The sequence below is a fragment of the Salvelinus namaycush genome, chromosome 23 (assembly GCF_016432855.1).
Source record: "Salvelinus namaycush isolate Seneca chromosome 23, SaNama_1.0, whole genome shotgun sequence".
Lineage (NCBI taxonomy): Eukaryota > Metazoa > Chordata > Actinopteri > Salmoniformes > Salmonidae > Salvelinus > Salvelinus namaycush.
In genome coordinates, this window is record NC_052329.1 from 3757347 (window position 1) to 3829271 (window position 71925).

Consider the following 71925-nt stretch of genomic DNA (forward strand, 5'->3'; position numbering starts at 1 on the left):
CAAAACATATGCTATACAATAAATATGTTATCAGACTGTCATCTGATGAAGTTGTTTCTTGGTTAGTGGCTATTTATATCTTTATTTGGTCGAATTTGTGATAGCTACTGATGGAGTAAAAAACTGGTGGAGTAAAAAAAGTGGTGTCTTTTGCTAACGTGGTTAGCTAATAGATTTACATATTGTGTCTTCCCTGTAAAACATTTTAAAAATCAGAAATGATGGCTGGATTCACAAGATGTGTATCTTTCATCTGGTGTCTTGGACTTGTGATTTAATGATATTTAGATGCTAGTATTTACTTGTGACGCTATGCTAGGCTATGCTAGTCAGCTTTTTTACTGATGGGGGTGCTCCCGGATCCGGGTTTGGGAGGAATTAGAGGTTAAACCAGGTGATGTCATCGCATATGTAGGAGGTGGAACAACATGGCTGGTTAAGGAATATTGAGCAGGGCTAGAGGCTCTACAGTGAAATAAGACAGTAATCACTAACCAGGACAGTAATGGACGAGGCATATTGATATTAGAGAGAGGCATGCGTTGCCAAGTAAACATATGGGTCCAGTGAGTGGTTGGGCTGAGTGGGGACACGGCGATTCAGACAGTTAGCAGGCCGATGCTAACAAGCTAACAGTTAGTAGGCCGGGGCTAAACAAGCTAGCAGTTAGCAGACCGGGGCTGGCAAGCTAGCAGTTAGCAGACCGGGTTAGCAAGCAAGCAGTTAGCAGGGGCCTGCAGTTAGCAGACCGGGGAAGGCAAGCTAGCAGTTAGCAAACCGTGGCAGGCAAGCTAGCAGTTAGCAGACCGGGGCTAGCAAGTTAGCCTTTGGGGCACGTCGCGATGGGGGTAAGTCTGTTTTTGGCTCTTCGTGCGGTGACGTCGATAGACCAGTCGTGAAATTAGTAGGGTTCCAGGTAGCTCTAGGTAGTTAGCAGGCCTAGCAGGTTAGCAGAATGGGCCTTCAGCGGGCGTCGTGCCTGAGGGGCCAGTTGGAATCATCGGGCAGATTATGTCGGTATTCCAGTCGTAGAGGATCGGCGGGGTTCCGTGCCCCATACCGGCAGTAGAAGGGGTCCGGATATTGTAGCCCAGGAGTGGGCTTCGGTGGTAGCACAGGAGCCCTGGCCGGGCTAGCTTCAGGCTAATTGGTGCTTGCTCTGGGATGGAAACGCTAGCCAGGAGTGGTCACCCGGGATTGCGGTTAGCTAGTTGCGAAGATCCAGATGAAAATATTCAGAGTTTGCGGTAGGAATCCGGGGATATGGAGAGAAATAGGTCCGTTATGCTTTGGTTTGAGTCACGTTGTTCGAACTGGCGAGAGCTTTCCGAGCTAAAGGTTAGCTGATGACCGCTAGCAATGGTTTGCTAACTGATAGCTGGTAGGTAGTTAGCTGGATAGCTTCAGTTGAGGGATTCCAGATCCGAAGTAAATAGAAAAACATTGGGTGAGGCGGGTTGCAGGAGAGTATTTAGAAGTTGAGGTTTAGGAAAATATTTTAAAATGATATGCGAAGAAAAAGATGTAAAAATATATATACAAGGGACACGACAGGACAAAGACAAAGACGTCTGACTGCTACGCCATTTTGGATCAAACAGCGTGTATGTGTCAATACAACTTCCTTTCCTTCCCTAATGTGTGGCTCAATATTGCAATTGAAAACATTTATGTAACAAACCCTGCTGAAGTAAAACATGTAACATTTAGAGTAAACCATGTCTACTCTCTGTCCCCTAAAGATAACTGTGTCAGTGTGCAGTGAGAGAGGCTGTACATAATGGAAAGCCTGTATGCTGTTATGACTGTGTCCCATGTGCAGAGGGAAAGATTAGCAACGCTACAGGTACCACAAGCCCAACAACCAACAAACACAGAACTACAATTGCTCTCTGTGTGTCCTAATCCATTTTTTTTTAGGATTCAATTCCTGATTAATGTAATGTCTAGATTATGACATCATGTCTTCTACTACTAATCATAGTAATCATGATTTCTGATTGAGCTGACAAATAAAGTGTTTACCATGAATGCAGTCTCTGCAAACACAGGAATATTGCCCTTAAATTTCAATTGCTTTATAATGCAGATCTTCCACGATACTTCTGCGATACAGATTGAATCCAGCCCTAAGAATTCTAGCTTTGTTTGCCAAAAAAAGTAACATGTTTGACCGTAACAGGAATGATGACTTCATCTTAAATCAGCCATGAGTCCCCTTCTGACAGGGGGAATGGAAGCTTATAGTGTACAACAGGGAGGGGCAATTGAATGCAAACTTCACAAAATAAATGCAGTTGTTAAAACATTTATAGCCTATCTGTCTATGGGTAATAGGGTTGATGTGTAATGATTTACCCACTCAGTTTTTCACCACAAAACAGCAGAAAATTGCCAAAAAACTATAGTTTCCCCATATTAAAACGAGAGTCCAGTTCATGTAACAGGGTTGACCTTACGATGAGGAAGTTTTATTTTTCCTTAAAATAAAAATTCACTAATCACATGAAATAAATAATAATTATCAACAAAATAACAGGGGCTTTAAAATTATGGTGAACACTAGGAGACATTTGGTTAAGTTGGTTGAAATCTGCCGAGAAGCCACAGAGTGCACAGAGGGACATGTGAAAATGCTGAATTTTTACACTTTAACAAGTCTTACACATATAATAAAACATATTCATAAAAAAATATCATGTTCATTTAATACACCACGCTTTTGAAATGCAATATTGGTGCACAATTTCTACTTAAAATATTAAAGGGATGCAAAAGGTACTCATTTCGTGGAACGACCCTACTGCTCATCAGAGACACAGCCTAAATTAAACTAGTAAGTCAACATCAGACATATTTCAGTTTTAAGTTTGTTAGGAATGCACTCCCATATCCCATAAAAACTTGTGAGCAAGGTGTGTGAACATCTGTTTTCTAATAAGGTTTGGTGATTAGGGTGTACACTGAGAGATTACATCTGGAGGTCAAGGTGTAAGGGAAACATGCAGGGTTGAGAGGGAAGCACAACTATACACACAAAGGACTTGAATCTGACACCTTCATCCACCTGTATACTGTGTGCTGGCATTAGCAGTCCTAAAACACACACAACCTGTATTCATTATGACTCACTAGGAAAATGTGTATAACAACATTGGTCAAACTTAAATATGCAGGAGTTTAAATATGTAATACAGGGTATTTGTTATAAAACAGTTGTGTTGTGTATTTTGGCAGTAGCACAGCCAAAACACAGCCCTTATGACCTCATCCTTCTCTGATTTGCTTAGAAGAAAGCGTCACAGTCTCCAGCATGTATAAACCCAGACATTTTAGGGGGTGGGGGTCAGGTCTTCCCTGATTCAGTTAGGAGGCCTCTTACAGAGTGTGTGAGAGAGTGTGATGCAGCTGCTGTGGGTGGTAGTGATGGGGGTGTTAGGAGCCTTTTGGGCAGAGGGAGAGGAGGCTCTCTGTCGGATACTGGGGAGCCCAGAGTTCCCTATGCTGTCCAAGGAAGGAGACGTGACTATCGGAGGAGCCTTCTCCATCCACACCAAAATCTCAGAGCCCCGGCTCTCCTTCACAGACACACCACCTCCTCTCACCTGCTCCAGGTAAGCTCTCCTTCACAGACACACCACCTCCTCTCACCTGCTCCAGGTAAGCTCTTTCACAGTCACCCAGTCTCTGTGATGGATTTGTGTGTCATTGACTTGACCATTTTTTTTTTGACGAATAGAAAAGAAGATTGGAATCTTAAGATTCAAAGAAGAACTAAACCTGACAATGAAATCAGACCATGGTCATTTCTGCAGTTTCACATCTTCAACCAGACGAACCTAATGCAATGCTATTTTTTCCCATTTTGTTTCCGCAGCATGAACCTCATAGATTTTCATTTGGCTCAGACCATGATCTTCGCCATCGAAGAGATCAATAACAGCAGTTCTCTGCTCCCCAACATCTCTATTGGCTACAGGATATATGATAGTTGTGGCTCGACTCTGTCCTCCATGCGTGCGGTTATGGCTCTGATGAACGGTCAGGAGAGGACGGTGGGAAAGACCTGCTCTGGCCAATCAGCAGTCCACGCCATCATCGGTGCCTCTGATTCTTCCTCCACTATTGTGATGTCACGATCCACAGGAGCTTTTCAAATACCAGTGGTAATGAAGTCACACATAAAGTTGAACAATACTGGCTGATGAAAAATGATTACTATTGTCTTATTCCTCCTGTTCTATCTAGATCAGTCACTTCGCCACCTGTGCGTGTCTGAGTAACAGAAAGGAGTTCCCCTCCTTCTTCAGAACCATCCCCAGTGACTTCTACCAGAGTAGAGCCCTGGCCCAACTGGTCAAATACTTTGGCTGGACCTGGGTGGGGGCTGTTAGAAGTGACAATGCCTACGGCAACAACGGCATGGCGACCTTCGTGGAGGCTGCCGGTCTGGAGGGTGTGTGTATAGAGTACTCTGAGGCTATCTTATGGAACAACCCCAGGGAGCAGATAGCCAGAGTGGTTGAGGTGATCAGCAGGGCCAGCTCCAAGGTTGTGGTGGCCTTTCTGTCCCAGTGGGAGATGGATGTTCTGCTGGAAGAGGCACTGGCCCAGAACCTGACCGGGCTGCAGTGGGTGGGCAGTGAGTCCTGGATAACTATTGATCGCCTGGCCACTAGGAGGAGCTCTGCTGTCCTCAGCGGCACTCTGGGATTCACCATCAGTAAGTCTAAGATCCCAGGCCTCAGAGAGTTCCTGCTCCGGGTCGGTCCAGCCCAGGATCCAAACAACAACCTGCTCAGAGAGTTCTGGGAGATCACATTCAGTTGCAGGTTTTCCCCTCAGCAGGAGAAAGATGGTGGGCCTAGGCAGAGTCAATGCTCTGGGTCTGAGAGCCTGGAGGAAATCAGTAACCCCTTTACTGACACTTCCGCGCTGAGGTTCTCTAATAATGTGTATAAGGCAGTGTATGCTGTGGCCCACTCCATACATGACCTGCTGATCTGCAGGCACTGTGAAGGCCAAGGTGGGAATAGGAACTGTGCACACAGAGACAGCATTGAGCCAGGACAGGTGACCAAAAGTAAATTTTGTTAAAACTGATTTGATTATTGACTGACAGGTTTTATGAAAATGCCAAATATTTACAATCAGACAATGTTATTTCTAAAGTACTTTAATTCTACAGTATTAGATAAAAGGTGCTATGTAGAACCTAAAGGGTTCTTCAGCTGTCCTCATAGGAGAACCCTTTGAGGAACCCTTTTTGGTTGCAAGTAGAACCATTTTGGGTTCCATATAAAACCTTTTCCATAGAGGGTTCTACATGGAACCCAAAGGGTTCTACCTGGAGCCAAAAATGATTCTACCTTGAACCAAAAAGCGTTCTCCTATGGGGACAGTGTTGTGTATGTATTTTACACTATAAGTACATGTTGATTATTTTAACTCTTGCAGGTGTTGAGATACCTGCGAGACGTAAACTTCACCATGAAGTCTGGGGAGAGAGTTTATTTTGATGAGAACGGAGACCCCACAGCCATCTATGAGCTGGTGAACTGGCAGAGAGACCAGGCAGGAGAGACTGTGTTTGTCACCGTGGGGAATTACAATGCTTCTCTCCCTAAAGGAAACCAGTTTGCCATGAATGGGATACAGATAGTATGGGCTGGCAATCCCTTAAAGGTACACAGTTACACAGAAAACACATGGTAGCAAGTACAGGTACTTTAAAAAAAATACAGATAATTACATTAAATATATTTTAATTGATGGGAGAAATCTGTTGACACAAACTGTAAGAATGAATTGAATGATTGTGTAACCAATGGGTTTAATAATGTGAGTGAAGGATTAAAGAGAGAGAGAGACAGGGAGAGGGAGTGAGCAGGTGTTGTATTGTGTTTCAGAGGCCTCGGTCTGTGTGTAGTGACAGCTGCCTCCCAGGGTTCCGCCAAGCAGAGATCAAAGGAATGCCAGTCTGCTGTTTTTCCTGTATTCCCTGTGCTGCTGGAGAGATCAGCAACCTAACAGGTGAGACAACTGATACCACCGCCAGCCCTATACTCTTAGAAAAAAGGGTTCCAAAAGGGTTCTTCGGGTGTCCCCATAGGATAACCCTTTTTGGATCCAGGTAGAACCCTTTTTGGTTCCAGGTAGAACTATTTTGTGTTCCATGTAGAACCCTCTATGGAAAATGTTTTATATGGAACCCAAAATGGTTCTACCTGGAACCAAAAAGGGTTCTTGAAAGGGTTCTCCTATGGGGACCGCCGAAGAATCCCTTTAGGATCTAGGTAGCATGTTTTTTCTAAGAGTGTAGCCTTCTGGGAGCCCTAAGCAACATTTATCTTTGTTCTGGGGAACACTAGCGGCCTCTGATGTCGCTCTGACTGATACTAACCAAATCCACTGACCAAAAACATACATCAAATGTAGAATGTGTTAACTTCTAGAATATAATACACGACTTGACTATAGATCAGGGTTCTGACATTAGTGTTTTCCTTGTAGATTCAGCTAAATGCACACAGTGTTCCCTGGAATACTGGTCCAACGGAGACAAGAGTCGCTGTGTCCCAAAGGTGGTGGAATTTCTCTCATTTGACGAAACCATGGGAATCCTTCTGGCTGCAATCTCATTGGTCGGAGCGTGTTTAACCATAGTGGTGTCATTGGTCTTTTTTTGCTTCCGAGAGACTCCGATCGTCAAGGCCAGCAACTCTGAGCTGAGCTTCCTACTGCTCTTCTCCTTGACTCTGTGTTTTATGTGTTCTCTTACTTTCATTGGCCGGCCCTCTGAGTGGTCCTGTATGCTGCGCCACACAGCGTTTGGGATAACCTTTGCTCTGTGTATGTCCTGCGTCCTGGCGAAGACCATAGCGGTGGTGATAGCTTTCCAGGCCACAATGCCAGGTAATACAGTTCCCCAGTGCTCTATTCCTCTCCAGAGAATCAGTGTGTTCAGCTGTACCCTCCTACAGGTGGTTATATGTGTTCTCTGGTTAGCTCTCGCCCCTTCAGTCCCAGTCAAAAACACAGCCCACGCCACTGAAAAGGTCATTCTAGAGTGTGATGTGGGTTCAGCTATTGGTTTCTGGGCTGTGTTGGGGTATATAGGACTCCTGGCTCTCTTGTGCTTTGTGCTGGCTTTTCTGGCTCGAAAGCTGCCTGATAACTTCAGTGAGGCAAAATTCATCACCTTCAGCATGCTCATATTCTGTGCAGTCTGGATCACCTTTATCCCAGCTTATGTCAGCTCTCCTGGGAAGTTCACTGTAGCTGTGGAGATATTTGCCATTTTGGCCTCCAGTTTTGGGTTGCTTTTCTGTATATTTGGTCCAAAGTGTTATATCATATTACTTAAACCAGAGAAAAATACAAAAAAACACATATTGGGGAAAAGTCATGCAAAATCTCAATAATGTAATTTACGGAAGGGGGACTTGGAGGAAAAAGGTTTCAATTTAATTCAGGGGGAGGTTTTAGTATTTTTTTTATCTAGTCCAGAAGAGGGTCATGTAATTTGTAATTGTTGACATTTCAATATTTTTAATTGTTTTAGAATGAGTTGCTTATTAGGCTATATCTCCATGTGTGCCCGATGCCTAATCCTCATCTCTGATTATCCACACTGCGCGCAACATCAAGTGCATCTATTGGCTGTTTAGTGTGGTCTCAATCAAATGATCCACACCGTAGGCTATAGTCCTAGGCTATACAAAGTGCATGCTCGGAGAAGCACAGTTATTTATTTTTATATAGAAGCACCGTGGCTAGGAAAAACTCCCTAGAAAGGCCAGAACCAAGTCAACCTAGAGAGGAACCAGGCTCTGAGGGGTGGACAGTCCTCTTCTGGCTGTGCCGGATTGAGATTATAAGAGTATATGGCCATATAGGCCAGATGGTTCTTCAAGATGTTCAAATGTTCATAGATGACCAGCAGGTCAAATAATAATCAGTGTTTGTAGAGGGTGAAACAGTCAGCACCTCAGGAGTAAATGTCAGATTGCTTTTCATAGCCGAGCTTTCAGAGGTTGAGACAGCAGGTGCGGTAGAGAAAGAGAGAGAGAGAGAGAGAGAGAGAGAGAGAGAGAGAGAGAGAGAGAGAGAGAGAGAGAGAGAGTCCAAAACAGCAGGTCCGGGACAAGGTAGAACGTCCGGTGAACAGGTCAGGGTTCCATAGCCGCAGGCAGAACAGTTGAAACTGGAGCAGCAGCACGACCAGGTGGACTAGGAACAGCCAGGAGTCATCAGGTCATCAGGTAGTCCTGAGGCATGGTCCAAGGGCTCAGGTCCTCCGGGAGGGGAGAGATAGAGAGATGGGAAAATTAGACACCAGATAAGACAGGAGAATTTCACCAGATAGGACAGACTGAACCTAGCCTCCCAGCACATAGACTATTGCAGCATAGATATTGGAAGCTGAGACAGGCCGGGTGAGTGAAACACTGTGGCCCTGTCCTACGATACCCCCGGACAGGGCCAACCAAGCAGAATGTAACCTCACCTGTTTGCCAAAGCACAGCCCCTTCACCACGAGAGGGATAATCTCCTATAGCATCACACCCATCATTAACGGTAACATAGAAAGAGGTCCAGATGGAGTGCTGTCAGGACCCTAACATGTGAGACACCGCAGCTGGAAGAACTCCTGGTGATCACTCCACTAACAGTCACAGCTAAGGCTGGGGAGCCTGTGTGCAGACCTTATGGAACAATATAACTGTCACAGTTCTCAAAGGAGGGAGACATCAACTTAGGAGACATTTTCTCCTTTCACCAAAACCCAGTAGAGAGAATAAAGTAGACGTCGCGCATCAAACATCTGATTTATGACCCTATGTCCGGACGACGCGTACATGCCCAAAAATGGGCATCCGGTCAAGACATCCTGGCGGGAAGGTGTCACGTGGTTATGCCAATATAAGTGCATCCTGTTCTTGTTATCACGTGTTAGAGTGTGTGTGTTATTTTATGGCTATATTGCATCTATTCCTTTGAAGTTGTCATGATGATTGATGTGTAGAGACCTCGTTGAACTGGGGGGGTATGTGTTTGAACATTTCAAAGAGGATGGCCCCACACCCACCCTATTTTATTGCCCTTAGGGTTGTTGTCTATGAAGCAGGAATGTCCGGGGGGGATTGTGTTGGCGGCAGACGCATTAAAAATAAGGCCCAGAACAACACATACAACACATAAGGCCCAGAACACTAAACAAGATTTTTTTAATAAAACCCAGAACATTAAACAGAAAATTATGTCTCCTAGGCCAATTCTCGGGGTACGAACCCAATGATAAAAGCATCGAGGACATTTTGTATGATGCCCCTGAATGTTTTAAAAGAGTTTTGGATATGAGTGATGGACATATGGCTTAAATATTACAACCTGAGGATTCAACTGTGATTTTCACAGACAGCGGTACCAAACCCCTTTATCATGCAAAACCCGGGAGTTTTTGTCCTGCGCTGCGTATGAGAGAATGGCTTAAGATAAGGCTAGCGCTCTGTCAAATTGAACAGGCCCTGAGTGGTACAACCCTGCCAGGCTATGCATTGGAAGAGCTTGTGTGCGGGCGCAGTGATTTGAAAGCCATAAGGATCTCTTCAATGGTGTATAGCCCCGACTCCAAAGTGACAATTTTAGCATGTGAACAATTTGATAGTACAAATGCGACCAAGTCTGTCAGCTCATATGTGTTTTCCAAAGCCTGCAAGGATGTACACTTTTTAATGCCAGTGTTTAGCTTTAAATGGATTGATTACCTTATATTCATAACCCTGATGAATAAGCTAGACAGTCTTTTTCAAAATCGTGAACAATTACGTCGCTGGCTGCTTCTATCCTTAAGCCATACCCCGGGTCTACATGCAAAACTTACGGAGCCTTGACGGAGCGTGTGTGGGATATCCTGCGAGCAAGAGAGTCTGTCTTAACGATGGTGAATTGGAGACGGATGGATGTATAAACATATAGCCGGGCCCTTTATCTGTAATAAAGGAATAGTAAACATTTTTAAATAATTATAGCATGTTTTAAAAGGTCTGTTTAAAAGGGTATTAATGCTTTATCTCACCCCTTAATGAACGGGAATCTCTCGTTTTCGCCCCGGTCTGTCGCGGAGAAATGCAATGACTTAAAAAGAAATAATGTCTTATTTTATACGAATACAGACTTTCCTACAACAGCATGTTATAAACATTTAAAGGTTATTAAAAGTTTAGTACTGTGTCTGGTAATGATGTATAACTGTTGTACATCCAATGTTTATACATAAAACATACGTGCATGTTTCAATATTGCGCAGTAAAATTGTTTAACTAATTATAACATGTTTTAAAAAGGTCTGTACTAAATATTATGAATTAAATAAATGGTTTTAAAGCGGTATCTCACCTTTAACGAAGGGGCTCTGTGTAACGATCATCCTGGGAAGAAGGTGACCAAAACGCAGCTTGGTAAGTGTTCATATTATAATTTAATTCAAAACTGAACACTAAACAAAATACCAACGAGGAAGAACGAAAATGAAACAGTTCTGTTAGGAGAAGACACACAAAACAGAAAACAACTACCCACAAACACAGGTGGGAACAAGCTACCTAAGTATGGTTCTCAATCAGAGACAACGATAGACAGCTGCCTCTGATTGAGAACCACACCCGGCCAAACACATAGAAAAGGACAACATAGAACAAAACATAGAATGCCCACCCCAACTCACGCCCTGACCAAACCAAAATAGAGACATAAAAAGGAACTAAGGTCTGGGCGTGACAGTACCCCCACCCCCCCCCAAAGGTGCGGACTCCGGCCTCAAAACATGAAACTATAGGGGACGGTCTGGGTGGGCATTTCACCGCGGTGGCGGCTCTGGTGCGGGACGTAGACCCCGCTCCACCTCTGGTTTGGCCCACTTAGGTGGCGCCTCTAGAGCGGGGACCCTATCCGCTGACCCCGGACTAGGGACCCTTGCAGTGGGCCCCGGACAGGAGGGCGACTCTGGCAGCTCCAGACAGGAGGGCGACTCTGGCAGCTCCGGACAGGATTTTTAATAAATCGAAACTCACTGATCAAAACAACAAACAACCAAACGAAACGTGAAGCTACTGATGTGCACTAAGGCAACAATACACAGACTAAGAATAAAATCCATAACAATATTTATACATTAAAAACAAAAAGTGTGCACCCTATATTAAAAGCTATTTTTGTGTTTACAGCTGACAGACCGCAAAGAAGAATCCCGCCGGCAATATGGACTCCGAACGACTACAGCGGAGACGATGACATAGATGCTATTCTCCAGTTATGGACGAACGTGTTTTCAAACAAACTGAGAACCGAGGCTATAACCGTCACATCAACTCCCCCGGGAACCTCCACCCACACGCTCCATATTCCAGACCCAAACAAGCAACGCACAACTTATGCGCAAGTACATTGCGCAGATTCACCCAAGCCCGAAAAGTGTTACTGGGCCGGAAACGTACTGCTTTAACTTCTTATGGCTGCAGGGGGCGTTACTGAGTAGCCAGCTAAATCGTGCCCATTTCAAACGGCCTCGTACTCAATTCTTGCTCGTACAATATGCATATTATTGTTATTATTGGATAGAAAACACTCTATAGTTTCTATAGCCGTTTGAATTATGTCTCTGAGTGAAACAGAACTCATTCTACAGCACTTTTCCTCCCAGTGTGTCAGATTTCAGACATCTTGGCCTCTGGTTCCAGATCAGTTTTAAAAGTCTCTGTAAATCCTATGAGGATACAAACACTGCCCACGCCTTCCTCTAGATGTCAGTAAGTGGTGACAATTTGAATGGAGTCGATTGCGCAATCAGTGCCTCTATAAATGACCAAATACCGGAAGTAGCGTTCTTTTGGACCCTGCGCTCAACGCAAGAAGGACGTCGGACTTGGCTTTTTCCAAGCCTTTGTTTAGCCAGTAATATAGCGCCGGTCATGTTTTTACCCGTTATAGGTGTTAAAAACATCATACGTTAGTTAATTTAAACCGTTTTATAGCAATTTATATCCGTTTAGTGCGATTTTGAGGAAGTTCTATGTGATGCTCTTTGAAGCTTTGGGCACGTTTCGGGGTCCCGGTCGAACGTTAGTGGGCATTTCGACGAACAGAGGACATCTTTCGACCAAAAGAAGATTAGACCCAAGAAAGGATACATTGCCCAAGATACTGATGGAAGATCACCTCATAGTAAGAAATATTTAAGATGATAAATCGTTGTTCTGTAGAAAAATGTTAAACGCACGTTCCGCCATCTTGTTTGCTATAGCTTCGCTTGGCGAACCCTGTATTGCACAGTAAGGATAATTTTAGAAATGTAAATCAGCGATTGCATAAAGAACTAATTTGTCTTTCGATTCCTGTCAACCCTGTATTTTTTAGTCAAGTATATGATTAGCTATTGATTAAACTAGATCACTCTGAAAGATGGCGACCGACATTTTCAGGCATGTTTTGCTACTATTTTCATTGTATAACCACGTTTTTTTATGGCTAAATATGCACATTTTCGAACAAACTCTATATGTATGTTGTAATATGATGTTACAGGAGTGTCATCGGAAGAATTCTGAGAAGGTTAGTGAAAAAATTAATATATTTTGGCGATGATTACGTTATCGCTCTCTTTGGCTTGAATCGATGCTCTGGTAACGTTTGCACATGTGGTATGCTAATATAACGATTTATTGTGTTTTCGCTGTAAAACACTTAGAACATCTGAAATATTATCTGAATTCACAAGATCTGTGTCTTTCCATTGCTATGTGCTGTGTATTTTTAAGAAATGTTTTATGATGAGTAAATTGGTAATACACGTTGCTCTGTGTATTTATTCTAGTCGATTTGTGATGGTGGGTGCAATTGTAAACTATGATTTATACCTGAAATATGCACATTTTTCGAACAAAACCTATCTTATACAATAAATATGTTATCAGACTGTCATCTGATGAGGTTTTTTCTTGGTTAGTGGCTATCAATATCTTAGTTTAGCCGAATTGGTGATAGCTACTGGTGTTGAGAAAAAATGGTGGACAAAGAAAAGTGGTGTCTTTTGCTAACATGGTTAGCTAATAGATTTACATATTTTGTCTTCCCTGTAAAACATTTTAAAAATCTGAAATGGTGGCTTTATTCACAAGATCTGTATCTTTCATTTGGTGTCTTGGACTTGTGATTTAATGATATTTAGATGCTACTATTTAATTGTGACGCTATGCTAGCGATGCTAATCAGTGTGGGGGGGGTGGGGGGTGTGTACCGATGTCGGGACAGCCCGCCTAACAGGTTAAGAAACGGCGCTACATGGACACGGTATGAAGCCATTATATATATATATATATTATTAGTTATACATATTTTATTATTATTTATAAATTTTATGATTGAATATGTTTAAACAATAACAAATAATGTTTTTTCAGACTCCAACGAGACATGCCCAGCAGAATCTGGAATGCTTGGTGAAAAAAGTCTAGAGCCCCCGGTTTCCGCGATTCGTCAGAACAGCCCTCATCAAAAAAGCCGAGGTAATTTAATCATGTATTGTTAATATATAGTATTATACCTGAAATGTATCTGACATTTTTTATCTAATATATTTATGTTTAAAAGGCTAACCCCCCCCCCCTTTTTTCAATTTCCGCCTGAAGACATACCCAAATCTAACTGCCTGTAGCTCAGGCCCAGAAGCAAGGATATGCATATTCTTGCTATCATTTGAAAGAAAACAATCTGAAGTTTGTGTAAATGTGTATTGAATGTAGGAGAATATAACACAATAGATCTGGTTTAGATAATACAATGAATAAACCATACGTTTTTTATTTTTATTGTTGCATCATCATGTTTAAAATGAACAAGAAAAAACAAACATTCAGATAGGATGATGGGGACAATTTCAGTGAAAAACATAAGAGGGCAACAGTACTTGTGCAAAGTTTCAGAATGATCACTCCCGGAATGAGTGTGCTACATAACATTTATCATGAAGTCACCCAGGTGTCCCACACAAGTAGCCCAAATGTACCCAAGTGGTCAAATTGGTGAAGTTATACATTTTGAAACAAATAACTATATACAAAATACCAAAATGGTATTCTAACACATCCCCCCCAAAAAATGGTTGAAAAAATGAAAAAAAAATATATATACATTTACAAAATAACAAGGGTAACTCTTTACACACTTTCAATATTTGGAAGACCCTCAGTCCTCTACACAATATTGTGCTGCTGATGCCAGGTGCCATAGCAGTCTCTTTCTGCTGTAAAGCAGAGGGTCACCAAGCATGTGGTGCAGGTGATGGGGGACTTCATTTTGCAAAGAACACAACGACGCCTCCATGCTGTGCCCTTTTTACCCAGAGGCACATCCATGCCTGCAGAAATACATTTGGGCAGATGAACACCACTTGTGGCAGGAGCAGAAGGGACAGAGGTAGAGGGGCCAGAACGTGGCGCAATGGTGCTGTAGCCAGCAAGCTCCCTGATGAGCAGCTCTCTGAAGTTTAGCTGTGAGATGAAGGGCTTTCCACAGCTCTTAGCCATTTCCTTGTGTAGGATGAATGCATTCACCACAGCAATGTCGATGAAATGATAGAAGAATGTCTTGTACCATTTCATTGTCTTATGGAGAACATTGTAATAGCCTATCAGCGCATCTGACAGGTCCACACCTCCCATGCTCTTGTTGTAGTCCTTCACTGCAGCTGGAATGGGGACATTTTTTGTGGTCTATGCCCCAGTAGCGCCCTTCACACGCCTGACAATGTGATCGCCACTGAAGGATTTGTGGATTGTTGTGCACATCACCACCTCTCTGGTATCCATCCACTTTACAAACAGCAGGCCATCTTCAAGGATCCATCGCATGGTCCCCCGCTCAGCCCGCTTAGGCATGTCGTTCACCTTCGTCTTCGGAAAGCCCACCATGTTGGTACGAATGGTGCCACAAGCCCACACATCCCGCCTACTAAGGTTTGCAAACAGGGTAGGGCGTGTGTAGAAGTTATCCACAAACAGTTTGTAGCCCTTCCCTAGCAGTTGAAAATCCAATAACTCCATTACAGAGTCATAGCTAAGTCCCTTACCGGTAACAAGACTGTTCTTCCCCTCATAGACAAAAAAATGGCATGTTTAGGCACACACAGAATCAGCCAACACAAACAGCTTGTAACCCCACTTGGTTGGTTTGTTTCTCATGTATTGTTTAATAACCTCTACCGCTTCTCCCTCCCGGATCCGGGATCCTCCTCATCAAAAAAGCTGACTAGCATAGCCTAGCCTAGCGCCACAGGGATATCATATAATATAATTTCATGAAATCACAAGTCCAATACAGCAAATGAAAGATAAACATCTTGTGAATCCAGCCATCATTTCCGATTTTTTGATTGTTTTACAGCGAAAACACAATATATATTTATATTAGCTCACCACAATAGCCAAACACACAACGCCATGTTTTCACCATGTTTTCACCGCCAACATAGCTTTCACAAAACTCACAAATAGAGATACAATTAATCACTAACCTTTGAACAACTTCATCAGATGACATTCTTATAACATTATGTTATACAATAGATTTCTGTTTTGTTCGAACATTTGCATATTTAGAGCTACAAATCATGGTTTTACATTGTGAATACGTAGCCATAATGCACCAAATTGTCCAGAGAAATTTTGGACAGTCACGTAATCTAACCAAAAAACTCATCATAAACTTTACTGAAAAATACATGTTGTACAGCAAATGAAAGATACACTGGTTCTTAACTTCTTGTCAAAATGGGGGCGCTGTTTCCATTTTGGAAAAAATCGTACCCAATTTAAACGGCCTCGTACTCTTTTCTAGATCGTACAATATGCATATTATTATTACTATTGGATAGAAAACACTCTCAAGTTTCTAAAACTGTTTGAATTATATCTGTGAGTAAAACAGAACTCATTTGGCAGCAAACTTCCAGACAGGAAGTGAAAAATCTGAAAACGATGCTCTGTTCCAGGGCCTGCCTATTCAATTGCCTAATTTCTATGGGGTTGCATGCACTGCATACACCTTCCACTAGATGTCAACAGGCAGTGGAAGGTGGAATGGGGTGTCTAGCTTGATCTGAGGTCGAACAAGAGCTCTTGGAATGACGTGACCACAATTTCCTTTCTCTACCTAGGCGCGGGAAGGACATCAGCATTGGCTTCTGAAAAGAGTTCGGTATAGACGGTGGATGTCTCCGGCTCTGATTTTATTTGATAGATGTGATAAAAACATCATAAATTAGTTTTTTTCAACCGAATTGTATCAGTTTATTCAACGTTTATTGCGAGTTTTGGAATTTTCCTTTCTTTGCTCAGGAGAATTTGGGCATGTTCGCGCCACATGGCTAGCTAATGTTGCTAATTCGACAGGAGGAGAGGACATTCTAAAACCAAACAACGATTTATTCTGGACATAGGACTCCTTGTACAACATTCTGATGGAAGCTCAGCAAAGTAAGAACCATTTATGATGTTATTTCGTATTTCTGTGGAAAATGTTAGTCCTATTTTCCTTCCTTTTTGCGGGAGCTGTCTCGCTATAACGTAAGCTGTTTGTTATGGTAAAGTTATTAAAAAAAATCTAACACGGCGATTGCATTAAGAACTAGTGTATCTTTCATTTGCTGTCCAACATGTGTTTTTTAGTAAAGTTTATGATGAGTTCTTTGATTAGATTAGGTGACTGTCCAAAATATCTCCGGAGAATTTTGTGCATTTTGGCTACGTATTCACAATGTAAAACCACGATTTGTACCTCTAAATATGCACATTTTCGAACAAAACATATATGTATTGTGTAACATGATGTTATAAGACTGTCATCTGATGAAGTTGGTCAAGGTTAGTGATTCATTTTTTATCTTTTTTGCTGGTTTTTGCGAATGCTATCTATGCGGTGAATAAATGCGGTTGTGTGTTTGGCTATTGTGGTAAGCTAATATAATGCTATATTGTGTTTTCGCTGTAAAACACTTAAAAGTCTGAAATATTGGCTGAATTCACAAGATGTTTATCTTTCATTTGCTGTACATCATCGTCGCATTTGTACTATCAAATTGTTCACATGCTAAAATTGTCACTTTGGAGTCGGGGCTATATGCCATTGAAGAGATCCTTATGGGCCTTATTTATAATGCGTCTGCCGCCAACACAATCCCCCCCCGGACATTCCTGATTCATAGACAACAACCCTAAGGGCAATAAAATAGGGTGGGTGTGGGGCCATCCTCTTTGAAACGTTCAAACACATACCCCCCCAGTTCAACGAGGTCTCTACACATCAATCATCATGACAACTTCAAAGGAATAGATGCAATATAGCCATAAAATAACACACACACACTCTAACACGTGATAACAAGAACAGGATGCACTTATATTGGCATAACCACGTGACACCTTCCCGCCAGGATGTCCTGACCGGATGCCCATATTTGAGCATGTACGTGTCATCCGGACATAGGGTCATAAATCAGATGTTTGACGCGCGATGTCTACTTTATTCTCTCTCCCAGTCAGTGTGAATCCAACTATGCAGGTCAACCCAGGAAACATCCAGTGTGAAGGGTAAGAAAGTGTTGAAAAACAATTATTGCTTTTATGTCTCTTTTTCACATATACAAACATGTATGATCACAGAGTAAGACTAATCATATTTTAAAAAGTGTTGAAAACCATCTGTATCTGCCTGGGATTTCATTGCCTAAAACTGAAGTGACAGTACTAGATCTCCTCTTTGCAGGCTGAACCCAGGTGAGCTCCAGTACAATCAGAGCATGATCTTTGCCATAGTGGAGATCAATAACAGCTCTGAGCTGCTGCCAGGGTTGTCTCTGGCCTACAGGATCATTTTAACTCGTGCCTCGCCCTCTCTGCGGGCGTCCCTGGCTCTGATAAACGGATATGAGGAGGGGCCACAGAGCTGAACCAAGCCCGACCACCGTACACGCTGTCATAGGGGAGACCACCACCTCCACTATAGGCATGGCACGCACCGTGGAGCCCTTCCAAATACTAGTGGTGAGTCAGGGAGTGTCTGGCATGGCATGTACCATGGAGCCCTTTCACATACCAATGGCTGTGAGCTTTACATCACTCCAGAACGTGTTTCCACTGCTCCAGTCCAATGGCGGTGAGCTTTACACCACTCCAGAACGTGTTTCCACTGCTCCAGTCCAATGGCTGTGAGCTTTACACCACTCCAGAACGTGTTTCCACTGCTCCAGTCCAATGGCGGTGAGCTTTACACCACTCCAGAACGTGTTTCCACTGCTCCAGTCCAATGGCGGTGAGCTTTACATCACTCCAGAACGTGTTTCCACTGCTCCAGTCCAATGGCGGTGAGCTTTACACCACTCCAGAACGTGTTTCCACTGCTCCAGTCCAATGGCTGTGAGCTTTACACCACTCCAGAACCTGTTTCCACTGCTCCAGTCCAATGGCTGTGAGCTTTACATCACTCCAGAACCTGTTTCCACTGCTCCAGTCCAATGGCTGTGAGCTTTACACCACTCCAGAACCTGTTTCCACTGCTCCAGTCCAATGGCGGTGAGCTTTACACCACTCCAGCTGACACTTGGCATTGCACATGGTGAACTTAGGCTTGTGTGAAACTGCTCAGTCCTAGCAGCATTTCATGAAGCTCCCAACTAACAGTTATTGTGCTGACGTTGCTTCCAGAGGCAGTTTGGAACTAGGTAGTGAGTGTTGCAACTAAGGACAGACAATTTTTACGTGCTACGCTCTTCAGCACTGGGCGGTACCGTTCTGTGAGCTTGTGTGGCCTACCACTTCGTGGCTGAGCTGTTATTACTACCAGATGTTTCCACCTCACAATAATAGCATTTACAGTTGACTGGGGTAGCTCTAGCAGGGCAGAAATTTGACAAACTGACTTGTTGGAAAGGTGGTATCCTGTGACGGTACCACATTGAAAGTCACTGAGCTCTTCAGTAAGGCCATTCTACAGCCAATGTTTGTCTATGGAGATTGTATGTCTTTCATACACCTAATCCAGTCATTTGAAGGGGTGTCCACATATTTTTTTATATATAGTGTACAACACAGAAAACTGAAGTATAACAAAACTGTTTGACATAGAAACACTGGATTTTTGTCCACCCCAAAAAACAAAAACATTATTAATTATGAAATTATGAAAAAGATTTGTAACATTCCACCCATGAGGCCAAAGAGGGTGATTTGGCCATTGACTGCAGGAAAGAGCTACCCCTAATTTGCTCCATGGGCGCTGTACTACCATGGATGGCCTTGTATAGCAACACATTTCACCACACCTATTTGGTGTATGTACCAATAAAACATCCTTTCCTTCCTTAATGTGTGGCTCAATATTGCAATTGAAAACATTTAAGTAACAAACCCTGCTATAGTAAAACATGTAACATTTAGAGTAAACCATGTCTACTCTCTGTCCCCTAAAGATAACTGTGTCAGTGTGCAGTGAGAGAGGCTGTACATAATGGAAAGCCTGTATGCTGTTATGACTGTGTCCCATGTGCCGAGGGAAAGATTAGCAACGCTACAGGTACCACAAGCCCAACAACCAACCTACACAGAATTGCTCTCTGTGTGTCCTAATCCAGTTTTTTTCAGGATTCAATTCCTGATTATGTAACGGCTGTCTAATTCCTCCTCCTCGGATGAGGAGAAGGAGTAAGGGTCGGACCAAAACGCAGCGTTGAATGAAGACATAATGAATATTTATTAACGAGAAGACGAACACGAAAAAACACTTGGAAAATACAAAACAACAAAACGAAGTAGACAGACCTGCACTTGAGAACTTACATATACACGAAGAACGCACGAACAGGTACAGACTACACAAACGAACGAAAACACGAAACAGTCCCGTGTGGTAGACACAGACACAGGAACAATCACCCACAAACAAACAGTGAGAACAGCCTACCTTAATATGGTTCTCAATCAGAGGAAACGTCAAACACCTGCCTCTAATTGAGAACCATATCAGGCAACACATTTAACCCAACATAGAAACACATAACATAGAATGCCCACCCCAACTCACGCCCTGACCAACTAAACACATACAAAAACAAGGAAAATAGGTCAGGAACGTGACAGATTAATGTAATGTCTAGATTATGACATCATGCCTTCTACTTCAACTACTAATCATAGTAATCAGGATTTCCGATTGAGCTGACAAATAAAGTGTTTACCATGAATGCAGTCTCCGCGAACACAGGAATATTGCCCTTAAATTTCAATTGCTTTATAATGCAGATCTTCCACGATACTTCTGCGATACAGATTGAATCCAGCCCTAAGAATTCTAGCTTTATTTGCCAAAAAAAATAACATGTTTGACCGTAACAGGAATGATGACTTCATCTTAAATCAGCCATGAGTCCCCTCTGACAGGGGGAATGGAAGCTTATAGTGTACAACAGGGAGGGGCAATTGAATGCAAACTTCACAAAATAAATGCAGTTGTTAAAACATTTATAGCCTATCTGTCTATGGGTAATAGGGTCGATGTGTAATAATTTACCCACTCAGTTTTTCACCACAAAATACCAGAAAATTGCCAAAAAACTATAGTTTCCCATTATTAAAACGAGAGTCCAGTTCATGTAACAGGGTTGGCCTTACAATGAGGAAGTTTTATTTTTCCTTAAAATAAAAATTCACTAATCACATGAAATAAATAATAATTATCAACAAAATAACAGGGGATTTAAAATTATGGTGAACAGACATTTGGTTAATTTGGTTGAAATCTGCCGAGAATCCACAGAGTGCACAGAGGGACATGTGAAAATGCTGAATTTTTGCTGAAAAGTCTTACACATATAATAAAACATATTCATAAAAAAATATCATGTTCATTTAATACACCAGGCTGTTGAAATGCAATATTGATGCACAATTTCTACTTAAAATATTAAAGGGATGCAAAAGGTACTCATTTCGTGGAACGACCCTACTGCTCATCAGAGACACAGCCTAAATTAAACTAGTAAGTCAACATCAGACATATTTCAGTTTTGAAATATGCACTCCCATATCCCATAAAAACTTATGAGCAAGGTGTGTGAATATCTGTTTTCAAATAAGGTTTGGTGATAAGGGTGTACACTGAGAGATCTGGAGGCTAAGGTTTAGGGAAACATGCAGAGTTGAGAGGGAAGCACAACAATCCACACAAAGGACTTGAATCTGACACCTTCATCCACCTGTATATGCTTGCATTAGCGGTCCTCAAACACACAAAAAAAAACACAACAATAATCTGTATTTGTTATCACTCACTAGGAAAATGTGTATAACAACATTGGTCAAACTTAAATATGCAGGAGTTTAAATATGTAATACAGGGTATTTGTTATAAAACAGTTGTGTTGTGTATTTTGGCAGTAGCACAGCCAAAACACAGCCCTTATGACCTCATCCTTCTCTGATTTGCTTAGAAGAAAGCGTCACAGTCTCCAGCATGTATAAACCCAGACATTTTAGGGGGTGGAGGTCAGGTCTTCCCTGATTCAGTTAGGAGGCCTCTTACAGAGTGTGTGAGAGAGTGTGATGCAGCTGCTGTGGGTGGTAGTGATGGGGGTGTTAGGAGCCTTTTGGGCAGAGGGAGAGGAGGCTCTCTGTCGGATACTGGGGAGCCCAGAGTTCCCTATGCTGTCCAAAGAAGGAGACGTGACTATAGGAGGAGCCTTTACCATCCACACCGAAATCTCAGAGCCCCCGCTCTCCTTCACAGACACACCACCTCCTCTCACCTGCTACAGGTAAGCTCTCCTTCACAGACACACCACCTCCTCTCACCTGCTACAGGTAAGCTCTCCTTCACAGACACACCACCTCCTCTCACCTGCTCCAGGTAAGCTCTTTCACAGTCACCCAGTCTCTGTGATGGATTTGTGTGTCATTGACTTGACCATTTTTTTTTTGACAAATAGAAAAGAAGATTGGAATCTTAAGATTCAAAGAAGAACTAAACCTGACAATGAAATCAGACCATGGTCATTTCTGCAGTTTCACATCTTCTACCAGACGAACCTAATGCAATGCTATTTTTCCCCATTTTGTTTCCGCAGCATGAACCTCATAGATTTTCATTTAGCTCAGACCATGATCTTCGCCATCGAAGAGATCAATAACAGCAGTTCTCTGCTCCCCAACATCTCTATTGGCTACAGGATATATGATAGTTGTGGCTCGACTCTGTCCTCCATGCGTGCGGTTATGGCTCTGATGAACGGTCAGGAGAGGACGGTGGGAAAGACCTGCTCTGGCCAATCAGCAGTCCACGCCATCATCGGTGCCTCTGATTCTTCCTCTACTATTGTGATGTCACGATCCACAGGAGCTTTTCAAATACCAGTGGTAATGAAGTCACACATAAAGTTGAACAATACTGGCTGATGAAAAATGATTACTATTGTCTTATTCCTCCTGTTCTATCTAGATCAGTCACTTAGCCACCTGTGCGTGTCTGAGTAACAGAAAGGAGTTCCCCTCCTTCTTCAGAACCATCCCCAGTGACTTCTACCAGAGTAGAGCCCTGGCCCAACTGGTCAAATACTTTGGCTGGACCTGGGTGGGGGCTGTTAGAAGTGACAACGCCTACGGCAACAACGGCATGGCGACCTTCGTGGAGGCTGCCGGTCTGGAGGGTGTGTGTATAGAGTACTCTGAGGCTATCTTATGGAACAACCCCAGGGAGCAGATAGCCAGAGTGGTTGAGGTGATCAGCAGGGCCAGCTCCAAGGTTGTGGTGGCTTTTCTGTCCCAGTTGGACATGGATTTTCTGCTGGAGGAGGCACTGGCCCAGAACCTGACCGGGCTGCAGTGGGTGGGCAGTGAGTCCTGGATAAGTATTGATCGCCTGGCCACTAGGAGGAGCTCTGCTGTCCTCAGCGGCACTCTGGGATTCACCATCAGTAAGTCTAAGATCCCAGGCCTCAGAGAGTTCCTGCTCCGGGTCGGTCCAGCCCAGGATCCAAACAACAACCTGCTCAGAGAGTTCTGGGAGACCACGTTCAGTTGCAGGTTTTCCCCTCAGCAGGAGAAAGACGGTGGGCCTAGGCAGAGTCAGTGCTCTGGGTCTGAGAGACTGGAGGAAATCAGTAACCCCTTTACTGACACTTCCGAGCTGAGGTTCTCTAATAATGTGTATAAGGCAGTGTATGCTGTGGCCCACTCCATACATGACCTGCTGACCTGCAGGCACGGTGAAGGCCAAGGTGGGAATAGGAACTGTGCACACAGAGACAGCATTGAGCCAGGACAGGTGAGCGGCTACCTCTATCGGCCACCAAAAGTTAATTTTGTTAAACTGATTTGATTATTGACTGACAGGTTTTATGGAAATGCCAAATAAATACAATCACACAATGTTATTTCTAAAGTACTTGAATTCTACAGTCTTAGAAAAAAGGTGCTATCTAGAACCTAAAGGGTTCTTCAGCTGTCCCCATAGGAGAACCCTTTGAGGAACCCTTTTTGGTTTCAAGTAGAATACTTTGGGTTCCAGGTAGAACCATTTTGGGTTCCAGGTAGAACCATTTTGGGTTCCATATAAAACATTTTCCATAGAGGGTTCTACATGGAACCCAAAGGGTTCTACCTGGAACCAAAAATGATTCTACCTTGAACCAAAAAGCGTTCTCCTATGGGGACAGTGTTGTGTATGTATTTTACACTATAAGTACATGTTGATTATTTTAACTCTTGCAGGTGTTGAGATACCTGCGAGACGTAAACTTCACCATGAAGTCTGGGGAGAGAGTTTATTTTGATGAGAACGGAGACCCCACAGCCATCTATGAGCTAGTGAACTGGCAGAGAGACCAGGCAGGAGAGATTGTGTTTGTCACCGTGGGGAATTACAATGCTTCTCTCCCTAAAGGAAACCAGTTTGCCATGAATGGGATACAGATAGTATGGGCTGGCAATCCCTTAAAGGTACACAGTTACACAGAAAACACATGGTAGCAAGTACAGGTACTTTATAAAAAATACAGATAATTACATTACATATATTTTAATTGATGGGAGAAATCTGTTGACACAAACTGTAAGAATGAATTGAATGATTGTGTAACCAATGGGTTTAATAATGTGAGTGAAGGATTAAAGAGAGAGAGAGACAGGGAGAGGGAGTGAGCAGGTGTTGTATTGTGTTTCAGAGGCCTCGGTCTGTGTGTAGTGACAGCTGCCTCCCAGGGTTCCGCCAAGCAGAGATCAAAGGAATGCCAGTCTGCTGTTTTTCCTGTATTCCCTGTGCTGCTGGAGAGATCAGCAACCTAACAGGTGAGACAACTGATACCACCGCCAGCCCTATACTCTTAGAAAAAAGGGTTCCAAAAGGGTTCTTCGGGTGTCCCCATAGGATAACCCTTTTTGGATCCAGGTAGAACCCTTTTTGGTTCCAGGTAGAACTATTTTGTGTTCCATGTAGAACCCTATATGGAAAAGGTTTTATATGGAACCCAAAATGGTTCTACCTGGAACCAAAAAGGGTTCTTGAAAGGGTTCTCCTATGGGGACCGCCGAAGATTCCCTTTAGAGTCTAGATAGCATGTTTTTTCCAAGAGTGTAGCCTTCTGGGAGCCCTAAGCAACATTTATTTTTGTTCTGGGGGCCACTAGCGGCCTCTGATGTCGCTCTGACTGATACTAACCAAATCCACTGACCAAAAACATACATCAAATGTAGAATGTGTTAACTTCTAGAATATAATACACGACTTGACTATAGATCAGGGTTCTGACATTAGTGTTTTCCTTGTAGATTCAGCTAAATGCACACAGTGTTCCCTGGAATACTGGTCCAACGGAGACAAGAGTCGCTGTGTCCCAAAGGTGGTGGAATTTCTCTCATTTGACGAAACCATGGGAATCCTCCTGGCTGCAATCTCATTGGTTGGAGCGTGTTTAACCATAGTGGTGTCATTGATCTTCTTTTGCTTCCGAGAGACTCCGATCGTCAAGGCCAGCAACTCTGAGCTGAGCTTCCTGCTGCTCTTCTCCTTGACTCTGTGTTTTCTTTGTTCTCTTACTTTCATTGGCCGGCCCTCTGAGTGGTCCTGTATGCTGCGCCACACAGCGTTTGGGATAACCTTTGCTCTCTGTATGTCCTGCGTCCTGGCGAAGACCATAGCGGTGGTGATAGCTTTCCAGGCCACAATGCCAGGCAATACAGTTCCCCAGTGCTCTATTCCTCTCCAGAGAATCAGTGTGTTCAGCTGTACCCTCCTACAGGTGGTTATATGTGTTCTCTGGTTAGCTCTCGACCCCTCAGTCCCAGTCAAAAACACAGCCCACGCCACTGAAAAGGTAATTCTAGAGTGTGATGTGGGTTCAGCTATTGGTTTCTGGGCTGTGTTGGGGTATATAGGACTCCTGGCTCTCTTGTGCTTTGTGCTGGCTTTTCTGGCTCGAAAGCTGCCTGATAACTTCAGTGAGGCAAAATTCATCACCTTCAGCATGCTCATATTCTGTGCAGTCTGGATCACCTTTATCCCAGCTTATGTCAGCTCTCCTGGGAAGTTCACTGTAGCTGTGGAGATATTTGCCATTTTGGCCTCCAGTTTTGGGTTGCTTTTCTGTATATTTGGTCCAAAGTGTTATATCATATTACTTAAACCAGAGAAAAATACAAAAAAACACATAATGGGGAAAAGTCTTGCTAAATCACAATAATGTAATTTATGGAACGGGGATCTGGTGGAAAAAGGTTTCAATTTAATTCAGGGGGAGGTTTTAGTATTTTTTTAGTCTAGTCCAGAAGAGGGTCATGTAATTTGTAATTGTTGACAATATTTGTAGATGTTTTAGAATTGGTTGCTTATTAGGCTATATCTCCATGTGTGCCCGATGCCGCCCCTCATCTCTGATTCTCCGCACTGCGCGCAACATCAAGTGCGTCTATAGGCTGTTTAGTGTGGTCTCAATCAAATGATCCATACTGTAGGCTATAATCCTAGGCTATACGAAGTGCATGCTTGGAGAAGCACAGTTATTTATTTTTATATAGAAGCACCGTGGCTAGGAAAAACTCCCTAGCAAGGCAAAACCCTAGTAAACCTAGAGAGGAACCAGGCTCTGAGGGGTGGACAGTGCTCTTCTGGCTGTGCCGGATTGAGATTATAAGAGTACATGGCCATTAAGGCCAGATGGTTCTTCAAGATGTTCAAATGTTCATAGATGACCAGCAGGGTCAAATAATAATCAGTGGTTGTAGAGGGTGCAACAGGTCAGCACCTCAGGAGTAAATGTCAGATTGCTTTTCATAGCCGATCTTTCAGAGGTTGAGACAGCAGGTGCGTTAGAGAAAGAGAGAGAGAGAGTCCAAAACAGCAGGTCCGGGACAAGGTACAACGTTCGGTGAACAGGTCAGGGTTCCATAGCCGCAGGCAGAACAGTTGAAACTGGAGCAGCAGCACGACCAGGTGGACTAGGGACAGCCAGGAGTCATCGGGCCAGGTAGTTCTGAGGCATGGTCCAAGGGCTCAGGTCCTCCGGGAGGGGAGTGAAGAGAGAGAGAGAGAGATGGGAGAATTAGACACCAGATAAGACAGGAGAATTTCACCAGATAGGACAGACTGAACCTAGCCCCCCAGCACATAGACTATTGCAGCATAGATACTGGAGGTTGAGATAGCACCCACACTACGAGAGGGATAATCTCCTATAGCATCACACCCATCATTAACGGTAACATAGAAAGAGGTCCAGATGGAGGGCTGTCAGGACCCTGACATGTGAGACACCGCAGCTGGAAGACCTCCTGGTGATCACTCCGCTAACAGTCACAGCTAAGGCTGGGGAGCCTGTGTGCAGACCTTATGGAACAATATAACTGTCACAGTTCTCAAAGGAGGGAGACATCAACATAGGAGACATTTTCTCCTTTCACCAAAACCCAGTCAGTGTGAACCCAACTTTGCAGGTCAACCCAGGAAACATCCAGTGTGAAGGGTAAGAAAGTGTTGAAAAACAGTTATTGCTTTAACGTCTCTTTTTCACATATACAAACATGTATGATCACAGAGTAAGACTAATCATATTTTAAAAAGTGTTGAAAACCATCTGTATCTGCCTGGGATTTCATTGCCTAAAACTGAAGTGACAGTACTAGATCTCCTCTTTGCAGGCTGGACCCAGGTGAGCTCCAGTACAACCTGAACATGATCTTTGCCATAGTGGAGATAAATAACAGCTCAGAGCTGCTGCCAGGGCTGTCTCTGGCCTACAGGATCCTTTTAACTCGTGCCTCACCCTCTGTGCGGGCGTCCCTGGCTCTGATAAACGGATATGAGGAGGGGCCACAGAGCTGAACCAAGCCCGACCACCGTACACGCTGTCATAGGGGAGAGCACCACCTCCACTAAAGGCATGGCACGCACCGTGGAACCCTTCCACATACCAGTGGTGAGTCAGGGAGTGTCTGGCATGGTGCATACCATGGAACCCTTCCACATACCAGTGGTGAGTCAGGGAGTGTCTGGCATGGTGCATACCATGGAACCCTTCCACATACCAGTGGTGAGTCAGGGAGTGTCTGGCATGGTGTGTACCATGGAACCCTTCCACATACCAGTGGTGAGTCAGGGAGTGTCTGGCATGGTGCATACCATGGAACCCTTCCACATACCAGTGGTGAGTCAGGGAGTGTCTGGCATGGTGCATACCATGGAACCCTTCCACATACCAGTGGTGAGTCAGGGAGTGTCTGTCTATATGCATTACTACGAGAGAAAGGCAGAGATGATACTATGTGAAAATACTGTCTTGCCTATGTGCTACTTTTAACGGAATTAAAATGAACTGTCTTGTGTTTGTTTTTTTTGTCTTCCAGCTCAGTCATTCAGCCAGCTGTGCTTGTCTGAGTAACAGAAGGCAATACCCTTCATACTTAAGAACCATTTCTAGTGACCTCTACATGAACAGAGCCGTGGCCCAGCTGGTCAAACACTTTGGCTGGACTTGGGTGGGGGCCATCAGAACCAACAGTGACTATGGTAACAAAGCCAAACAATTACACCTTTAGCCTGAAACTCTGTGGCTGTCACACCCTGATCTGTTTCACCTGTCCTTGTGATTGTCTCCACCCCCCTCCAGGTGTCGCCTATCTTCCCCATTATCCCCTGTGTATTTATACCTGTGTTCTCTGTTTGTCTGTTGCCAGTTCATCTTGTTTGTCAAGTCAACCAGCGTTTTAGGTCTCAGCTCCTGCTTTTCCCAGTCTCTCTTTTTCTCGCCCTCCTGGTTTTGACCCTTGCCTACCCTGACTCTGAGCCCTCCTGCCTGACCACTCTGCCTGCCCCTGAGCCTGCCTGTCGACCTGTACCTTTGCCCCACCTCTGGATTATTGACCTCTGCCTACCCTGACCCTGAGCCTGCCTGCCGTCCGGTACCGTTGCCCCACCTCTGGTTTACTGACCCCTGCCTGACTTTACCAGCCTATTGCCTGCCCCTGTGGATTAATAAACCATTGTTAATTCGGCGTGTCTGCATCTGGGTCTTACCTTCATACCTGAGAGTCGATTTACTAAACCAACAAATAACACCTGTAGCCTGTAAATCTGTGGCTTTACTAAGCCAACAAATAACGTCTGTAGCCTGTGAAACTGTGGCTTTACTTAGCCAACAAATAACGTCTTTAGCCTGTGACACTGTGGCTTTACTAAACCAACAAATAACGTCTTTAGCCTGTGACACTGTGGCTTTACTAAACCAACCAACAACGTCTGTAGCCTGTGACACTGTGGCTTTACTAAGACAATAAATAACACCTGTAGCCTGTGTCGCGATGTCAGTGGAAAAAGCAAGATTGTGTTAAAAAGACCTCCAGGTGTTGCATTACCTTACCCAGGTGAATTTCACCACTAAGCATGGTGAGAGGGTGTTATTGATGTCTACACCCTGGTCAGCAAGGTGAGAGGGTGTTATTGATGGCTACGTCCTGGTCAGCAAGGTGAGAGGGTGTTATTTGATGACTAAGGCCTGGTCAGCAAGGTGAGAGGGTGTTATTTGATGGCTAAGGCTTGGTCAGCAAGGTGAGAGGGTGTTATTTGATGGCTACACCCTGGTCAGCAAGGTGAGAGGGTGAGATGGTGTTATTTGATTGCTAAGGCCTGGTCAGCAAGGTGAGAGGGTGTTATTTGATGGCTACACCCTGGTCAGGAAGGTGAGAGGGTGTTATTTGATGGCTAAGGCCTGGTCAGCAAGGTGAGAGGGTGTTATTTGATGGCTAAGGCCTGGTCAGGAAGGTGAGAGGGTGTTATTTGATGGCTACACCCTGGTCAGCAAGGTGAGAGGGTGTTATTTGATGGCTACACCCTGGTCAGCAAGGTGATAGGGTGTTATTTGATGGCTAAGGCCTGGTCAGGAAGGTGAGAGGGTGTTATTTGATGGCTACACCCTGGTCAGCAAGGTGAGAGGGTGAGATGGTGTTATTTGATTGCTAAGACCTGGTCCGCAAGGTGAGAGGGTGTTATTTGATGGCTACACCCTGGTCAGCAAGGTGAGAGGGTGTTAATTGATGGCTAAGGCCTGGTCAGCAAGGTGAGAGGGTGTTATTTGATGGCTAAGGCCTGGTCAGGAAGGTGAGAGGGTGAGATGGTGTTATTTGATTGCTAAGGCCTGGTCAGCAAGGTGAGAGGGTGTTATTTGATGGCTACACCCTGGGCAGCATGGTGAGAGGGTGTTATTTGATGGCTACACCCTGGGCAGCATGGTGAGAGGGTGTTATTTGATGGCTATGCCCTGGTCAGCAAGGTGAGAGGGTGTTTTTTGATGGCTAAGGCCTGGTCAGCAAGGTGAGAGTGTGTTATTTGATGGCTACGTCCTGGTCAGCAAGGTGAGAGTGTGTTATTTGATGGCTACGTCCTGGTCAGCATGGTGAGAGGGGGTTATTTGATGGCTAAGGCCTGGTCAGCAAGGTGAGAGGGTGAGATGGTGTTATTTGATTGCTAAGGCCTGGTCAGCAAGGTGAGAGGGTGTTATTTGATGGCTACACCCTGGTCAGCAAGGTGAGAGGGTGTTCTTTGATGGTTAAGGCCTGTTCAGCAAGGTGAGAGGGTGAGATGGTGTTATTTGATTGCTAAGGCCTGGTCAGCAAGGTGAGAGGGTGTTATTTGATGGCTAAGGCCTGGTCAGCAAGGTGAGAGGGTGTTCTTTGATGGCTACAGCCTGGTCAGCATGGTGAGCGGGGTTTATTTGATGGCTAAGGCCTGGTCAGGAAGGTGAGATGGTGTTATTTGATGGCTATGCCCTGGTCAGCAAGGTGAGAGGGTGTTATTTGATGGCTACGTCCTGGTCAGCAAGGTGAGAGGGTGTTATTTGATGGCTACACCCTGGTCAGCAAGGTGAGAGGGTGTTATTGACGGATACGGCCTGGGCAGCATGGTGAGAGGGTGTTATTTGATGGCTACGGCCTGTTCAGCAAGGTGAGAGGGTGAGATGGTGTTATTTGATTGCTAAGGCCTGGTCAGCAAGGTGAGAGGGTGTTATTTGATGGCTACGGCCTGTTCAGCAAGGTGAGAGGGTGAGATGGTGTTATTTGATTGCTAAGGCCTGGTCAGCAAGGTGAGAGTGTGTTATTTGATGGCTAAGGCCTGGTCAGCAAGGTGAGAGGGTGTTATTTGATGGCTAAGGCCTGGTCAGGAAGGTGAGAGGGTGTTATTTGATGGCTACACCCTGGTCAGCAAGGTGAGAGGGTGTTATTTGATGGCTACACCCTGGTCAGCAAGGTGAGAGGGTGAGATGGTGTTATTTGATTGCTAAGACCTGGTCCGCAAGGTGAGAGGGTGTTATTTGATGGCTACACCCTGGTCAGCAAGGTGAGAGGGTGTTATTTGATGGCTAAGGCCTGGTCAGCAAGGTGAGAGGGTGTTATTTGATGGCTAAGGCCTGGTCAGGAAGGTGAGAGGGTGAGATGGTGTTATTTGATTGCTAAGGCCTGGTCAGCAAGGTGAGAGGGTGTTATTTGATGGCTACACCCTGGTCAGCAAGGTGAGAGGGTGTTATTTGATGGCTAAGGCCTGGTCAGCAAGGTGAGAGGGTGTTATTTGATGGCTACACCCTGGGCAGCATGGTGAGAGGGTGTTATTTGATGGCTACACCCTGGGCAGCATGGTGAGAGGGTGTTATTTGATGGCTATGCCCTGGTCAGCAAGGTGAGAGGGTGTTATTTGATGGCTAAGGCCTGGTCAGCAAGGTGAGAGGGTGTTATTTGATGGCTACGTCCTGGTCAGCAAGGTGAGAGGGTGTTATTTGATGGCTATGCCCTGGTCAGCAAGGTGAGAGGGTGTTATTTGATGGCTATGCCCTGGTCAGCAAGGTGAGAGGGTGTTATTTGATGGCTATGCCCTGGTCAGCAAGGTGAGAGGGTGTTATTTGATGGCTACACCCTGGGCAGCATGGTGAGAGGGTGTTATTTGATGGCTACACCCTGGGCAGCATGGTGAGAGGGTGTTAATGACGGCTACGGCCTGGGCAGCATGGTGAGAGGGTGTTATTGATGTCTACACCCTGGTCAGCAAGGAGAGAGGGTGTTAATGACGGCTACGGCCTGGGCAGCATGGTGAGAGGGTGTTATTGATGTCTACACCCTGGTCAGCAAGGAGAGAGGGTGTTAATGACGACTACGGCCTGGGCAGCATGGTGAGAGGGTGTTATTGACGGATTTGGCCATGGCAGCATGGTGAGAGGGTGTTATTTGATGGCTAAGGCCTGGTCAGCAAGGTGAGAGGGTGTTATTGATGGCTAAGGCCTGGTCAGCAAGGTGAGAGGGTGTTATTTGATGGCTACAGCCTGGTCAGCATGGTGAGCGGGGTTTATTTGATGGCTAAGGCCTGGTCAGGAAGGTGAGAGGGTGTTATTTGATGGCTACGGCCTGGTCAGCAAGGTGAGAGGGTGAGATGGTGTTATTTGATTGCTAAGGCCTGGTCAGCAAGGTGAGAGGGTGTTATTTGATGGCTACGTCCTGGTCAGCAAGGTGAGAGGGTGTTATTTGATGGCTATGCCCTGGTCAGCAAGGTGAGAGGGTGTTATTTGATGGCTATGCCCTGGTCAGCAAGGTGAGAGGGTGTTATTTGATGGCTATGCCCTGGTCAGCAAGGTGAGAGGGTGTTATTTGATGGCTACACCCTGGGCAGCATGGTGAGAGGGTGTTATTTGATGGCTACACCCTGGGCAGCATGGTGAGAGGGTGTTAATGACGGCTACGGCCTGGGCAGCATGGTGAGAGGGTGTTATTGATGTCTACACCCTGGTCAGCAAGGAGAGAGGGTGTTAATGACGGCTACGGCCTGGGCAGCATGGTGAGAGGGTGTTATTGATGTCTACACCCTGGTCAGCAAGGAGAGAGGGTGTTAATGACGACTACGGCCTGGGCAGCATGGTGAGAGGGTGTTATTGACGGATTTGGCCATGGCAGCATGGTGAGAGGGTGTTATTTGATGGCTAAGGCCTGGTCAGCAAGGTGAGAGGGTGTTATTGATGGCTAAGGCCTGGTCAGCAAGGTGAGAGGGTGTTATTTGATGGCTACAGCCTGGTCAGCATGGTGAGCGGGGTTTATTTGATGGCTAAGGCCTGGTCAGGAAGGTGAGAGGGTGTTATTTGATGGCTACGGCCTGGTCAGCAAGGTGAGAGGGTGTTATTTGATGGCTACAGCCTGGTCAGCATGGTGAGAGGGGGTTATTTGATGGTTACGTCCTGGCAGCATGGTGAGAGGGTGTTATTTGATGACTATGCCCTGGTCAGCAAGGTGAGAGTGTGTTATTTGATGGCTACGTCCTGGTCAGCAAGGTGAGAGGGTGTTTTTTGATGGCTAAGGCCTGGTCAGCAAGGTGAGAGTGTGTTATTTGATGGCTACGTCCTGGTCAGCAAGGTGAGAGTGTGTTATTTGATGGCTACGTCCTGGTCAGCATGGTGAGAGGGGGTTATTTGATGGCTAAGGCCTGGTCAGCAAGGTGAGAGGGTGAGATGGTTTTATTTGATTGCTAAGGCCTGGTCAGCAAGGTGAGAGGGTGTTATTTGATGGCTACACCCTGGTCAGCAAGGTGAGAGGGTGTTCTTTGATGGCTAAGGCCTGGTCAGCAAGGTGAGAGGGTGTTATTTGATGGCTACACCCTGGGCAGCATGGTGAGAGGGTGTTATTTGATGGCTACACCCTGGGCAGCATGGTGAGAGGGTGTTATTTGATGGCTATGCCCTGGTCAGCAAGGTGAGAGGGTGTTATTTGATGGCTACGGCCTGGTCAGCAAGGTGAGAGGGTGTTATTTGATGGCTACAGCCTGGTCAGCATGGTGAGAGGGGGTTATTTGATGGTTACGTCCTGGCAGCATGGTGAGAGGGTGTTATTTGATGACTATGCCCTGGTCAGCAAGGTGAGAGTGTGTTATTTGATGGCTACGTCCTGGTCAGCAAGGTGAGAGGGTGTTTTTTGATGGCTAAGGCCTGGTCAGCAAGGTGAGAGTGTGTTATTTGATGGCTACGTCCTGGTCAGCAAGGTGAGAGTGTGTTATTTGATGGCTACGTCCTGGTCAGCATGGTGAGAGGGGGTTATTTGATGGCTAAGGCCTGGTCAGCAAGGTGAGAGGGTGAGATGGTGTTATTTGATTGCTAAGGCCTGGTCAGCAAGGTGAGAGGGTGTTATTTGATGGCTACACCCTGGTCAGCAAGGTGAGAGGGTGTTCTTTGATGGCTAAGGCCTGTTCAGCAAGGTGAGAGGGTGAGATGGTGTTATTTGATTGCTAAGGCCTGGTCAGCAAGGTGAGAGGGTGTTATTTGATGGCTAAGGCCTGGTCAGCAAGGTGAGAGGGTGTTCTTTGATGGCTACAGCCTGGTCAGCATGGTGAGCGGGGTTTATTTGATGGCTAAGGCCTGGTCAGGAAGGTGAGATGGTGTTATTTGATGGCTATGCCCTGGTCAGCAAGGTGAGAGGGTGTTATTTGATGGCTACGTCCTGGTCAGCAAGGTGAGAGGGTGTTATTTGATGGCTACACCCTGGTCAGCAAGGTGAGAGGGTGTTATTGACGGATACGGCCTGGGCAGCATGGTGAGAGGGTGTTATTTGATGGCTACGGCCTGTTCAGCAAGGTGAGAGGGTGAGATGGTGTTATTTGATTGCTAAGGCCTGGTCAGCAAGGTGAGAGGGTGTTATTTGATGGCTACGGCCTGTTCAGCAAGGTGAGAGGGTGAGATGGTGTTATTTGATTGCTAAGGCCTGGTCAGCAAGGTGAGAGTGTGTTATTTGATGGCTACGTCCTGGTCAGCAAGGTGAGAGGGTGTTATTTGATGGCTAAGGCCTGGTCAGCAAGGTGAGAGGGTGTTATTTGATGGCTACGGCCTGTTCAGCAAGGTGAGAGGGTGAGATGGTGTTATTTGATTGCTAAGGCCTGGTCAGCAAGGTGAGAGGGTGTTATTTGATGGCTACACCCTGGTCAGCAAGGTGAGAGGGTGTTATTTGATTGCTAAGGCCTGGTTAGGAAGGTGAGAGGGTGTTATTTGATGGCTACACCCTGGTCAGCAAGGTGAGAGGGTGTTCTTTGATGGCTACAGCCTGGTCAGCATGGTGAGCAGGGTTTATTTGATGGCTAAGGCCTGGTCAGCAAGGTGAGAGGGTGTTATTGACGGATACGGCCTGGTCAGCATGGTGAGCGGGGTTTATTTGATGGCTAAGGCCTGGTCAGGAAGGTGAGAGGGTGTTATTTGATGGCTATGCCCTGGTCAGCAAGGTGAGAGGGTGTTATTTGATGGCTACAGCCTGGTCAGCATGGTGAGCAGGGTTTATTTGATGGCTATGCCCTGGTCAGCAAGGTGAGAGGGTGTTATTTGATGGCTAAGGCCTGGTCAGGAAGGTGAGAGGGTGTTATTTGATGGCTAAGGCCTGGTCAGCAAGGTGAGAGGGTGTTATTTGATGGCTATGCCCTGGTCAGGAAGGTGAGAGGGTGTTATTTGATGGCTATGCCCTGGTCAGCAAGGTGAGAGGGTGTTATTTGATGGCTACGTCCTGGTCAGCAAGGTGAGAGGTTGTTATTTGATGGCTACGTCCTGGTCAGCAAGGTGAGAGGGTGTTATTTGATGGCTATGCCCTGGTCAGCAAGGTGAGAGGGTGTTATTTGATGGCTACACCCTGGTCAGCAAGGTGAGAGGGTGTTATTTGATGGCTAAGGCCTGTTCAGCAAGGTGAGAGGGTGTTCTTTGATGGCTACAGCCTGGTCAGCATGGTGAGCGGGGTTTATTTGATGGCTAAGGCCTGTTCAGCAAGGTGAGAGGGTGTTCTTTGATGGCTACAGCCTGGTCAGCAAGGTGAGCGGGGTTTATTTGATGGCTAAGGCCTGGTCAGCAAGGTGAGAGGGTGTTCTTTGATGGCTACAGCCTGTTCAGCATGGTGAGCGGGGTTTATTTGATGGCTACGGCCTGTTCAGCAAGGTGAGAGGGTGTTATTTGATGGCTATGGCCTGATCAGCAAGGTGAGAGGGTGTTCTTTGATGGGTACAGCCTGGTCAGCATGGTGAGCGGGGTTTATTTGATGGCTAAGGCCTGGTCAGGAAGGTGAGAGGGTGTTATTTGATGGCTATGCCCTGGTCAGCAAGGTGAGAGGGTGTTATTTGATGGCTACGTCCTGGTCAGCAAGGTGAGAGGTTGTTATTTGATGGCTAAGGCCTGGTCAGCAAGGTGAGAGGGTGTTATTTGATGGCTAAGGCCTGGTCAGCAAGGTGAGAGGGTGTTATTTGATGGTTACGTCCTGGTCAGCAAGGTGAGAGGGGGTTATTTGATGGTTACGTCCTGGTCAGCAAGGTGAGAGGGTGTTATTTGATGGCTATGCCCTGGTCAGCAAGGTGAGAGGGTGTTATTTGATGGTTACGTCCTGGTCAGCATGCTGAGAGGGTGTTATTTGATGGTTACGTCCTGGTCAGCATGCTGAGAGGGTGTTATTTGATGGGCAGGGGGACCCATCGGAGGTCTACGGCCTGGTCAACTGGCAGATGGATAACATAGGGTACATCTTGTTTGAGACCATTGGCTACTATGACACCTCACAGCCAGAGAGCCAGCAGTTTGAGTGCTGTCTGGGCAGGCCATTGGCCTGAGGTAAGGACCTGTTAGGGAGATGGTCTGTGTAACTGTTCTGAATGGCTTTGTGTGTGACTGTGATCCTTTAGGCCAAGTCTATTTACAGTGAACGTTTTGTATTAAAGAATAATGTATGTTTGTGTGTGATTGTGACTAAATATGAGGGATCCCTTGGTTTAAAGTGTGTCTGTGTGTTCCATTTACCCAGGTCTATCTGCAGGGAGAGCTGTCTGCCAGGGACCAGCAGGGCCTTCGTTAAGAAGAAACCTGTCTGCTGCTTCAACTGCATCGCCTGTGCAGACTGGTCAGCAACACCACAAGTGAGACCTCAGGACTCATAGTTTTTATGCTAGCCTTCATCATGTTTATGTTGGGAAAAATCTCAGTCAGCACTTTACTGGTCTATCTAAAGATGTACTCGCTGTACATAATACAATTGTTAATGCGTTCAGATGCAGTGACATGTGCAAAAAGTCAAACGAAGAGGGGGATAACTGCAATTTGAAAGGGATGGAATACATCACCATCAGCGAACTCAAGGTTATACTTTGGTAACCTTCTCTGTGTTTGGTGGGTGTCTGACAATGACAATAGCACTGATATTCTTCCACTACAGACATACTCACATCGTCAGACCCAAACACCTCTGAGCTGAGCTTCGTGCTGCTCTTCTCCTTGACTCTGTGTTTTATGTGTTCTCTTACTTTCATTGGCCGGCCCTCTGAGTGGTCCTGTGTGCTGCGTCACACAGCGTTTGGGATCACGTTCGTCCTCTGCATCTCTTGTGTTCTGGGGAAAACAATAGTGGTGTTGATGGCCTTCAGGGCTACACTTCCAGCCAATAATGTCATGAAATGGTTTGGTCCTCCACAGCAGAGACTCAGTGTTCTGGCTTTCACTCTCATACAGGTCCTGATCTGTGTTCTTTGGTTAATAGTCTCCCCTCCTTTCCCCTACAAGAACATGAAGACAGATAAGGAAAAGGTCATTCTAGAGTGTGATGTGGGTTCAGCTATTGGTTTCTGGGCTGTGTTGGGGTATATAGGACTCCTGGCTCTCTTGTGCTTTGTGCTGGCTTTTCTGGCTCGAAAGCTGCCTGATAACTTCAATGAGGCCAAATTCATCACCTTCAGCATGCTCATATTCTGTGCAGTCTGGATCACCTTTATCCCAGCTTATGTCAGCTAACCTGGGAAGTTCACTGTAGCTGTGGAGATCTTTGCTATTCTGGCCTCCAGTTTTGGATTACTTTTCTGCATATTTGCTCCTAAATGTTTCATTATATTGCGCAGGCCAGAGCAAAACATCAAGAAACATACAGTGGGGCAAAAAAGTATTTAGTCAGCCACCAATTGTGCAAGTTCTCCCACTTAAAAAGATGAGAGAGGCCTGTAATTTTCATCATAGGTACACTTCAACTATGACAGACAAAATGAGGAAAAAAAATCCAGAAAATCACATTGTAGGATTTTTTATGAATTTATTTGCAAATTATGGTGGAAAACTTTTGTTATTGACCAAATACTTATTTTCCACCATAATTTGCAAATAAATTCATAAAAAATCCTACAATGTGATTTTCTGGATTTTTTTTCCTCATTTTGTCTGTCATAGTTGAAGTGTACCTATGATGAAAATTACAGGCCTCTCTCATCTTTTTAAGTGGGAGAACTTGCACAATTGGTGGCTGACTAAATACTTTTTTGCCCCACTGTATGATAGGGAAGACATCCAATGACCTACGATATTAAAGAAACATATTTTGGGATAGGCGTCAACCAAAGCCCTTTAGGATGGATACTGACCATTGACCTATTCAAAGTCTTTCTATAATAAACACAGACACATCATTTCAAAGTCAGTCATGGGTTAACCTCATCCCCAGGCTCAAATGATACCAAAAAATAGAGCCTGGAAACTCTGTGCAATGAAGTGGGACTTGAAAGGGGAATGGTTCAATCAAGCCAGGAGAAAGAAATCCTGCTACAGTTTGACTTTGAAAACTGCAGAAAATCTCACAATGATCATATTACTTTTAGGAAGCCCCAACTGATTCTGAGTTTGGGCATATAACGTTTACGTGTGAGAACTAGGTGCATACTTTAAGATTTCCCGAACTCACTTCCTTGTTTAACCTAATTCGTTTGTAGAGGGCAGGTTCTAAGGGTTATGTTGGTTGGTGATGGACTGAGATATCAGCCAATGTAAATCCGCTCCTGCCATGGACTCCATTCGTGTCTCTTCATGAGACATTGTGAGAGACGGTTCGAAAGAGAAAGAGCCGGCTGGTGGAAAAGATTTGTCATGGGTACATAGATGTTCAATAAGTCCAATAAGTCCTGAACAAACATCCAACAGCACATTATACCAAGCAGCTATATCTACATGGGTGTGGTCGCACATTATGAGAGTCAAGACAATAATGGAGCAGAAAGAAAATCTCATTTTTTGACATAGCCGATGTTTCTCACTGCTCTACCCCAGCGGCCACTGACAGCCTGGTGTGCTTCCACAGGCCCCCTCAGTGACCCCCTCAGTGACTGCTGCTGTCCAGTCCAGGTCCAGATCAGGAGCCCACACACAAGCCCCTTACTGAGCCTCTGTCTCACAGGCCTGCTCTGGACAAGCATGGTCTACTATCTCATCAAAAATGACATTGACTTCTTAAACCTCTCCTCATAGGCCTGTGGGCCACAACCCAATGTGTGTCAATACATCAATGGGCATGTGGCATTCATACCACCATCAACACAAAGCAAGGTCTCAGTGAAATGTGTTATAATGAATATATGTCTGTACTGCATGTATCGTGTAATGTATTAGCTACCCTTCATGTAATATTACAGTGGTTGTAATAAACAATTCAGCTGTCTAATATCTCTGGATCTCCAGTCTTACTTGAATTATCACAATGCTAGAGACAGACACAAATAAATAAAAAACTAGAATGGTCATTTTCTATGAATTGTGTGACTTGCTTCAGCTGGTCAAATTTATTTGTATGTAGTAGTAGTAACAATAGTAATAGTAAATCAAATTAAATCAAATGTTATTAGTCACATGCGCAGAATACAACTGGTCTGGACCTTACAGTGAAATGTTTACTTACGATCCCCTAACCAACAATGCAGTTTAAAGAAATACAGATAAGAATAAGAAATAAAACTAACAAGTAATTAAAGAGCAGCAGTAAAATAACAATAGTGAGACTATATACAGGAGGGTACCGGTACTTAGTCAATGTGCGGGGGCACCCTGAAAAAGGGGGAGGCTTGCAAGACGAAGAACACCATCCCAACCGTGAAGCACGGGGGTGGCAGGATCATGTTGTGGGGTTTTTTTGCTGCGGGAGGGACTGGTGCACTTCACAAATCGATGGCATCATGAGGACGGAAAATTATGTGGATATATTGAAGCAACATCTCAAGACATCAATCAGGAAGTTAAAGCTTGGTGTCACGATCGTTATAATGAGTGGACCAAAGCGCATCGTGATCTGGGTTCCACATCTTTTTATTACTAGGTGAAACTCACAGCAAAACAAAACAATAAATCGCAAAACGAAACGTGAAGCTACTATAGTGCTCCTAGGCAACTATACATAGTCAAGATCCCACAAAACACAATGGGGAAATGGCTGCCTAAATATGATCCCCAATCAGAGACAACGATAAACAGCTGCCTCTGATTGGGAACCATACCAGGCCAACATAGATCATTAATCACCTAGATAACCAACCCTAGTCATTGTCACGCCCCAACCACCATAGAGAATAAACAGCTCTCTATGGTCAGTGCGTGACACTTGGTCGCAAATGGGAATGTGAAGAAAGAAATGAAAGCTGATTAAATCATTCTCTCTACTATTATTCTGACATTTCACATTCAGAAAAGAAGTGGTGATCCTAACTGGCCTAAGACAGAGAATTTTTACTAGTATTAAATGTCAGGAATTGTGAAAAACGGAGTTTAAATGTATTTGGCTAGGTGTATGTAAACTTCCGACTTCACCTGTACCTTACCAGTCAAAAGTTTGGACACACCTACTCATTTAAGGGTTTTAATTTATTTTTTACAATTTTCTACATTGTAGAATAATAGTGAAGACATCAAAATTATGAAATAACACACTTAGAATCATGTAGTAACCATAAAAGTGTTAAACAAATCAAAATATATTTTATATTTGTGATTCTTCAAAATAGCCACACTTTGCCTTCATGAAGTAGTCGCCTGGAATGCAATACAGAAGATAGCCCTGTTTGGTAAAAGACCAAGTCCATTTTATGACAAGAACAGCTCAAATAAGAAAAGAGAAACAGCAGTCCATCATTACTTTAAGACATGAAGGTCAGTCAAAATGGAACTTTTGCAAAGACCATCAAGCGCTATGATGAAACTGGCTCTCATGAGGCCCACCACAGGAAAGGAAGACCCAGAGTTACCTCTGCTGCAGAGGATAAGTTCATTAGAGTTACCAGCCTCAGAAATTGCAGCCACATAAATGCTTTACTGTCACGTTCCTGACCTTATTTCCCTTGTTTTGTATTTATTTAGTTGGTCAGGGCGTGAGTTGGGGTGGGTTGTCTATGTGTGTTTTCTATGTTGGGATTTTTGTGTGCGGCCTGGTATGATTCTCAATCAGAGGCAGCTGTCAATCGTTGTCCCTGATTGAGAATCATACTTAGGCAGCCGGGGTTTCACGTTTAGTTTGTGGGTGTTTGTTCCTGTGTCAGTGTTTGTGCCACACGGGACTGTTTTCGTTCGTTCGTTCGTGTGTTCTTTCCTGTTCGTGCGTTCTTGTTTTATGTTCTCAAGTGCAGGTCTGTTCACGTCGTTTATTGTTTTGTAGTTTGTTTAAGAGTTTTTCCGCCTTCGTCTTTCTTAAATAAACAAATATGTATTCAACCCACGCTGCGTTTTGGTCCGATCCATGCACATCCTCAGACGAGGAGGAGGACGAGCGTTACATTTACAGAGTTCAAGTAGCAGACAACATCAACTGTTCAGAGTAGACCGTGTGAATCAGGCCTTCATGGTCGAGTTGCTGCTAGTACTAAAGGACACCAACAAGAAGAAGAGACTTGCTTAGGCCAAGAAGCACGAGCAATGGAGAGTAGACCGGTGGAAATCTGTCATTTGGTCTGATGAGTCCAAATTTGAGATTTTTGGTTCCAACCGCTGAGTCTGCGAGATGCAGAGTAGGTGAATGAATGATCTCCCCATGTGTGGTTCCCACCGTGAAGCATGGAGGAGGAAGTGGGATGGTGTTTTGCTCGTGACACTGTCAGTGATTTATTTAGAATTCAAGGCACACTTAACCAGAATGGCTTCCACAGCATTCTGTAGTGATACGCCATCCCATCTGGTTGGCACTTAGTGGGTCTATCATTTGTTTTTCAACAGGACAATGACCTAAAACAGGCTGTGTAAGGGCTACTTGACCAATGAGAGTGATGGAGTGCTGCATTAGATGACCTGACCTCCACAATCACCCCACCTCAACCCAATTGAGATGGTTTGGGATGAGTTGGAATGCAGAGTGAAGGAAAAGCAGACAACCCGTACTCAACGTATGTGGGAACTCCTTCAAGACTGTTGGAAAAGCATCCCTCATGAAGCTGGATGAGAGAATGTTAAGAGTGTGCAAAGCTGTCATCAAGGCAATTTAAAACACATTTGTTTTACTCAATTGCACTCAGCTATGTTTAGACTGTTGTTGTTCATGTTTTGCTGTGTTCTAGTGTACTATGTAATATATTTCTTTCTTATTCTTGACACTTCTCCCAGTCATATTTAAGGTTAGAACTACCTTTCTAAGTGTCCTGATACTTCGAGCTTGGAGTTGTATTTTTATGATAACATAGCTACAGGATTTCACTTTTTAATGTGTATAGTATTGCTTACTAGGTGTGTCCAATCAATTTTGTAACCACTCCCTCTTCTAATTATGGCTGATTGGAAAAGCTGTTCAAAAGAGGACATTGTATATTTTTTTGTACTCCCTGACGAAGGCGTTGCAGCCGAAACGCGTCGGATTTTTATAACTTTGTTTCTATTGAACATGCCATACTAATAAAGGCATTTTAATTAATTATATGAAAAGTGCCTTGGTCCTCTTTTCTTTTTGATGACCAATTTACCCCTTTTACCAAAGAGCACCTTCTGTCTACCATAATTTACTATTGTGTACCTTAGTAGCGCTTCCCTTCCTCCTCTTTCTACACATTTGTTTTACATTTAAAACGTCTCTGGGATAGGTTCTAGTTTCCTGAATTTCCTCCTAACTGACGTGCCCAGGATATGCATATAATTGGTAATATTTGATAGAAAACACGTTGAAATTTCTAAAACTGTTACGATAATATCTGAGACTATAACAGAAATGATATGGCAGGCGTAAATCCGAAGAAAATCGACCAGAATGTTATTTTTTGAGCTCCCAGGCTCTTATTATGGAAACCTATTGTTTCTATATACATCTGTCTCCCAGATTGCAATTCCTATGGATTCCACTTGATGTCAACAGTCTTCATTCAAGGATTCAGGCTTCTTTTTAAAAAACGAGGAAGTATTTGGAGTTTTTGTTATGAGACCACCTGAAGAAAATCAGTCTTTCGGGTCGCGAGGAGCGGGCGCGCGCTTACGAATTTTCCTTTCCTATTGAACATACTACTTTCCGTATGAAATTTTATAGTTTATTTACATTTTAGAGAACCTGAGGACTAAATAGAAATGTCGTTTGACTTGTTGGACAAAGTTTAGCATTAGCTTTTTGGACTAATTTGTGTTGAACGAGTGGATTACTGAAATCAATGGCGCCAACTAAACTTACTTTTAGGGATATAAAGAAGCATTTTATCGAACAAAACGACCATTCATGTTGTAGCTGGGACCCTTGGGATTGCAAATAGAGGACGATCTTCAAAGGTAAGTGATTTATTTAACCTCTACTTCATCACCATCCCTGATCCGGGAGCATCCTCATCAGTAAAAAAGCTGACTAGCATAGCCTAGCATAGCGCCACAAGTAAATACTAGCATATAAATATCATGAAATCACAAGTCCAAGACACCAAATGAAAGATACACATCTTGTGAATCCAGCCATCATTTCCGATTTTTAAAATGTTTTACAGCGAAAACACAATATGTATTTCTATTAGCTAACCACAATAGCAAAAGACTCAACCGCATATTTTCACAATTTTTTTTACCGCATAGGTAGCTATCACAAAACCGACCAAATAGAGATATAATTAGTCACTAACCAAGAAACAACTTCATCAGATGACAGTTTTATAACATGTTATACAATAAATCTATGTTTTGTTCGAAAATGTGCATATTTGAGGTATAAATCATAGTTTTACATTGCAGCTACCATAAAAAATATCACCAAAGCAGCCAGAATAATTACAGAGAGCAAAGTGAAATAACTAAATACTCACCATAAAACATTTATGAAAAATACATGGTGTACAGCAAATGAAAGATAAACATCTTGTGAATCCAGCCAATATTTCCGATTTTTTAAGTGTTTTACAGCGAAAACACAATATAGCATTATATTAGCTTACCACAATAGCCAAACACACAACCGCATTCATTCACCGCAAAGGTAGCGATCGCAAAAAAACAGCAAAAGATATAAAATTATTCACTAACCTTGACAAACTTCATCAGATGACAGTCCTATAACATCATGTTACACAATACATATATGTTTTGTTCGAAAATGTGCATATTTAGCGGTACAAATCGTGGTTTTACAATGTGAATACGTAGCCAAAATGCACAAAATTCTCCGGAGATATTTTGGACAGTCACCTAATCTAATCAAATAACTCATCATAAACTTTACTAGAAAATACATGTTGTACAGCAAATGAAAGATACACTAGTTCTTAACTTCTCACGAGTCACAAACCCAGATCCGGGATCCCCCCATCAAAAAAGCTGACTAGCATAGCCTAGCCTAACGCGACAGGGATATCATATAATATAATTTTCATGAAATCACAAGTCCAAGACAGCAAATGAAAGATAAACATCTTGTGAATCCAGCCATCATTTCCGATTTTTTAAATGTTTTACAGCGAAAACACAATATGTATTTCTATTAGCTAACCACGATAGCAAAAGACTCAACCTCATATTTTCACAATTTTTTTACCGCATAGGTAGCTATCACAAATTTGACCAAAGAAAGATATAAATAGTCACTAACCAAGAAACAACTTCATCAGATGACAGTCTTATAACAGATTTATTGTATAGCATATGTTTTGTTCGAAAAATGTGCATATTTCAGGTATAAATCATAGTTTTACATTGCAGCCACCATCACAAATCTCACCAAAGCAGCTAGAATAACTACAGAGACCAACGTGAAATACCTAAATACTCATCATAAAACATTTATGAAAAATACATGGTGTACAGCAAATGAAAGACAAACATCTTGTGAATCCAGCCAATATTTCAGATTTTTTAAGTGTTTTACAGCGAAAACACAATATAGCATTATATTAGCTTACTACAATAGCCAACCACACAACAGCATTCATTCAACGCAACGCTAGCGATAGAGAAAAACCAACAAAAGATATACATTTCTTCACTAACCTTCAAAATCTTCATCAGATGACAGTCCTATAACATCATATTACACAATACATATTTGGTTTGTTCGAAAATTTGCATATTTAGCGGCACAAATCGTGGTTATACAATGTGAATACGTAGTCAAAATGCAAAACAAATGTCAGGAGAAATCTTGGAGAGGCACCTAATCTAATCAAATAACTAATCATAAACTTTACTAAAAAATACATGTTGGACAGCAAATGAAAGATACACTAGTTCTTAATGCAACCGCTGTGTTAGATTTTTAAAAATAACTTTAGTACGACATACAGCTTACGTTATAGCGAGACAGCGCCCAAAATCAGGGCGATTTTTTACAAAGTGAAAACAGCGCCCCCATATTGACAAAAGGTTAAGAAGTCAAGTTTCAAATATTTCAGAGCAGGCCCAAAATTCACTGCCCCTTCTGTTTAAACCATAATAAAAACATATAACACGTAGTTACTATCTAGCTGCGGGTCCAGTTCTGACATTATGTGTAGGCCTAGCTGAGGCGACCTCGAATCCCCAATAGGTCATTTGGAGCCCGAGCAGCGACCTTAATTGGTGCTGAAAATCCACTTTCCGGGCATTGCTACGGGGTCCTTGAATGAGCTATCGGAAAGAAACGTTGGGGTCCGTCTCTATGGGCCGAGGCGGTTTAAATGCACCTAGTCTTGCGACTATGGGACTTTTCTAAATGTCGTCATTTTCATAATGGTCAAAATCAATTGAAGTTATTGCAAATGTACGAGGATGTTTCTCGGTCTGAGAACCTTCTAGAGCCACATAACTCACCGTGCACTATCGACCTGAGCTCTACAACAGGTTTCTAGAGTTTCAGAGCTCTAGGTCTAACGGTTCTTTGATAGTTCGAACAAAAGTAACTATTGCAGGCACTGTGTGTCTCTAAGCCCCACACTTTGTCACCCCATCCTTGCTGTGTGGGTGTGAGTGAGTTTTTCTTGGAAATCTGATGGGATGAATGACTGATTTACAGTTCATGAGGGTTGCCTAATCACACATATGAAGTTTTGGAAAGATCTGACATTTTTAACCCTTCGAAACAGCCCCTTTGACCCCAATTATGGCACTTCCGGTTGGCACAGGAAGCTAAAAGTAAATACATATCCTCATTAGCATAGGTTTTTACAGAATCCTGAGTTTTAAGTCTTTATGTTAAGAACTGACTGATTTACACAGGGTTAAATGCAGTGATTTTCACAATTGCAGGTTATGTATATCAAAACACTTTTAGGGTGAATTTAATCACTTCCGGTTGCTCCAGGAAGCTTAGAATCGACACAGATAGACCTCATAGTGGCCTGATGGATTGTCAACGAAGACAGGTTCATAAGGCATTATTAACCCACATAGGCTTCATGTTGAATTTAGAGGAGAAGGCAATGTATTCCTATGGGGAGAGATGTCAATGTAAACTGTGAGATGATAAAAACCTGTTTTCACTGTTAAGGGTTAATGTCACATGGTCAAGGTTAGGCTTGAACAGATCGGGAGGACCTCAGGAACGTTCCTGTGGTTGAATTGTCCTTCTAACCTTAACGGTTCTCCCGCTGTCACCAGAAAGCACCTGCAATTTAGGGCCAGGCTTCATTATGGGCCTACTTTTTTCATGGTTGCTGAGCTCAGACCGAGCAAGCTACGGTCTAACTCGGCAAAGCCTAGAGATTATGGTAATGCCATTGCAGGCTCTGAGTGTCTTTAAGCACCGCACTTTGTCACTCCATCCTTGCTGTGTGTGTGTGTGTGTGAGAGAGCTTTTCTTTGACATCTGTTGGGAGAAATGACTGATTTACAGTTCATGAGGGTTGCCTAATCACACATATGAACTTTTAAAAAGATCTGACCTTTTTAACCCTTCAAAACAGCAACTTTGACACCATTTTAAGGCACTTTGACACAGGAAGCTGAAAGTGAACACATATCCTCCTTGGGGTATGTCTTATAGAATTTTAAGTTTTAAGTCTTTATGTTAAGAACTTACTTATTTACAGAGGGTTGAATGAGTGTGTGTTATTTCAGAAAATCACAGAAATCTCGCTGAGCTCCGAAACACTTAAAAAAGATTAGTCAGAACACGCTGCAACTGGATCTGTAACTTTTTTGAAAAACAACCCACCTTTTTTTGAACAACACCAATTGTACAATGTACGATTTCTCTTAAATTACGATAGATAAATGGCTGGTTCTTTTTTTCCTGACACCGTAGGTTCATGTACTTTGACGTGAAGGGGTCAAATTAGCGTTCTATTTTCGTTTTTGACCTTTAATCCCAGAAAAATGGCCATAACTCAAAAAGCGTTGAGGCCTCGACACCATCTTGTTCGGGGCCAACTGCCCATTATGCCAAACCTATGCTCACCAAGTTTCGTCTTCAAAGTATTTTCTGTTTAGGAGAAAAGGCCACGTCGTGATTGGTGATGTTTTGTACATTTGCAATATGATTTCATTCGCCCTCTGGTGGGATTTACCGGGACAGCGGAAAAATGACAAAAATTTGAAAATGTTATAAAACGGAAACCGAATGTCTGAGAGACTTCGTTCGATGACTTCCCGGAAGATCTTGCCACCGTGCACGGCCCGCCGCCGTCCTCAAATTTTACAAACGTTCGCGGACGTCTAGTAAGGGACCGTACATTTGCAATATGGAGTTTCTCATCAACCATACGGCAAATGTCAAAATGTTCCCTTCATGTATGTAAGACACTCATATGTTCGTTAATGTTACATTTTACGAATATTATTTGAATTGCGCGCCCTCCATTTTCACCGGAAGTTGTTGGCTAATTAACTCTAGGCCAGTCTGTCACGAATCCCGCCGAAGATGGTGCCTCTTCCTGTTCGGGCGGACTACTAGCTGCCACCGATCCCCTTTTCTGTTTCATTTAGTTGTGTCTGATTTGTTGCACCTGTTTCGTGTTTAGGTTTGGTTGTGGGCTATTTAAACCCAGTTGGCCCGCCGGCTTTTGTGCGGGCTTGTTTTTCTGTTTGTGGTGTTCGTTTATTCTTGTGGTATCAGTTCCTGCTCAGTTTCGTCCTGTTTGTGTGGACTGGGACTTTATGCGCCCTTGTGTGTGTGGCGTGACCGTCTCTCTGGTTGTATTTGGAATATTAAAAATCCACATCTTTTGGAACTACCCTGCTCTCTGCGCCTGACTCCTGCACTCAAACCTTATTGAAGCCTTGACACAGTCATTTAATAATAAAATCTTATTTACAAAGACAGCCTACCTCAGACAACACAGAGACAATTGTGCGCTGCCCTATGGGACGCCCAAAAACAGCCAGATGTGATATAGCCTGGATTCGCACCAGGGACTGTAGTGACACCTCTTGCACTGTTATGCAGTTCATTAGACTGCTGCAACACTCGGGAGCCAAATAAACAACGGCCAGAAGTGGAAACAACTGGCAAATGTTGGCTACTTTGAAGAATCTCAAATAAAATATATTGTTTAACACTTTTTTGTTTACTACATGATTCCATATGTGTTATTTCATAGTTTTGATGTCTTCAATATTATTCAAAAATGTAGAAAATAGTAAAAATAAACAAAAAGCCTTGAATATGGAGTTGTGTCCAAACTTTTGACTGGTACTGTCTGTTGAAGTGTGTCAAATATGTTTGAAAACACTATGTTAAAAGCACTGTGTGGGCTTGTCCCTAGGATTACCAAAAGACAAAGAGCTGGATCAGTGGGTCACCAATCAGGGCGTTCTTTGCGACAATCAGGTTACGTACCCGGGACAAACCGTGAGCTAGACAAAAACCTTGTCTATGATGAGAGAGGGAGTTGGGATATTGACAGAGGCTGGGCTACGTTGCTAATATGAGCAAAGCAGTGGATAGATAAATGCAGACGTCTGACATTGTGGTAATAAACATGTATTTGAGTCATGCTTTTCCAGATGTTATTTATTTTGTGTAACAAATTCAACACACACGTAAAATAATAGAACAATTATTATTTATTTCAAACCTATACTTGTTCTATTGTTTTATGAATGTGTTTAAATTGTCATGACAGATATCATTTGTTATTATTTTTTGATTGAAATAAAATGTAATTGTTCTATTGTTTTATGTTCGTTTTTAAATTGGCATACAAAAAAAACAACTTTAGAAAAAGCATGATGGATATGATGTTTTATATCCACAATGTCAGAAGCCTGCACTTATCTATCCACTGCTTGCTCATATTAGCAGCATAGCCCAGCCTCTGTCAGTATCCCACCTCCCTCTCTCATCCTGTACCCCGGGGAAACAATAAACACTAGAACCACATCCCACTCGTTGAGAGGGAGTGTATTGGCAGTTCCAGCGTCTTAGGGGGCACTTTCACCTCTATAAAAGAGGAACCCTTCTGTCTGCCCTCACAGACACAGCTGCCCTGCTGAAGGCTGGCATGGCACTGATAACAGACATGGTTCTCTGGCTGCTGGTGGTGGTGATGAGGGGTATGGCTGTTCCAGCCCCAATCTGCTCTCTGCTGGGCCAACCCGCTCTGCCTCTCCTGTCTGCCGAGGGGGACATCAACATTGGGGCAGTGTTCGGTCTACATAGGAATGCCCTCTTCAAGGTCCATTCGTTCACCTCCAGACCAGAGAAAACACCCTGTATCAGGTATGTGTTGAAAAACAACTGTCTGTGGGTACTTTTAGCATTTTTGGAATATTTCTCATCAATATTTCTCACTGAAATTAGGCACAGTGCTTAATTACACTATTGTAGATGATCTGTGAATTTATTTTTGGACAAAACAAGAATACGAATTGTTTCTGTTATACTAAACACTACTCAACTCATCTCGACCGAGTGTATCAGTTTTGCTGGCATATGTGATTGTGGCAAATAAGATTCCTGGCTTCAACTAACATATAATTTTGGTTTGTTATCGCTGTCCAGTTTCAACCCACGTGAGTTCCAGTTTGCACAGACCCTGATCTTTGCCCTGGAGGAGATCAACAACAGCAGTGATCTTCTCCCAGGTCTGTCTCTGGGTTACCAGGTCTATGACTCCTGCAGCTCTGCCACCCTGGGCATCCACTCAGCCCTGGCCCTGATGAACAGCCCTGGACCTGAGGACAGCCTGGGAGACCCCTCCGCCTGCTCCAGATCTCCAGCCGTGTTGGGCATTGTAGGGGAGTCAAGCTCCACATCCACCATCGGAATATCATCCCTGGTCGGACCATTCAGCATCCCTGTGGTGAGACACCTTCTGGTTTGGGCTCTTTAGAGGTAGTATAATCAATGTCAGCTATGTATGAAAGATCAATTCAAATCTTCCCGTTTCTTCCACACAGATCAGCCACTTTGCCACCTGTGCTTGTCTGAGTAACAGAAAAAAGTTCCCCTCCTTCTTCAGAACCATCCCCAGTGACTTCTACCAGAGCAGAGCCCTGGCAAAGCTGGTCAAACACTTTGGATGGAACTGGGTGGGAGTGGTGAACAGCAACAATGACTATGGAAACAACGGCATGGCCACATTCATGGAGGCAGCGTGGCATGAAGGGGTCTGTGTAGAGTACCAAGAGTCCATACACCGCACAGACTCCCGAGAGAAGCTCCTGGAGGTCGTCAAGGTGATCAGGAGGGCCACAGCCAGGGTGGTGGTACTGTTCTTGACCTTGGGGGACCTCATACCCCTGCTGAATGAGTTGGCTCTGGAGGGAGACCCAGGGCTGCAGTGGGTGGGCAGCGAGTCCTGGATCACAGCCAGACTGCTGGCGGATAACAAGGCCTACGACTTTCTGAGGGGGGCGGTGGGCTTTGCCATCAGGAATGCCAGGCTGGATGGTCTGGAGGGGTTCCTAGACAAGGTGCACCCCTCCCAGACGCCAGAAAACACCCTGCTCAGGGAGTTCTGGGAGTCTGTGTTCCAGTGCTCCTTCGAGGGGGGCAGCAGCACGCTGTGCACAGGAACAGAGAGCTTAGCAAAGCTGAAGAACCAATACACTGACGTGTCAGAGCTGAGAATATCGAGTAAAGTTTACACAGCTGTATATGCCATTGCACACGCTCTACACAACCTACTGACAGACTTAAAGAATCACACAGACAGTGGCAACATACCAGTCTACACATCACAGCAGGTGAGCAAGCTCCAGATTCAACAAAACATGAATAACATATCATATGAATCATCCCACTCTAGCTGTCTCTCTATGTGTCTCTCTCATGTCTGTCTGTCTGTCTGTCTGTCTGTCTGTCTGTCTGTCTGTCTGTCTGTCTGTCTGTCTGTCTGTCTGCCTGCCTGTCTGTCTGTCTGTCTGTCTGTCTGTCTGTCTGTCTGTCTGTCTGTCTGTCTGTCTGTCTGTCTGTCTGTCTGTCTGTCTGTCTCTCTCTCTCTCTCTCTCACTCTCTCTCTCTCCATGTTGTTGAGCAGGTGCTACAGTACCTGAAGGAGGTGAGGTTTAGAGTAAAGACAGGAGAGGAGATCTGGTTCGATGCTAACGGAGATGTGGTGGCGTGCTACGACCTAGTGAACTGGCAGCAGGATGAGAATGGGACCCTGCAGTTCCATGCTGTGGGGCTGTATGATTCCTCGATGCCCCCTGAACAGCGCATTACCTTCAACAAGAGAAAACTGGTCTGGGCAGGGGGCCAGGCAGAGGTAGGACTAAATACATGTTGACTATGTTGCAAAAGCATAACACTTGCAAACCTCAAACCACTACAAATGTAAAACATGCATTCTATAATGTTTACATAATCTACAAAGTCTATCTCAATTGTCTTGTTTTGTATTGGTAATATAACTTACACAAGTAGTGACATTAAAATATTTCTGCACGTTTATTTATATAAAATACACCATTATTCAGACGTGTTGTATTTCTCTACAGGCACCTGCAGGGGTGTGCAGTGAGAGCTGTCCCACAGGCACTCGTAAGGCTGTACAGAAAGGAAAGCCTGTATGCTGTTATGACTGTGTACCATGTGCGGAGGGAGAGATCAGTAATATCACAGGTAATATATAATGCATTTAGGGCTACCTGCAATACTTTCAAGCTCTGTCACTGCCCAACAAGACTAATAGATGTGGAAAAACACATGACACAGTGATTCATGGAATGAATGACGTTCTAATCTCCTTACAGATTCTAACGGCTGCTATCGATGTGACTTGGATTATTGGTCAAATGAAAAAAGGGACCGCTGTGTGTTGAAACCAGTTGAATTCCTCTCCTATGAAGAAATGATGGGCATAGTTCTGGTGTTTTTCTCCTTACTGGGGTCTGGTGTTACTACTCTGGTAGCTGTTGTGTTTTCAGTTCATAAGGACACCCCCATCGTCAGGGCCAACAACTCTGAGCTGAGCTTCCTGCTGCTCTTCTCCTTGACTCTGTGTTTTCTGTGTTCTCTTACTTTCATTGGCCGGCCCTCTGAGTGGTCCTGTACGCTGCGCCACACAGCGTTTGGCATCACCTTCGTCCTCTGCATCTCTTGTGTTCTGGGGAAAACAATAGTGGTGTTGATGGCCTTCAGTGCTACACTTCCAGCCAGTAATATCATGAAATGGTTTGGTCCTCCACAGCAGAGACTCAGTGTTCTGGCTTTCACTCTCATACAGGTCCTGATCTGTGCTCTTTGGTTAACAGTCTCCCCTCCTTTCCCCTACAAGAACATGAAGACCTATAAGGAAAAGGTCATTCTAGAGTGTGATGTTGGTTCAGCTATTGGTTTCTGGGCTGTGTTGGGGTATATAGGACTCCTGGCTCTCTTGTGCTTTGTGCTGGCTTTTCTGGCTCGAAAGCTGCCTGATAACTTCAATGAGGCCAAATTCATCACCTTCAGCATGCTCATATTCTGTGCAGTCTGGATCACCTTTATCCCAGCTTATGTCAGCTCTCCTGGGAAGTTCACTGTAGCTGTGGAGATCTTTGCTATTCTGGCCTCCAGTTTTGGTTTACTTTTCTGCATATTTGCTCCTAAATGTTTCATTATATTGCTGAGGCCAGAGCAAAACACCAAGAAACATATGATGGGGAAGACGTCCAATGACATACGATATTAAAGAAACATATGATAGGGAAGACATCCAATGACATACGATATTAAAGAAACATATGATAGGGAAGACATCCAATGACATACGATATTAAAGAAACATATGATAAGGAAGACATCCAATGACATACGATATTAAAGAAACATATGATAAGGAAGACATCCAATGACCTACGATATTAAAGAAACATATTTTAGGAAAGGCGTCAACCAAAGCCCTTCAGGATGGATACTGACCATTGACCTATTCAAAGTCTTTCTATAATAAACACAGACACATCATTTCAAAGTCAGTCATGGGTTAACCTCATCCCCAGGCTCAAATGATACCAAAAAATAGAGCCTGTAAACTCTGTGCAATGAAGTGGGACTTGAAAGGGGAAGGGTTCAAATCAAGGCAGGAGAGAGAGATCCTGCTACAGATTGACTTTGAAAACTGCAGAAAATCTCACAATGATCATATTACTTTTAGGACGTCCCAACTGATTCTGAGTTTGGGCATATTTCATTTTTTATTAATTTCACCTTTATTTAACCAGGTAGCTAGTTGAGATCAAGTTCTCATTTACAACTGCGACCTGGCCAGGATTAAGCAAAGCAGCGCGACACAAACAACAACACAGAGTTACACATGGAATAAACAAACATGGAGTCAATAATACAATAGAAAAGGTGTCCCACACAGTGTGTGCAAATGAGGTAGGATAAGGGAGGTGGGGCAATAAATAGGCCATAGTGGCGAAATAATTACAATATAGCAATTAAACACTGGAGTGATACATGTGCAGATGATGAATGTGCAAGTAGAGATACTGGGGTGCAAAGGAGCAAAATATGAAGTTTACATGTGAGAACTAGGTGCATACTTTCTGATTTCCTGATCTCACTTACTTGTTTAGCCGAATTCGTTTGTAGAGGGAAGGTTCTAAGGGTTATGTTGGACGGTGAAGGACTGAGATATCAGCCAATGTAAATCCGCTCCTGCCATGGACTCCATTCCTGTCTCTTCATGAGACATTGTGAGAGACGGTTCGAAAGAGAAAGAGCCTCCTGGTGGACAAGATCTGTCATGGGTACATAGATGTTCAATAAGTCCAATAAGTCCTGAACAAACATCCAACAGCACATTATGCCAAGCAGCCATATCTACATGGGTGTGGTCGCACATTATGAGAGTCATGACAATAATGAAGCAGAAAGAAAATCTCATTTTTTGACATAGCCGATGTTTCTCACTGCTCTACCCCAGCGGCCACTGACAGCCTGGTGTGCTTCCACAGGCCCCCCCAGTGACCCCCTCAGTGACTGCTGCTGTCCAGTCCAGGTCCAGATCAGGAGCCCACACACAAGCCCCTTACTGAGCCTCTGTCTCACAGGCCTGCTCTGGACAAGCATGGTCTACTATCTCATCAAAAACAACATTGACTTCTTAAATCTCTCCTCATAGGCCTGTGGGCCACAACCCAATGTGTGTCACTACATCAATGGGCATGTGGCATTCATACCACCATCAATACAAAACAAGGTCTCAGTGAAATGTTGTATAATGAATATATGTCTGTACTGCATGTATCGTGTAATGTATTAGCTACCCTTCATGTAATATTACAGTGGTTGTCATAAGCAATTCAGCTGTCTAATATATCTTGATCTCCAGTCTTACTTGAATTATCACAATGCTAGAGAAAGAGACAAATAAAATAAAAAACTAGAATGGTCATTTTCTATGAATTGTGTGACTTGCTTCAGCTGGCCAAATGTATTTGTATGTAGTAGTAGTAACAATAGTAATAGTAAATCAAATCAAATCAAATGTTATTAGTCACATGAGCTGAATACAACTGGTCTGGACCTTACAGTGAAATGCTTACTTATGAGCCCCTAACCAAGAATGCAGTTTAAAGAAATACAGATAAGAATAAGAAATAAAATTAACAAGTAAAATTAACAAACAACAAAAAATTAACAAACAACAAAGAGCAGCAGTAAAATAACAATAGTAAGACTATATACAGGGGGGTACCGGTATAGAGTCAATGTGCGGGGGCTCCGGTTAGTTGAGGTAATATGTACATGCAGGTAGAGTTATTAAAGTGACTATGCATAGATGATGAAAACAGACAGTAGCAGCAGTGTAAAATAGGATTATCTTATGGAGACAGTCAAAGAACACTTTGGAACTCTATTTTTTTCCTGGGAGGAGGAGGAGTAGTAAAGGTAGTAGTAGTAGTAGTAGTAATAGTAGTAGTAGTAGTAGTAGTAGTAGTTGTAGTTGTAGTAGTAGTAGCAGTAGTAGTAGTAGTAGTAGTAGTTGTAGTTGTAGTAGTAGTAGTAGTAGAAGTAGTAGTAGTAGTAGTAGTAGTTGTTGTTGTTGTTGCAGTAGTAGCGGTAGTAGTAGTAGTAGTGGTAGTAGTAGTGGTAGTAGTAGTAGTAGTGGTAGTAGTAGTTGCAGTAGTAGTAGTAGTGGTAGTAGGCCTTTTTTATATATTTTTATTTAACCTTTATTTAACCAGGTAGGCTAGTTGAGAACAAGTTCTCATTTACAATTGCGACCTGGCCAGGATAAAGCAAAGCAGTTCGACCCATACAACAACACAGAGTTACACATGGAGTAAAACAAACATACAGTCAATACTACAGTAGAAAAATAAGTCTATATACAATGTGAGCAAATGAGGTGAGATAAGGGAGGTAAAGGCAAAAAAGGCAAAAAAGGCCAAAAAGGCCACCCCAAAAAAAAAAAAAAAAAAAAAAAAAAAAGGCCATGGTAGCGATGTAAATCCAATATAGCAAGTAAAACACTGGAATGGTAGATTTGCAGTGGAAGAATGTGCAAAGTAGAAATATAAATAATGGGGTGCAAAGGAGCAAAATAAATAAATAAATACATTAGGGGAAGAGGTAGTTGTTTGGGCTAAATTATAGATGGGCTATGTACAGGTGCAGTAATATGTGAGCTGCTCTGACAGCTGGTGCTTAAAGCTAGTGAGGGAGATAAGTGTTTCCAGTTTCAGAGATTTTTGTAGTTCATTCCAGTCATTGGCAGCAGAGAACTGGAAGGAGAGGCGGCCAAAGAGGAATTGGTTTTGGGGGTGACCAGAGAGATATACCTGCTGGAGCGTGTGCTACAGGTGGGTGATGCTATGGTGACCAGCGAGCTGAGATAAGGGGGGACTTTACCTAGCAGGGTCATGTAGATGACCTGGAGCCAGTGGGTTTGGCGACGAGTATGAAGCGAGGGGCAGCCAACGAGAGTGTACAGGTCGCAGTGGTGGGTAGTATATGGGGCTTTGGTGACAAAACGGATGGCACTGTGATAGACAGCATCCAATTTATTGAGTAGGGTATTGGAGGCTATTTTGTAAATCACCGATTTACCGTAAATCACCGTAAATCATCGCCGAAGTCGAGGATCGGTAGGATGGCCGGACTTCCGGTGCTGACAGAGATGGCCTCCTCGCTTCGCGTTCCTAGGAAACTATGCAGTATTTAGTTATTTTACGTGTTATTTATTACATTGGTACCCCAGGCAATCTTAGGTTTTATTACATACAGTCGGGAGGAACTACTGAATTTAAGAGCAACGTCAACTCACCATCGCTACGACCAGGAATACGACTTTCCCGAAGCGGATCCTGTGTTTTGCCCACCACCCGGGACAATGGATCGGATACCAGCCGGCGAACCAATACAACGACGTCGAAAAAGGGGCAGAGGAAGCAGTCTTCTGGTCAGGCTCCGGAGACGGGCACATCACGCACCTCTCCCGAGCATAATACTCGCCAATGCCCAGTCTCTTGACAACACGGTTGATGAAATCCGTGCAAGGGTAGCATTCCAGAGAGACATCAGAGACTGTAACGTTCTTTGCTTCACGGAAACATGGCTCACTCGAGACACGCTATCGGAGTCGGTACACCCAGCTGGTTTCTTCACGCATCGCGCTGACAGAAACAAACATCTATCTGGTAAGAAGAGGGGCGGGGGGGGGGTGGGGTATGCCTTATGATTAACGAGACGTGGTGTGATCATAACAACATACAGGAACTCAAGTCCTTCTGTTCACCTGACTTAGAATTCCTCACAATCAAATGTCGACCGCATTATCTACCAAGAGAATTCTCTTTGATTATAATCACAGCCGCATAAAATCCCCCCAAGCAGACACATCGATGGCCCTGAACTAACTTTATTTGACTCTATGTAAACTGGAAACCACATATCCTGAGGCTGCATTCATTGTAGCTGGGGATTTTAACAAGGCTAATCTGAAAACAAGACTCCCTAAATTCTATCGGCATATTGATTGTGCTACCATGGCTGGTAAAACCCTGGATCATTGTTATTCTAACTTCTGCGACGCATATAAGGCCCTCCCCCGCCCTCCTTTTGGAAAAGCTGACCACGACTCCATTTTGTTGCTTCCAGCCTATAGACAGAAACTAAAACAGGAAGCTCCCACTCTCAGGTCTGTTCAACGCTGGTCCGACCAATCTGATTCCACGCTTCAAGATTGCTTCGATCACGTGGATTGGGATATGTTCCACATTGCGTCGAACAACAACATTGATGAATACGCTGATTCGGTGAGCGAGTTCATTACCAAGTGCATTGGCGATGTCGTACCCACAGCAACTATTAAAACATTCCCCAACCAGAAACCGTGGATTGATGGCAGCATTCGCGCGAAACTGAAAGCGCGAACCACTGCTTTCAACCATGGCAAGGTGACTGGAAACATGACCGAATACAAACAGTGTAGCTATTCCCTCCGCAAGGCAATCAAACAAGCTAAGCTTCAGAATAGAGAAAAAGTAGAGTCGCAATTCAACGGCTCAGACACAAGAGGTATGTGGCAGGGTCTACAGTCAATCACAGATTACAAAAAGAAAACCAGCCCCATCGCGGACCAGGATGTCTTGCTCCCAGACAGACTAAACAACTTCTTTGCTCGCTTTGAGGACAATGCAGTGCCACTGACACAGCCCGCTACCAAAACCTGCACTCTCCTTCACTGCAGCCGATGTGAGTAAAACATTTAAACGTGTTAACCCTCGCAGGGCTGCACACCCAGACGGCATCCCCAGCCGCGTCCTCAGCGCATGCGCAGACCAGCTGGCTGGTGTGTTTACGAACATATTCAATCAATCCTTATCGCAGTCTGCTGTTCCCACATGCTTCAAGAGGGCCACCATTGTTCCTGTTCCCAAGAAAGCTAAGGTAACCGAGCTAAACCCTACCGTCCCGTAGCACTCACTTCCGTCATCATGAAGTGCTTTGAGAGACTAGTCAAGGACCATATCACCTACACCCTACCTGACACCCTAGACCCACTCCAATTTGCTTACCGCCCCAATAGGTCCACAGACGATGCAATCGCAACCACACTGCACACTGCCCTAACCCATCTGGACAAGAGGAATACCTATGTGAGAATGCTGTTCATCGACTACAGCTCAGCATTTAACACCATAGTACCCTCCAAACTCGTCATCAAGCTCGAGACCCTGGGTCTCGACCCCGCCCTGTGCAACTGGATACTGGACTTCCTGACGGGCCGCCCCCAGGTGGTGAGGGTAGGTAACAACATGTCCACCCCGCTGATTCTCAACACTGGGGCCCCACAAGGGTACAGCTCAGCATTTAACACCATAGTACCCTCCAAACTCGTCATCAAGCTCGAGACCCTGGGACTCGACCCCGCCCTGTGCAACTGGATACTGGACTTCCTGACGGGCCGCCCCCAGGTGGTGAGGGTAGGTAACAACATCCCCACCCCGCTGATCCTCAACAATGGGGCCCCACAAGGGTGCGTTCTGAGCCCTCTCCTGTAATCCCTGTTCACCCACGACTGCGTGGCCATGCACGCCTCCAACTCAATCATCAAGTTTGCAGACGACACTACAGTGGTAGGCTTGATTACCAACAACGACGAGACGGCCTACAGGGAGGAGGTGAGGGCCCTCGGAGTGTGGTGTCAGGAAAATGACCTCACACTCAACGTCAACAAAACAAAGGAGATAATCGTGGACTTCAGGAAACAGCAGGGAGCACCCCCCTATCCATATCGACGGGACAGTAGTGGAGAGGGTAGAAAGTTTTAAGTTCCTCGGCGTACACATCATGGACAAACTGAATTGGTCCACCCACACAGACAGCGTGGTGAAGAAGGAGCAGCAGCGCCTCTTCAACCTCAGGAGGATGAAGAAATTCGGCTTGTCACCAAAAGCACTCACAAACTTTTACAGATGCACAATCGAGTGCATCCTGTCGGGCTGTATCACCGCCTGGTACGGCAACTGCTCCGCCCACAACCGTAAGGCTCTCCAGAGGGTAGTGAGGTCTGCACAACGCATCACCGGGGGCAAACTACCTGCCCTCCAGGACACCTACTCCAGCCGATGTCACAGGAAGGCCATAAAGATCATCAAGGACAACAAACGCAAACGTCCCACCGGCCAATAGCCAGGGAAAATACAGCGCGCCATATTCAAATAACATGATATGAAAATCAAACTTTCATTAAATCACACATGTAAGATACCAAATTAAAGCTACACTCGTTGTGAATCCAGCCAACATGATTTGAAAGGCTTTTCGGCGAAAGCATAAGATGCTATTATCTGATGATAGCACAACAGTAAACAAAGAGAGTAGCATAATTCAACACTGCAAGCACGACACAAAACGCAGAAATAAAATATAAATCATGCCTTACCTTTGACGAAATTATTTTGTTGGCACTCCAATATGTCCCATAAACATCACAAATGGTCCTTTTGTTCGATTAATTCCGTCGATATATATCCAAAATGTCAATTTGCACCGTTTCATCCAGAAAAACACAGCTTCCAACTTTCGCCAAGTCACTACAAAATATATCAAAAGTTACATGTAAACTTTACCAAAACATTTCAAACTACTTTTGTAATACAACGTTAGGTATTTTTAAACGTCAATAATCGATCAATTTGAAGACGGGATGATCTGTGTTCAATACAAAAAGAAAACAAACTGATGCAACTTTTTTCGTAACGTGACTCTCTCAAAAAATGTACTTAATGTGACCCTCATTTACGATAGCCCTACTTCTTCACTACACAAAGGAATAACCTCAACCGATTTCCAAGGACTGGTGACATCCAGTGGAAGCGGTAGGAACTGCAAGCAAGTCCATTAGAAATCTGGTGTCTCTAAGAAAGCTCATTGAAAAGACAGTGACATCAAAAAAATACAAATTCTGAATGGTTTGTCCTCAGGGTTTTGCCTGCTACATAAGTTCTGTTATTCTCACAGACATGATTCAAACCGTTTTAGAAACTTCAGAGTGTTTTCTATCCAAATCTAATAATAATAATATGCATATCTTATATTCTGGGGATGAGTAGCAAGCAGTTGAATTTTGGCATGCTATTTTTCCGAAAGTGAAAATGCTGCCCCCTGCCCTCAAGAAGTTAAACAGCCACCACTAACATTGAGTGGCTGCTGCCATACATGTAAAAAATGGATCACTAGCCACTTTAAACGATGCCACTTAACTTCTTGTCAATACGGGGGCGCTGTTTTCACTTTGGAAAAAATCGTGCCCAAATGAAACGGCCTCGTACTCTGTTCTAGATCATCCAATATGCATACTATTATTACTATTGGATAGAAAACACTCTCAAGTTTCTAAAACTGTTTGAATTATACCTGTGAGTAAAACAGAACTCATTTGGCAGCAAACTTCCATACAGGAAGTGAAAAATCTGAAAACGAGGCTCTGTTTCAGGGCCTGCCTATTCAACTGGCTTTTATTTATGGATCTGTATGCACTTCATACGCCTTCCACTAGATGTCAACAGGCAGTGGAAGGTGGAATGGGCTGTCTAGCTTGATCTGAGGCCGAACAAGAGCTTTTGGAGTGACAGGTCCGGAATTTTCTTTGTCTTCGACGGCGCGCGGGGGAGCTCGACATTGTCTTCTGAAAAGCGTTCGGTATACACGGCGAATATCTCCGGCTCTGATTTTATTTGATACATGTGTAAGGGAACTCCCCCCTCAATTGTACAAAATAACATGGCAATTTATTGGCACCGAGCGGACCATATACACAATGGGATTGTGTGGGATTTCACATTACATCCGGCGCTGTTTCGTCCAAAGTTGATGGCAAATGCCATATTGTAAATGAGCTGTGTAACACCCCAAAAATTCTATAGTGGGCGAGTGTGTTCTATCTAAATTTTTCATAGGCTTACTGTAACGCAAGTCAAGACCCAAGAGTAAAATTTTGAGATTTTGAAAGTTTTGGCAAAAACTTATCACTCCCTTAAAAAAGTGCTTTCTGGACCGTTTTTCGAAATTCTTTCGAGTTTTATGTCAATTACACATGTGTAAGAACTGTATGAAAATACTTTTGTCAAATTTTATTAACATAATTTTTTGGACATTTTTATTTGGATTTAAGGAATTTGTTTTGTGCATTTGGAATGTGATTTCATAGGAAGTCAAAAGTCAAAAGTCAAAAATGTCAAAAATTTGGAAAAAACGTATCACCCCCTTTAAAAAAGTGCTTTCTGGACCGTTTTTCGAAATTCTTTCGAGTTTTATGTCAATTACACATGTGTAAGAACTGTATGAAAATACTTTTGTCAAATTTCATTAACATAATTTTTGGGACATTTTTATTTGGACTTAAGGAATTTGTTTTGTGCATTTGGAATGTGATTTCATAGGAAGTCAAAAGTCAAAAGTCAAAAATGTCAAATATTTGGAAAAAATGTATCACCCCCTTTAAAAAAGTGCTTTCTGGACCGTTTTTTGAAATTCTTTCGATTTTTATGTCAATTACACATGTATAAGAACTGTATGAAAATACTTTAGTCACATTTTACTATCATCATTTTTTATAAATGTTTACTTGTACTTAAGGAATATGTTTTATGCATTTGGAATGTGATTTCATAGGAAGTCAAAAATGTCAAAAATTTGGAAAAAACGTATCACCCCCTTCATAGTCGAAAATAACATTTTTTTTTTAAAGGCCAAAATGAAGCATTTAAAACTGTATTGAAAATCGTGCGTGGTAACCCAAAACATGAAACAGAATATTTTTTGACTTTTTTTGAAAACCTCCATAAATCACTCAGGCCAGCACCCATTGATTTTTGCCCGTAGTATAGTGCTCCCAGAGCGGGTATGGAAGTCTGGATCCCCCCTAAAAGCATTTAAGGATCTGTGTGTCTTTAAGCACCATACTTTTTCATTCCATCCTTGCTGTGTGTGTCTGTGTGTGTGTGTGTGAGCTTTTCTTTGACATCTGATTAGAGAAATGACTGATTTACACTTCATGAGGGTTGCCTAATCACACACTTAAAGTTTTGGAAAGATCTGACTTTTTTAACCCTTTGAAACAGCACCTATGACCCCATTTTAAGGCACTTCCGGTTGGCACAGGAAGCTATAAGTAAACACCTATCCTGATCGGGGTATGCTTTTACAGAATCCTGAGTTTTAAGTCTATACGTTAAGAACTGACTGATTTACACAGGGTTGAATGCAGTATATATCACAAACTGCTGGTTGGGTAAAACACTTTTAGGGTGATTTTATCACTTCCGGTTGCTCCAGGAAGCTTAGAATCAACACAGGTAGACCTCATAGTGGCTTGATGGATTGTCATTGAAGACAGGTTCATAAGACATTCATAACCCACATAGGGTTTATTTAAAGAATGCACGTTACATTTGCATATGATTCAACAGTGAAAAACATCACATCATATTGCAAACATAACACACTGTTGAATCATATTGCAAACACACACTGTTACATTTGCAATATGATGTGTTGAATCATATTGCAAACATAACACACAGTGTTACATTTGTAATATGATGTGTTGATTCATATTGCAAACATAACACACAGTGTTACATTTGCAATATGATGTGTTGAATCATATTGCAAACATAACACACAGTGTTACATTTGTAATATGATGTGTTGAATCATATTGCAAACATAACACACAGTGTTACATTTGCAATATGATGTGTTGAATCATATTGCAAATGTAACGTGCATTCTTTAAATACTTTAGAAATACAAAATTGAACGTCCTGATGACCTCAGGATGGCCGGGCAGTGTTAGTGGTTCCTCTCCATCGCTCGTTGCGTGGTAATTTCATCATGTCGATTTTGGTGATGGTACCCCCCCGTTGAAACATATTGCAAATGCACAAAAGTCAACTAGCAAGTCAGTGTCCATCAGTCAATTGGATATTGTCAGACACCAAACTGATACCATCTGACACTAAACTCACTTTTTCCAACTCCTTTAGAAGCCAACTATAACATATTTCAGAGCAGGCCCAAAATTCACAGCGCCTTCCATTTAAACCATAATAAAACAAATAATACGTAGTTATGTTCTAGCTGCGGGTCCAGTTCTCACATTATGTTTAGCCCTATGTGAGGCGACCTCGAATCCCAAGTTTCGGCTCGATAGGTCATTCGGTGCCCGAGCAATACCTTAATTGGTGCTGAAAATCCACTTTTTTCATTGCCTTGCTACGGGGTCCTTGAATGAGCAATCAAACAGGCTCGTTGGGGTCTGACTCTATGGGCCGAGCCGGTTTCAATGCACCTAGTCTTGAGATTCTGGGACTTTTCTAAATGTTGTCAGTTTCGTTGAGCTGAAAATGAATTGAAAACATAGCAAATACACGAGGCTGTTTATCGGTCTGAGAACCTTCTAGAGCCACATAACTCACCGTGCACAATCAACCTGAGGTCTAGAACAGGTTTCCAAAGTTTCAGAACTCTAGGTCTGACGGTTCTTTAAAAGTTGGAACAAAAGTAACTACCACAGGCACTGTCTGCCTCTTAGCCCCTCAGTGTGTCCCTCCATCATTTCTGTTTGGGTGTGTAAATTTTTCTTTCAAATCTGATGGGACTAATGACTGATTTACAGTTCAGGAGGGTTGCCTAATCACAAATATGAAGTTTTGGAAAGATTTGACATTTTTAACCCTTCAAAACAGCCCATTTGACACCAATTATGGCACTTCCGGTTGGCACAGGAAGCTGTAAGTCAACACATATACTCACTGGAGTATGCTGTTAGAGAATCCTGAGTTTTAAGTCTATATGTTAAAAATTGACTGATTTACATAGGGCTGAATGCACTATTTCTCTCAAACTGCAGGTTGGATATTGCAAACACTTTTAGGGTGATTTTAACCACTTCCGGTTGCTCCAGGAAGCTTAGAATCGACACAGGTAGACCTCATGGTGGCCTTATGGACTGACATCAAAGACAGGTTCATAAGACATTCATAACCCACATAGGCTTCAGGTTGAATTTAGGGGAGCAGTCAATGTATTCCTATGGGGCGAAATGTCATTGTAAAATGTTTGATGTAAACGCCTTCTTTTAACTGTGAAGGGTTAATGCCACAAGGTCAAGGTTAGGCTTGCACAGATCGGGAGGACCTTAGGATTGTTCCTGAGGTGAAATTGTGCTTCTAACCTTAACTGTTCTCTCTCTGTCTCCCAAAAGCAAATGAAATTGACATTGAGGTCAAAAGGTCATTTGTGTCCGTTCTCTTGTAACGGTCGCTGCGCTCAGACCGAGCGAGCTACGGTCAAGCGGGGCATCCCGTTGAACTCGGCACGGCCTGGAGAATATGGTGATGTCATTTTAGTGGTGATTTCAGAATGCTATTTTGGTGCATTCATGGAAGGCGCTGTGAATTTTGGGCCTGCTCTAAAATATGTGATAGTTGGCTTCTAAAGGAGTTGTAAAAAGTGAGTTTGGAGTCAGATGGTATCAGTTTGGTGTCTGAAAATATCCAATTGACTGATGGACACTTGCTAGTTGACTTTTGTTGACACTTGCTAGTTGACTTGCTAGTCGACTTTTGTACATTTGCAATATGTTTCAACGGGGAGGTACCATGAGGAAAAAGCGACATGATGAAATTTCACGAAACGAGCGATGGAGAGGAACCACTATCACTGCCCGGCCATCCTGAGGTCATCAGACCGTTGACTTTTGCATTTCTAAAGTATTTAAGAGAATGTACGTTACATTTGCAATATGATTCAACATCACATCATATTGCAAATGCACGTTACAGTAGTGGTTCCTCTCCATCGCTCGTTTCGTGAAATTTCATCATGTCGCTTTTTCCTCATGGTACCTCCCCGTTGAAACATATTGCAAATGTACAAAAGTCAACGAGCAAGTCAGTGTCCATCAGTCAAATAAATATTTTCAGACACCAAACTGATACCATCTGACTCCAAACTCACTTTTTCCAACTCCTTTAGATGCCAACTATAACATATTTCAGAGCAGGCCCAAAATTCACAGCGCCTTCTATTTAAACCATAATAAAACAAATAATACGTAGTTATGTTCTAGCTGCGGGTCCAGTTCACACATTATGTTTAGCCCTATGTGAAGCGACCTCGAATCCCAAGTTTCGGCTCGATAGGTCATTCGGTGCCCGAGCAAAACCCTAATTGGTGCTGAAATTCCACTTTTTTCATTGCCTTGCTACGGGGTCCTTGAATGAGCAATCAAACAGGCTTGTTGGGGTCTGTCTCTATGGGCCGAGCCGGTTTCAACGCACCTAGTCTTGAGACTCTGGGACTTTTCTAAATGTCGTCCGTTTCGTTGAGGTCAAAATGAATTGAAAACATGGCAAATACACGATGCTTTTTATCGATCCGAGAACCTTCTAGAGCCATATAATTCACCGTGCACAATCGACCTGAGGTCTAGAACAGGTTTGTAAATTTTCAGAACTCTAGGTCTGACGGTTCTTTAAAAGTTGGAACAAAAGTAACTACTGCAGGCACTGTCTGCCTCTTAGCCCCTCAGTGTGTCCCTCCATCATTTCTGTGTCGGTGTGTATTTTTTTTTTTTGAAATCTGATGGGATGAAGGACTGATTTACAGTTCATGAGGGTTGTCTATTCACATATATGAAGTTTTGGAAAGATTTGACATTTTTAACCCTTCGAAACAGCCCATTTGACACCAGTTATGGCACTTCCGGTTGTCACAGGAAGCTATAAATAAACGCATATCATCACTGGAGTAGGCTGTTACAGAATCCTGTTTTAAGTCTGTATGTTAAAAATTGACTGATTTACATAGGGCTGAATGCACTATTTCTCTCAAACTGCAGGTTGGCTATGGCAAACACTTTTAGGGTGATTTAACCACTTCCGGTTGCTCCAGGAAGCTTAGAATCGACACAGGTAGACCTCATGGTGGCCTGATGGACTGACATCAAAGACAGGTTCATAAGACATTCATAACCCACATAGGCTTTAGGTTGAATTTAGAGGTGCAGTCAATGTATTCCAATGGGGAGACATTTCATTGTAAACTATTTGATGTAAACACCTTCTTTTAACTGTTAAGGGTTAATGCCACAAGGTCAAGGTTAGGCTTGCACAGATCGGGAGGACCTTAGGATTGTTCCTGAGGTGAAATTGTGCTTCTAACCTTAACGGTTCTCTCTCTGTCTCCCAAAAGCAAATAAAATTGACATTGAGGTCAAAGGGTCATTCGTGTCCGTCTTCTTGTAACGGTCGCTGCGCTCAGACCGAGCGAGCTACGGTCAAGCGGGGCATCTCGTTGAACTCGGCACGGCCTGGAGATAATTGTAATGCCATTGCAGGCTTTGTGTGTCTTTAAGCACCGTACTTTTTCACTCCATCATAGCTTTTTGTGTGTGTGTGTGTTTGTGTGAGAGAGCTTTTCTTTGACATCTGTTTGGAGAAATGACTGATTACAGTTCATGAGGGTTGTCTAATCACACAAGTGAAGTTTTGAAAAGATCTGACCTTATTACCCTTCAAACCTGACCCTATGGCACCATTTTAAGGTACTTCCAGTTGACATAGGAAGCTGAAAGTGAACACATACCCTCCTTGGGGTAGGCTCTTATATAATATTGAGTTTTAAGTCTTTATGTTAAGAACTGACTTATTTAAAGAGGGTTAAATGAGTGTGTGTTATTTCATAAAATCATATAAAATCACAGGATTCTCGCAGAGCATCGAGACCCACTTTAAAAATGTACGTCTGAACACACTGCAACTGGATCTGTGATTTTTTTGAAAAAAAAATTCCTCTTTGTGAACATCACCAAACGGTCAATGTACATTTTCTCTTAAATTACGATAGATAAATGGCTGGTTCTTTTTTTCCTGACACCGTATGCTTATGTACTTTGACATGAAGCGGTCAAATTAGCACCCTACTTGCGTTTTAACCCTTTAATCCCAGAAAAATGGCCATAACTCAAAAAGCGCCGAGGTCTCAACGCCATCTCGTTCGGGGCCAACTGCCCATTACTCCAAACCTACGCTCGCCGAGTTTCGTCTTCGAAATATTTTCAGTTTAGGAGAAAAGGCCGCGCTCGTTTGCCACGTACTCGTGCGCTTGCAATAAGATTTATTTTCCCCCTTGTGGGAATTTTCGAGAATGCGGAAAAAAGTCAAAAAATTGTCATTTTTATAAAACGGAAACCGAAAGTCCGAGACGTTTTTTTGGGTGACTTCCTGAAAGAGCTCTCCGCCGCCCACGGCCCGACGCCGTCCGCGATTTTCTGCGACGTCGCAAGACGTCAGGTAAGGGACCGTACATTTGCAATGGGACTTTCTTCACTAACCATACGGCTCCCGTCTCAGACTTCCCTTAAGGTATGATAATAACATCATAAAGTAGGTTTTTTCAACCGAGTTTTATCAGTTTATTCAACGTTTATTGGGACTTTTGGAGTTTTCCGTTCTTTGCGCCAAGAGAGGATGGGAATGTTAGCAACCTTGGCTAGCATTGTGGCGCGAATTCGACAGAAGAAATGGACATTCTAAAACCAAACAACGATTTATTCTGGAAATAGGACTCCTTGTACAACATTCTGATGGAAGCTCAGCAAAAGTAAGAAAACATTTATGATGTTATTTCGTATTTCTGTGTAAAATGTTGACTCCTATTCTCCGCCGTTTTGGTGAGCGCTGTCTCACAATAACGCAAGCTGTATGTTATGGTAAAGTTATTTTAAAAAATCTAACACAGCGGTTGCATTAACATCTGCTAACCATGTGACAAATACATTTAATTTGATTTGATTCGATTTGACTTTTTTACGAGGGTATGTTTGGCAGCATGAGTGAAGGATGCTTTGTTGCGAAATAGGAAGCCAATTCTAGATTTAACTTTGGATTGGAGATGTTTGATGTGAGTCTGGAAGGAGAGTTTACAGTCTAACCAGACACCTAGGTATTTGTAGTTGTCCACATATTCTAAGTCAGAACCGTCCAGAGTAGTGATGCTGGACGGGCGGGCAGGTGCAGGCAGTGATCGGTTGAATAGAAAGCATTTAGTTTTACTTGTATTTAAGAGCAGTGTGAGGCCACGGAAGGAGAGTTGTATGGGATTGAAGCTCGTCAGGAAGGTTGTTAACACAGTGTCCAAAGAAGGGCCAGAAGTATACAGAATGGTGTCGTCTGCGTAGAGGTGGATCAGAGACTCACCAGCAGCAAGAGTGACATCATTGATGTATACAGAGAAGAGAGTCGGCCCAAGAATTGAACCCTGTGGCACCTCCATAGAGACCGCCAGAGGCCCGGACAACAGGCCCTCCGTTTTGACACACTGAACTCTATCAGAGAAGTAGTTGGTGAACCAGGCGAGGCAATCATTTGAGAAACCAAGGCTATCGAGTCTGCCGATGAGGATGTGGTGATTGACAGAGTCGAAAGCCTTGGCCAGGTCAATGAATACGGCTGCACAGTATTGTTTCTTATCGATGGCGGTTAAGATATCGTTTAGGACCTTGAGCGTGGCTGAGGTGCACCCATGACCAGCTCTGAAACCAGATTGCTTAGCGGAGAAGGTGCGGTGGGATTCGTAATGGTCGGTAATCTGTTTGTTGACTTGGCTTTCGAAGACCTTAGAAAGGTTGGGTAGTGTAGATATAGGTCTGTAGCAGTTTGGGTCAAGAGTGTCACCCCCTTTGAAGAGGGGGATGACCGCAGCTGCTTTCCAAACTTTGGGAATCTCAGAAGACACGAAAGAGAGGTTGAACAGGCTAGTAATAGGGGTTGCAACAATTTCGGCAGATAGTTTTAGAAAGAAAGGGTCCAGATTGTCTAGCCCGGCTGATTTGTAGGGGTCCAGATTTTGCAGCTGTTTCAGAACAACAGCTGACTGGATTTGGGAGAAGGAGAAATGGGGAAGGCTTGGACGAGTTGCTGTGGGGGGTGCAGTGCTGTTGACCGGTGTAGGGGTAGCCAGGTGGAAAGCATGGCCAGCCGTAGAAAAATGCTTATTAAAATTCTAAATTATAGTGCATTTATCGATGGTGACAGAGTTTCCTATCCTCAGTGCAGTGGGCAGCTGGGAAGAGGTGTTCTTATTCCCCATGGACTTTACAGTGTCCCAGAACTTTTTTGAGTTTGTGTTGCAGGAAGCAAATTTCTGCTTGAAAAAAATAGCTAGCCTTGGTTTTTCTAACTGCCTCTGTATATCTGTTTCTAACTTCCCTGAAAAGTTGCATATCGCGGGGGCTGTTCGATGCTAATGCAGAAAGGCATAGGATGTTTTTGTGTTGGTTAACTTCTTTATGATAGGGGGCAGCATTTTCACTTTTGGATGAATAGCGTGCCCAGATCCTACTCTGTCCCAGATTCTAATATATGCATATTGTTGTTACTATTGGATGGAAAACACTCTGAAGTTTCTAAAACTGTTTGAATGATGTCTGTGAGTATAACAGAACTAATATGGCAGGCAAAAACCTGAGACAAAATCCAAACATGAAGTGAGAATTCTGAGACTGGTCGATGTTAAACTCATCGCCTATTCAATTCCCTGTGATATATGGATCTGTTTGCACTTCCTACGCCTTCCACTAGATGTCAACAGTCTGTAGAATGCTGAATGAAGCCTATACTGTGATGTGGGACCGGATGGGAGGTGTTTGAGTCAGTGGTCTGGCAGATTGCCAGTTCTTGGTCATGCGCATTCCTCATGTTATCGCCATGCGTTCCATTACTTCTAGAGACTGAAAGGAATTATCCGGTTGGAACGATATTGGATATATATGATAACAACATCCTGAAGATTGATTCTCTACTTAGTTTGACCAGTTTATTCGACTTGTAATATAACTTTTTGAAGTTTTCGTCCGACGTTTGCCTTCATCTGCGCGAGCGTTTGGACACGTGTACTACACATGATAGCAAAAGTAGCTACTTGGACATAAGTAATGGACATTATCGAACAAACCAACGATTTATTGTGGAACTAGGATTCCTGGCAGTGCATTCTGATAAAGATCATCAAAGGTAAGGGAATATTTATGATGTAATTTCGTATTTCTGTTGACTCCAACATGGCGGAGAAATGTTGTTAAATCTGAGCGCCGAGGGGCCTCCCGGGTGGCGCAGTGGTCTAGGGCACTGCATCGCAGTGCTAACTGCGCCACCAGAGTCTCTGGGTTCGCGCCCAGGCTCTGTCGCAGCCGGCCGCGACCGGGAGGTCCGTGGGGCGACGCACAATTGGGCTAGCGTCGTCCGGGTTAGGGTGGGTTTGGCCGGTAGGGATATCCTTGTCTCATCGCGCTCCAGCGACTCCTGTGGCGGGCCGGGCGCAGTGCGCGCTAACCAAGGGGGCCAGGTGCACGGTGTTTCCTCCGACACATTGGTGCGGCTGGCTTCCGGGTTGGAGGCGCGCTGTGTTAAAGAAGCAGTGCGGCTTGGTTGGGTTGTGCTTCGGAGGACGCATGGCTTTCGACCTTCCTCTCTCCCGAGCCCGTACGGGAGTTGTAGCGATGAGACAAGATAGTAATTACTAGCGATTGGATACCACGAAAATTGGGGAGAAAAGGGGATAAAAAAAATAAATAAAAAATAAATAAATAAAAATAATAATAATCTGAGCGCCGTCTCAGATTATTGCATGGTGTGCTTTTTACGTAAAGTTTTTTTTAAATCTGACACAGCGGTTGCATTAAGAACAAGTGTATCTTTAATTATGTGTAAAACATGTATCTTTCATCAAAGTTTATGATGAGTATTTCTGTTATTTGACGTGGCTCTCTGCAATTTCTCCGGATATTTTGGAGGCATTTCTGAACATGGCGCCAATGTAAACCGAGATTTGTGGATATAAATATGCACATTATCGAACAAAACATAAATGTATTGTGTAAAATGATGTCCTATGAGTGTCATCTGATGAAGATCATCAAAGGTTAGTGATTCATTTTATCTCTATTTCTGCTTTTTGATACTACTATCTTTTGCTGGGAAAATGGCTGTGTTTTTCTGTGGCTATGTACTGAGCTAACATAATTGTTTGGTGTGCTTTCCCCGTGAATCCGTTTTGAAATAAGACATGTTGGCTGGATTCACAACATGTGTAGCTTTAATTTGGTGTCTCTCATGTGTGATTTCATGAACGATAGAATATTATAGTAATATATTTTAATTTGGCGCGCTACATTTTTTCTGGCTTTTGGCCAAGTGGGACGCTACCGTCCCACATATCCCAGAGAAGTTAAGGGCAGTCAGGTCTGGAGAGAACCAAGGGCTATATCTGTTCCTGGTTCTAAATTTCTTGAATCGGGCATGCTTATTTAAGATATTGAGGAAGGCATTTAAAAAAAATAACCAGGCATCCTCTACTGACGGGATGAGGTCAATATCCTTCCAGGATACCCGGGCCAGGTCGATTAGAAAGGCCTGCTCGCTGAAGTGTTTCAGGGAGCGTTTGACAAGGATGAGTGGAGGTGGTTTGACCGCTGACCCATTACGGATGCAGGCAATGAGGCAGTGATCACTAAGATCTTGGTTGAAAACAGCAGAGGTGTATTTAGAGGGCATGTTAGTCGGGATGATATCTATGAGGGTGCCCGTGTTTACGGCTTTGGGGTGGTACCTGGTAGGTTCATTGATCACTTGTGTGAGATTGAGGGCATCAAGCTTAGATTGTAGGATGGCCGGGGTGTTAAGCATGTCCCAGTTTAGCTCACCTAGCAGCACGAGCTCTGAAGATAGATGGGGTCAATCAGTTCACATATGGTGTC

The 71925-nt window shown here is 43.7% G+C and overlaps 3 protein-coding genes and 1 pseudogene across 3 annotated transcripts; all 4 read left to right on the forward strand.

Annotated features, from left to right (window-relative positions):
* The first annotated feature begins 3456 nt into the window (after positions 1-3456).
* LOC120018713 (extracellular calcium-sensing receptor-like) lies at positions 3457-7424 on the forward strand. Its single transcript, XM_038961914.1, has 6 exons — positions 3457-3614; positions 3878-4166; positions 4249-5073; positions 5458-5685; positions 5910-6033; positions 6514-7424. Exons 1-6 carry the CDS (start codon positions 3502-3504, stop codon positions 7422-7424), a joined length of 2490 nt encoding a protein of 829 aa, XP_038817842.1. The 5' UTR covers positions 3457-3501.
* Positions 7425-21704: 14280 nt separating this feature from the next.
* Positions 21705-25780, forward strand: LOC120018028 (extracellular calcium-sensing receptor-like). The gene is made up of 6 exons (XM_038960983.1): positions 21705-21862; positions 22172-22460; positions 22543-23367; positions 23814-24041; positions 24266-24389; positions 24870-25780. Exons 1-6 carry the CDS (start codon positions 21750-21752, stop codon positions 25778-25780), a joined length of 2490 nt encoding a protein of 829 aa, XP_038816911.1. The 5' UTR covers positions 21705-21749.
* A 174-nt stretch (positions 25781-25954) lies between these two features.
* On the forward strand, positions 25955-38762 carry LOC120018916 (annotated as a pseudogene).
* Positions 38763-49257: 10495 nt separating this feature from the next.
* On the forward strand, positions 49258-52833 carry LOC120018027 (extracellular calcium-sensing receptor-like). The gene is made up of 6 exons (XM_038960982.1): positions 49258-49439; positions 49722-50022; positions 50120-50908; positions 51202-51429; positions 51662-51785; positions 51917-52833. Exons 1-6 carry the CDS (start codon positions 49267-49269, stop codon positions 52831-52833), a joined length of 2532 nt encoding a protein of 843 aa, XP_038816910.1. The 5' UTR covers positions 49258-49266.
* The last annotated feature ends 19092 nt before the right edge of the window (positions 52834-71925 follow it).

Bases quoted from the DNA above. Each gene is read 5' to 3' on its own strand.
- LOC120018027 (XM_038960982.1), top strand. From the start codon at position 49,267: ATGAGGGGTATGGCTGTTCCAGCCCCAATCTGCTCTCTGCTGGGCCAA. The intron at 50,023-50,119 runs GTGAGACACCTT...TCTTCCACACAG, and splicing joins GACCATTCAGCATCCCTGTG to ATCAGCCACTTTGCCACCTG. The intron at 50,909-51,201 runs GTGAGCAAGCTC...GTTGTTGAGCAG, and splicing joins CAGTCTACACATCACAGCAG to GTGCTACAGTACCTGAAGGA.
- LOC120018028 (XM_038960983.1), top strand. From the start codon at position 21,750: ATGCTGTCCAAAGAAGGAGACGTGACTATAGGAGGAGCCTTTACCATC. The intron at 21,863-22,171 runs GTAAGCTCTCCT...TTGTTTCCGCAG, and splicing joins CCTCCTCTCACCTGCTACAG to CATGAACCTCATAGATTTTC. The intron at 24,042-24,265 runs GTACACAGTTAC...ATTGTGTTTCAG, and splicing joins GGGCTGGCAATCCCTTAAAG to AGGCCTCGGTCTGTGTGTAG.
- LOC120018713 (XM_038961914.1), top strand. From the start codon at position 3,502: ATGCTGTCCAAGGAAGGAGACGTGACTATCGGAGGAGCCTTCTCCATC. The intron at 3,615-3,877 runs GTAAGCTCTCCT...TTGTTTCCGCAG, and splicing joins CCTCCTCTCACCTGCTCCAG to CATGAACCTCATAGATTTTC. The intron at 4,167-4,248 runs GTAATGAAGTCA...TGTTCTATCTAG, and splicing joins GAGCTTTTCAAATACCAGTG to ATCAGTCACTTCGCCACCTG.